We start from the raw sequence: 72,089 nt of genomic DNA, 5'->3' as shown, positions 1-72,089 counted from the left end.
TTGCACGCACCCGCCAACTGAAAGATCACGAGAGTGAGCGATGATGTTGGGACACTCGGCCAACGTCATCGTGCACTATTTCACTCCCGTTCGGGTTGGGTGCGTGGGTTGAGAAATTCTGCCCAAGGATTCTGTTATCTCATAATGCATTAGCGTGCAAAGTACGGCAAGCTCAACAAGACATCCAAAAAACATTCAATGCATAACATATTCCTCCTCCCTTATTGAAAGTGTCAGTTTAACAAAACATTTTCTGAACTAGGGAAAGAGGGTAGACTGCCTCTATTTCTGCTGACCCCATCTCAAGTCTCTGACTTTATAAATTCAGATGCCCAGGAGGTCTTCTGTCCCAGTGTGGGTTACGGTGGACTTTCGGGGCTTTTACAGGGTAATGTTTATCGGAGACTGATGGCAATTTAGGACTTGTAGCGGAATTTGGAGTTGTGTCTAATGCAGGTGAAGGTGAGACAACTTCAACTTCAGTGGAGCTAGGCTGAGGAAGTGAGACTGGAGTTGACATTCCTTGACTTGGAGATGGCTCTTCCACAACAGGTGTATCTTTAGATGGCACTTGACTTGGCAACAGTTGGTCAACATTGTCTCGGCCAAGTAAGATCATTTGCAGTTTGGAGTGTATTCAAAACAGGTCCTGTCTGAGCAACCACAGTGGCAGGAATCCATTTAGCTCCAGGAGCATAATTATGAGCTAGTACTTCTTGTCCAGAACAGAAAATTCTTTGCTTTGATCTTTGTGCTCTTCTCTCCACTTCGTCGTGCTGTTGATCTTGTAGAACTTGTCGTGTTTTTGTTGGTTTCAGCAGATCATGCTTTAGTCATAGCATGTGGTGTGCTTCAGTATGTCAGCAGAAATGTGTCCAGGTGCTTTTGAATGGAGGAATGTCTTCATGCTGAACTTAAAGCGTGTTTCAAGATTTGAACAAATTTCTTGTTAATCCATTGGTGGATGGGTGGCATGGTGCTGAGGTGATGTGATGAATTCCATTACTTCTCCAAAAATTCTCAAACTCCTGCATGACAAACTGAGGTCCATTGTCGGTCACAAGTTGTTCTGGTAACCCGTAATGACTGAACATTTCTCTTAGCCTTTGAGTTGTACACTCAGCAGTAGTAGAAGACATCACTGAGCCTTCTGGCCATTTGGAATGAGCATCCACAATCACCATGAACATTGTTCCTTCAAATGGACCAGCGAAATCGATGTGGATGCACTGCCAAGGGTTTTCCAGCCAATCCCGTGGATGGAGGGGTGTCAACTGAAGCATGTTTCTCACACTCTGGTATGAAGAACAAGGACTTGCTGTAGCTTCAATGTCTTGCTCCAGGCCAGACCACCAAAAGTGGCCTTCTTGCAGTCTCTTTCATGTGAACTATTCCACAGTATCCAGAATGCAGTTAATCCAGCACTGGTTTCCTCAAAGTTGGTGAAATAATAACTCACATGCCCCAAAGCAAACATCCTAAAGTGACTAATAACTCCATCCTCCTGGAAGTGCAGGAATGAAGCTCAGGTGAGACTTGGAAGTTCTTGGAAGAGTTGCCAGGCATCACAAAGTCCATGACTTTGGAAGTTGTTGGGTCCACTCGAGTGGACTTCTTGATTTGGACTGAAGTGACAGGTGTGTTCTCCACATTTGCAAAGTAGAAAATGTCTTTCTGAGTAGTGTCCACATGGCTGACTGGCAGCGTCAACCTTGAAAGAATATCCGCATTGCCATACAAAGTAGATTTTCGATATTTGTTGTCACATGTGTGAACATTCAAAATCAATGCCCAATGCTGCATTCTGCTTGCAGCTAAAGAAGGGGTGCCTTTGTGTGAACTGAATATTGAGGTGAGTGGTCGTTGATCAGTCAGCAGCGTGAATTTACATCCAAACAGGTAATGGTGAAATTTCTGCATTCTGAAAATGATTCCAGTGCTTTGCGTTCGATTTGAGCGTGTTGGCTCTTTTCATTGCTTAAGCCTGTGAAGTGAATGGCATGGGCCTCTCAACACCTGAAGGCATTATCTGTGAAACAATGGCCCCAACTCCATAAGGTGATGCATCAAATGCAAGTTGTAGAGGTAAGGAGGGGTCAAAGTGGGCCAGTACCTCGGAACCTGTCAATGCTGCTTTATCCTTCTTGAACACAGCGTCACAGGCTTCTGTCCATTTCCAGGTTTTGTTCTGACACAGAAGCCCATGCAGGGGTTTCAGAAGGGTTGCCAGCTGTGGAATAAATCTCCCGTAATAATTCCGCAGCCCGAAGAATGAGCGAAGCTGGCTGATATTATGAAGAGCTGGAACATCCACAATAGCCCCGACCTTGGAGGGTGATTTCTGAAGCCCAGCAGCATCAATGATGTGCCCCAAATATTCCACAGAGGGCTGAAAAAACTCACATTTGCCTTTGCGAACTCATTGGCCATATTCCTCTAGTCTTTGTAGGGTGGCATCCAAATTCTTGAGATGATCAGTCCTGCCCGGTACAAAGAGGTTGCCAAGGTAGCACTGAACTCCAGACAAGCCACTCAGGATCTGATCCACGGCCCTCTTAAACAAGGCTGGAGTTGATGTTATTCCAAAAGGCAAATGGCAATACCTGTACAGTACCTTGTGTGTTGCAATGGTGAGATATCCTTGTGACTTCTCATCAACATTCATTTGTAAGTAGGCCTGGAATAGATCTAGTTTGCTGAACTTCGGTCCACCAGCCAGGCCAGCAAAAAGGTCCTCAATATGGGGAAGTGGATATTGTTCAGCACACAGCACAGGGTTAAAAATAACCCTGAAATCTCCACAGATGCGTGTGGAGCAATCCTTCTTGAGCACTGGAATGATAGGTGTTGCCCATTCATTACGGGAGACAGCTACCAAGACTCCTATCTTGACCAGACTCTCCAGGTCAGCTTCGACTTTTGGTCATATGGCATAAGGCCCGGTTCTGGCCTTCAGAAATTTTGGTTGAGAGTCGGCTTTGATATTCAATTATATGGTGATTCCCTTCATGCTTCCCAAATCTCCTTTGAAAACAACAGCATGTTTTTTTATAACAGCTGTTAGACCCAGTGTCTTCTTTTGCAATGTTGTGCACTTCTGCCCAGTTTAACTGGATCTTCTGAAGCCTTAACCATCCAACTAAAGGTGGGTAGTTGCCTTTCACAGCAAACAGTGGTAGCTTAGCAGTCTGTTAGTTCTATTTAGTTTCACTTTAACTTCCGTTCTACCCATCATAGGTACAGATTCCCCTCTATATGTTTTCAGAATGATTTTTGCAGGTGGCAAGGGAAGATGTTTAAACTTCTCCTTATACACAGCATCTGGGACCAGAGAAACTGCTCCCGCTGTATCCAGCTCCATATGTATTGGTTGGTCCTCCAGCAGCGGGGTTACCCAGTAACCCTGTGAACCATCTGCCACTGGCAAGATGTGGAGCAGCCCTTCTTCTTCAGACTCGGTGTCACTCTGGTCCTCCCGTTCCTGCTGTATGACACGCAGATTTTTCTTCTTGTTACGCCAGATGGCTGATTCCTTTTTCCCTGGTTTGACTTTCTGATTCACTGTTACTTTTTTGTTTTTACAGGCACGCTCAATGTATCCTTTCTTGCCATACTCATAGCATTCAAGGTCTCTGCACCAACACACAGGTGACCAGGCTTTCCATAACGGTAACACTCTTGGCTGCTTGCTATCTTGTGTGCACACTCAGCTGTCATGCTATGTACGCGAGTTGATGCACTCAGCTGCTGTGCTTTTTTTTGCAGCTCTATGGAGACTGCATTCTCTATGGCCTTCTGCAAAGTGAGGTTAGCCTCTGTCAGGAGGCGTTTCTGGATTGCTTCAGTACGAAGGCCACAGACCAACATGTCACAGAGGGTATTGTTCACTACATCCTTGAATTCACAATGTTCAATGAGCTTTTTAAGTACTGCAACATACTGCCCAATTGTTTCCCCCTCTTAGTTTCTTCTGTGAAACCTAAATCTTTCTGCTATGACAAGCAGCTTAAGGGAAAAATGCATCTCCAGGATTTTTACAATGTCATCATAGGATTTTGTGCCAGGTTTGTCAGGCTGCACCCAGCTTCTTAATAAGCCAAAGGTTTTAGTTCCTATCATACTTAAGAAAGCGGCCACATTTCTATCATTTTCAATTCCATTTGCAAGGATAAAAGCATTCAGTGTAGGAGCCCCACTGTTCCACAGTCTCATCCAAACGCCCCATAGGTCCAGAAAGTGTAGTCATTTTCCACTTTTTTACTTTCTCTTCTTCATCAGTTACTTTGTATTTGCTGTCATCTCTTTTTTTGCAGTTGCCACTTTAAATGCTGTTACCGCTTTAAGACAGTAATGGTTTTTTTTTAAACTCAGGCTGTCAGCAGCTACCGATTATGTCTCTGTGGTTTTTCCCATGTTTTTTGGGTTTTTGGTGAGCTCTGCAGCGATCGTGGACCTTCTCTTTCTGTAAATTTTTAAACTTTCAAAAGCTGCAACACATTCTCTCTCTGCCTTCTTGTTGAACCCTGCATGTTCTGTACATTTGCAACGTTAGAGGCTGTCTGCAGCTGGCGGTCCTGTTGCTGTATTTTTCCCATGCTTTCTCGGGATTCCCGTGATTGTGGTTCCCTTTTTTTTGCAACATGGCTGCATCGATTTTTTTCTGTGAGCTTTTTTTTTCTAAACTCCTTTCCTGTTCAGAAAAGCACAGCAGCAATTTCTTCCCTTTCTGTCTTTTTATCTTTGCCTTGCAGATCCCATTTGTCTGAACTTCGGGAGCACGGGGGGAAAGTAGGCATGCTTTTCTTTTAGTAATTTCCTTACTACTTTCCTTTTACTAGTTGTTTCACTTTTCATGTGGCCTTACCGCAAATGTCTGTCGTCCTCGTCGCCAGTTTGTTATGTTCTAATATTGGTCTGGCCGAGAGCTTTTTAAAGACTAATCAACACCCACAGAGGTGTGGAGGTGTTTGAACATTACAGCTCTCATTTATTCTACTGTAGTAACAGAACTAACAAACAACATGGATTCTGCGATCCCATAATGCACTGGCTTGTAAATACAGCAAGCTAAACAAGACATTCAATACATAACAAAACCTTTCCTGGCTCACTCAGTTGACTGTCGGATAGCTGCTCTAGGTGATTGTTTTCGTCACCACCAATTTTCAAAAATGTCTTTCACTGCCTGGCAAAGACAGGCAGAGAATGGATGAGTGAAATAAAGAGGAACGCGGAAGAGCACACGACTTCAGTGAGATGGACCTGCAAACCGTCTTCAATGAGATTTAGAAAAGGAAAGAGAAAATACTGGGTCTACAAGGTGTATGCCATTTGTGCTCACGGGGCGTCGAGCTAGCCATGAGTGGAAGCAGGAAGGGCATGATCAGCAAATAGGATGCAGCAGGTCCCAGTGCAACAATGGGGTACCACAGGAGTTGGCAGGAAACATGGAAGGAGTCAGATGGTTGGTCCAGAAAAAGAGTAGCAGCTACAGGTAATGTTGCTTACCTATAAGGACAAGGTAAGTGATCAACACAGTAGCAAGTGAGACAAACTTCTCAAACCTACTCCAGTGCCACATCTAGAAGCCAGAGCCTGCAACTTCATTGGCCAGGATTTTGCCCTCGTCGGGCGGGTTTGGCGGGGGTGAGCGGGAGCTATTGGGAAGCTGACTACCGCCCGCAATCGGGCCACAACTGCGATTTCACGCTGGCGGGCTAATTAAGGCCCACCCAGCATGAAACACGTGCTGCAATGCGCAGCACTGCCTATGTGGGGGGTGGAGGAGGGCAAGCGGGGGACTTTGCGCATGCGTGCGGGTGCAGGCAGGAAAAGATGAAGATTTATGAAAATAAAAAAACAAATAGTTTTTAACTGTTAAAAACATGTCCCCTCATGAGACTCTGTCACATGAGCAGGGACATGTTATTAATGAAGAGAAAATTTTTTTATCTTATTTTTAATTGCCGTTGGAAACCTCATCCTACCCATGGATGAGGCTTCCAAAAAAATGCAAAGGCCACTTGGCGTTTTTGCCTGCGCACCAACTGTAAGGTTGGACGGGGAATGAGAAATTACATTTAATTGGTGCCTCAATGGCCTCAATAGGCCTGTTAATTTTCGGCGGGCGCACTGCCAACTTCTGCGCACACCCACTGACCGAAATATCGTGTGAGTACACAATGATGTCGGGACGCTCGCCTGAGGTCATCGCATGTCATTTTATGCTTATTCAGGTTGGGCACACACCCGCCCAATGAGCACAAAATTCTGGCCATTGTTACAAATCATGGTTACATGTAAGATTTCTATTTTAATTATTTCCATCTGCAGTTAAATGTTGATATAAATGCGTGACCAAAAATTGTGACAACTGGAAGTTGTACAGGAAGTATATACTTGTACAATTTTTATAATAATGGTTAAGATTTAATGTGGGCGACGGGTTCTCGCCCACCAGTTGAAAAACCAGTGGGAGCCTCATGTCACTTTTTTCCGAAAAGCTTAATACTATTTAATTCCAATCAAGCACTTGCCTTCGCAGCTCTGGCCCTCCCATCCAACTAAGCTTCTGGTGAGATGGAATTTCCACCCTTAAGGGCAGCCAGGAATTCAGAGGCTGGCAGCTATGCAGTAGCAGCAGCGCCATAGGAAGTGGTGGCCACTGTTGGTACTACACTGGGGTCTGGAGAAAGGATTAGCGATGGTTCCTAGATACAGGTGATTGTGGGTGGGATGGGTGTAGGGGGTGGTGGTGTGTGTCAGCTTCACCTCTGACTTCTGAGTGGTTCGAATCGCTCCCACTCCCTGGGTTGTAGACCTTGGACTTATTTGGGAGTTGTGACAAAGTGCAGCAGACAACTGGTTTTGGTGCAAGAAAAAAAACCTGAGTTTATTGAAGTCACAAATGAACTTATAACATTAGGATTACACTGAGATTATACAGATTTACAAAGTACACTTAGTTAAGAATGGGGAACACACGGCATAACGAGGGAAAATCACGCTACTAATCCCATTACCCTTGTCCCACCCCCAAAACCTAAATAAATTAAGCTAGGAGAGGTCAGGATCATGCTCACCAACGAGGGTTCCTTGACAGTTCGAAATCCAACCAGGTAAGCCGGTTGCAGTTTTTGGGGTTCGCTCTTTGTGTCCTCTGGGGCCTGCCGTCCCCACGTGGTCCTGGTCTGTGGAATCTGCGAAGGTACTTCAGTTGGGTGGAGGGCGCGGTTGTGGGTGGTCGATCTTCGTGGAGGGCTGTGGTTGCAGCCTTGTTGTATTCGGTTGAGCCTGCCACCCCGTGCCTCTCGCCGTGATGTTGCCTGCGGGCCTGCAAACCTCCAGATCCCCTCCCTGCTTGGCTCAGCTCCCTGCTTAAGCTCAGCTTCAACCACTCCTAACTGCTCACTGCCCTGCATCAGCTTTCAAAACTGCTCACCCTTCTGTGTCTCCTGCCCAAAACCGCTCACTTCAGATCTCCTGGCCCTGTAATACTGTTTTTTTCAAATTTCTTATCTCAATCCAAATCAAGGTTAGTTCTTTGTTTGATTTTGGTGGGCTTCCCCAGGTGATTGTTGTCCCATTGTTTTTAATGTTTGTCATTGTCTTCCTGCCCCCATAACTAGTCTTGAACTGAAAGCCATTGTATGTGTGGAGTATTGATGGATTCGCATAATTGCATTGATTGTGGTCTTCCTGCCTTAGTAGTTAGTAGCGATTATTTGATGCAAGATTTTGATGGGCTTTAGTTTCGTGTTGATTGTTTTAAAGGAAAGAATGCATATTCTGTCTCCTCTCATTGTCTGGTTTCAGGTAAAAGTCCAAAAGTCATATCCTTGTTGATGATATGAAAAATGTGGGAATTTTGAGAACCCTTCAGCGGGGTCAAAAGGAGGAGTTTGCTGGCAAGCAGGGGGAGGGAAATGTTGAAAGCAAGGGCAGAGAGGTGACTTTCTGAATGGACCCTCTTTTTGATGTCGGGTCCCTCAATCGGGCGTATTCAGTGGCCTCCAGGTGGGAAGGGCATCTGCAGGATCTCCATGCTGCAGTCTTCCGCCCTACCACATGTACCCCCAGCCCCCGCCTCTGAACTCACTGGATAGGGGTGGTTCATTAAATTCCATCCAATGTTTAGATGACTTATTTGTTATCTGCTGGACTGTTAGCTCAATGCCTGCTGGACTGTTTTGTTATAGTATAATCTTCATTAACCTATAGGTTACTGAGAACATACTAAAAGGATATCACAGTTAGATCAAAGAGAAATGTTGGATGTACATATTACAGAACTGCCAACTATAACTCTTTTCTTTAGATTTTGATATGAGCCATATGTTGAAAATGAGTTCCTGTGTTCTTATACTCATTTAATTCCTGAAAAAGACTGTTTGCTGTGAAATAAGACTGCTATTTCCTTTAGCAAGGCCCAAGTTTTCAGAGAATCCTATCTATCTATCAAGTTAATCAGTTTAATCCTTAATGAGCTGACTCCAGATCATTGTATTTGAACTGATTCAAGGTCTTGTTTATACTGCAGCTTCTGTAAATAATCGTATCTGCGAGTAACCAGTTTGATCATTTAATCTTATTAAAAAATATCTGACTTGGCTGATATCATTAACCTCCCAAAAAGGTATGAGCTCTTGGGAATTTCAATTTGGGATCACTTTACATCAGAGCCATGCTTTCACAAATTACTTAGTAGATGTACCATTTTAGCTGATAGGGAGTGAGATCTTGGCAATTAAAGTCAACCTTTGCATTGAGCTGGAGAAGAAAGAACCAGGATTAAGCACAAGTCATAATAAGTTGACAACAAACAATCTGGAGCTGAAATAACCACTCAACAATAAGCTGTCCAAAGGGCCCATGATCAGACAATTCTTCTAATTCTGATAGCCTCTCGTAGCTAGGAGGACACTTGCCACGGAGATATTCAGACACTGATTCCACAGGGGCATGACTGAAACCCGAAAAAGAGCTGGAAATGGCTAGCAGCAAAGGGGAAAAAGGATGGGTTCACAAGAAACAGGAAAAGAAGGACATGGAACATGTGCACTACTGAGGAGTATAATTGGAAGCTGCAGACAGCACAAGTATAAAGAAAAGCAGTACAAACGTAAGAAAGCTTTATTTAAGCGGGAGAGCAGAGCAGAAAAGGAGCAGCAACAATAGTACGTTATCCATGATAACAGAGCAATGCGCTGACACAAGTTTGGCCCGGCTAAGTGAGGGTATGGGATCTCTAGCCTGTAGTCTGGCACTCGATAGAATTATTGGCTGCGAAATTGGAGAGAGCCAAAAAATTGGGAGCAGGAATCATGATTGGAGATTTACCCACACTCATTCTTTCCAGTGCAGGCAGCATGCAAACGTTATGCTGCCTGCAAATTTAAATAATTAAAGTGTGAAGCCAGCACTAAGAGTGCAATTAATTGGTTGCAAGCCTGTGCAGGGGGCTGCAAAATCGTGAGAGGCTAGTGCGAGTTCAAGTTAGTCTGCGCTAATTAAAACCAACCTGTGACTCTTAAAGGTGAGGTACAGCTGGAACAAGTGCAGGAAGTCATTCTGTAGCTAGTTCTGGCCTGGGAAAGACAGAAGAATAGCATAACATGGCTGAGAGCAGGCACTATAATTTTCTGACGCAGCACTAAAGGCCTTGATGCAGAAGGTAAAGAAGAGGAAAGATCCAAAGGGCAGGAGGCCCTCCAGGCAAACTTTGTGATAGCAGTGAGACTAGCTGTAAGAGTCAATGCCAAGAGTTTAACCTGAGAACCTGAGTGTAGTGCCGCAAAAAGTTCAATGACCAAACATGAGAGGTCAAGGTCAGTGAATGTATCTTCAGTGTAATATCCCAGCAACTACACTACCTTAGCCTCAAACAATGCTCAATATACCACAACCCCATTGCTCACCTTGTTACGAAAGTATAATCATTTTTGTAATATTATTGTGATTTATTGTAAAAGTAGGTTAATAATAGGGTTTGGATAGTTTCTGTGTGTGTGTGTGTGTGTGTCTGTGTGTGTGCGTGTGTCTGTGTGTGTGCGTGTGTGTCTGTGTGTGTGCGTGTGTATGTGAGTGTGTGTGTGTGTCTGTGTGTGTGCGTGTGTTTCTGTGTGTGTGTGTGTCTGTGTGTGTGCGTGTGTATGTGTGTGTATGTGTGATTTAATTGAATTGGAGACAGCTGGCCTGGAGGTTTGAAAATATCAATACAAATTAGGTAGAGAGGGGCTTGAAATGCTAAATATGTAAACACGGCTAAAGTCTTAGAATGTAAGGTGTGAGGAGAATTTGCATTTTTAGATAAATCGGGGCAGTTTGAATTTCAAAGAGATAGTACAATGTTTACACCTAGCCAGAAGCTAGATTAAGCAATGTGTTTATTTTTCCCAAAGGTTGCTGACAATATTAGCACCATGAAAAATTTTATATTATGGGAAAGTACATTTTCAAAGACAAATGTGACAATGGACTTTACAGATTTAAAAGAGGGAAAGTGTATATAAGAGAGAATGAAAGGCTGTGTTGAGAGAGGCCCTGTGACATCTAGCAGAAGCTTGTGAAACAGCCTCTGAAGCACCTCCAGCCATGTCTGTATAAGTCTACTGCATTCAGTCCTTAAAGGTGATAACTGTGCTGGCCTGACTTTCTAACTTTAAAGTCTATTTTTGGACTGTTGCCTTATAAGGGGGTATATTTGGGAGTCAGGTTAAGTAGGATTTTTATTATTTAGTATTAAGTCACTGGAATCTTATGTACGTGTTTGACATCTTTTCCCTTGTTAATAAATATCTTAATTTAGTTTTTTTAAAAATCTCTAAAGGCCTTGGTGCACTTGTTACTCCTGAATTCAATGCACGCATCTCAAAATAATTACAAATTGCAAAACTGTTGCGATGGCGGGATCAAGTTTCCCTTGTGGATTTGATTGCCTGGCACACATCATCTGCCATGTCATAACAACCTACCAACAATTTCTATCAACCAATTCTGATGGTCAATGTCTCAGCTTATATTGCAGCATAAGAGACCGCCCAACATCGGACTGAAATCATACAAGGTCACTTTGCTGCTATGGGAACTAAAACAGCTCTCATGCAATCTAAACTTGCTGCCATGCACTGCTGCAATATAGCTGTGGATACAAGTGTGAGGAGGAGCATGCAGACTCTCACAGCAGTCTAGCAATCTGTCCTTCAACAGATTATGATGATTGTTGAGGTGCCATGCCCCCTCCCCCCTCCATACCACCCCCACCCCCACTCCCCCTCTGCCCCACCCCAGTGGCAGTGGCTCCATGGAGCATGAACCAACTGCTCTCTCTCAGCATTCCACCTTCCACTATTGCTACTCTGCCTCTGCCATTGCTGTTGCCTGTCAGCTGGTCAGCCAACCCAGGCTCAAGTTGTCCATGCCGTAATGGTGCAGTCCAAATCCTTATTTTCTAATGCCACAACTGTTTGAGGTTGTCCTGAAAAGCCTTTTGCATTCTTCCACACTGAAAGTCAGCAGCCTCCCCCCAGCTGTGCTGCAGCCACTGGGATAGCACTGGGTAGGAGCACCAGAAAAGACAAAGTCATGTAGCATGCACAAGGGTCATTAGTTGACATTTGCATAGAACATTGGATGGTTTGATTTATAAGTTTGGTTTGAAGTATTTATTTTGTGATTTTTATTCTAGTATTTTGACCAAGAAGGTGCTCTGATGGCCAGTGACAGATGGAAAGCAAGTTGTGGGTCTGTTGGTGAGTGAAGAATTGGGGTTGCATTTACATGAATTGCATTTCAAGGATTCAATCAGGGTCCCCCTTGTCCTCACTTATCACCCCACCAGCCTCCGCATTCAAAGGATCATCCTCCGCCATTTCTGCCAACTCCAGCATGATGCCACCACCAAACATATCTTCCCTTCACCCCCCCTGGCGGCATACCGTAGGGATCGTTCCTTCTGGGACACCCTGGTCCACTCCTCCATCACCCCCTACTCCTCAACCCCCACCTATGGCACCTCCCCATGCCCACGCAGAATATGCAACACCTGCCCCTTCACTTCCTCTCTCCTCACCGTCCAACAGCCCAAACACTCCTTTCAAGTGAAGCAGCATTTCACTTGCATTTCACCTAGCTTAGTCTACTGCATTCGTTGCTCCCAATGCGGTCTCCTCTACATTGGAGAGACCAAACGCAAACTGGGTGACCACTTTGCAGAACACCTGCGGTCTGTCCACAAGAAAGACCCAAACCTCCCTGTCGCTTGCCATTTTAACACTCCACCCTGCTCTCTTGCCCACATGTCTGTCCTTGGCTTGCTGCATTGTTCCAGTGAAGCCCAACGCAAACTGGAGGAACAGCACCTTATCTTCCGACTAGGCACTTTACAGCCTTCCGGGCTGAATATTGAATTCAACAACTTTAGATCTTAAACTCCCTCCCCCATCCCCACCCCCTTCCCGTTTCTTCCCCCTCCCTTTTGCTTTTTCCAATAATTTATATAGAATTTTCTTTTCCCACCTATTTCCATTATTTTTAAATCTATAACTGTAATACCCTGTCAGTCTTTCCACCCCACCCTCACTAGAACTGTACCTTGAGTGTCCTGCCATCCATTCTTAATTAGCACATTTTCTTAGATAATATCACCACCTTTAACACCACTTTCTTCCTTTTGTCTGTGACATCTTTTGATTATCTGCTCCTATCACTGCTTGCTTGTCCCTACAACCATCCCCTCCCCAACAACTTCTCTCCCCCCACCCGCCCAACCTTAAACCAGCTTATATTTCACCCCTCTCCAAACTTCACTCAGTTCTGCTGAAGGGTCATGTGGACTCGAAACGTCAACTCTTTTCTTCTCCGCCGATGCTGCCAGACCTGCTGAGTTTTTCCAGGTAATTCTGTTTTTGTTTTGGATTTCCAGCATCCACAGTAGTTTTTTGTTTTTAACGCTGTGTTTAATTGACTGCCGCTCCTCTTCAAGAAATGCCTACCTTGAAGAAGTATTGCTCTGCTCTCCGACAGGATTTCCGCCTGTCTCTTCTGCCTTGTTCACCTTCATTGCTTTCCATTTCTCTCCTGCTGTTTGACAAGGTGTTTACTAAAACCCGCTTTCACAGCCATATTTCCTTTCTCAGTGACTGTCTCCGTCTCCGACTCACCCCACATGGATTTCAACTGAAATTCCATCCCTCTTGTTTTGAACCCACCCAGGATTACAGGTATCTCCAGGACAAAAAATGTTTCTCGGACTGCTGTTCCCGTCGCATTCTGAAATCCACACTCAGTGCCATGTGCCACCATATGAACACTCTCGACCTCTCCCTCCAGCAGCACCGCCGCACCCTTTTTCAAAGCTGCGCGTGCCCCCAGTTTCATTTTATTCTTCGTCTCATCCGACGCCTCAACAAGAAACTTTTTCTCTTTCTCTCAAGTGCTAAGGACTGCAAGCTCCAACAACCCATCGACACCAACACCCATCTGGGACCCTCCACCCCTGCTTGTCCCTCCGTCCCCACCCCATCTTCCAATCCCAGCCCCAGCCGCGTATTCACTATACCCCCTGACCTTCCCCTCTCCGATGCTGAACGTTCAGTGCTCAGCAAAGGACTTAGTTTCATACCCTTACGCCCTCATCTCAATGAATTTCGGGCTCGGCACGATGCTGAACTCTTCTTCCGCTGTCTTCGTCTCCGTGCTCACTTCTTTGGGCAGGAGTCCTCTCCCCATTCAACGGATCCTTTTACCCACCTCCAGTATTCTCCCTCCACCTGGACCCCTCCCTCTGGATTCTTACCTTCTCTTGATCTTTTCATTGAGAACTGTTGGCGTGACATTAGTCGTCTCAATTTCTCTGCTCCTCTCACCCATTCTAATCTGTCTCTCTATGAACTTACTGCACTCCGTTCTCTCAGGTCCAACCCCATTATTGTCATCAAACCCGCTGACAAGGGTGGTACTGTTGTTGTCTGGCGCATTGACCTCTACCTCGCGGAGGCTGAGCGTCAACTCGCAGACACTTCCTCCTACCTCTCCGTGGACCATGACCCCACCACTGAACATCAAGCCATTGTTTCCAGGACTGTCACTGACCTCATCTCCTCTGGAGATCTTCCTCCCACAGCTTCCAACCTGATAGTCGCCCAACATCAGACGTCCCGATTCTACCTCCTACCCAAAATCCACAAACAGAACTGTCCCGGCAGACCGATCGTGTCAGCCTGTTCCTGTCCCACGGAACTCATTTCTCATTATCTTGACTCCCTTCTCTCTCCCCTTGTCCTGTCCGTTCCCACCTACATCCGTGATTCCTCTGACACCTTACGTCACATCAACAATTTCCAGTTCCCTGGCCCCAACCGCTTCCTCTTCACCATGGACATCCAATCCCTCTACGCCTCCATCCCCCACCAGGATGGTCCGAGGGGCCTTAGCTTCTTCCTTGAACAGAGGCCCGAACAATCCCCATCCACCACTATTCTCCTCCGTCTGGCTGAACTTGTTCTCACACTGAACAATTTCTCCTTTAACTCCTCTCACTTCCTCCAAATAAAAGGTGTGGCTATGGGTACCCACATGGGCCTCAGCTATGCCTGTCTCTTTATGGGGTATGTGGAACATTCCTTGTTCCAGTCCTACTCCGGCTCCCTCCCACATCTCTTTCTCCGGTACATCGATGATTACTTCGGTGCGGCTTCATGCTCTCGTCGGGACCTGGAAAAATTTATTAATTTTGCTTCCAATCTCCACCCCTCCATCATTTTCACATGGTCCATCTCTGACACTTCCCTTCCCTTCCTTGACCTTTCTGTCTCAATTTCTGATGATAGACTGTCCACCAATATCCATTACAAGCCTACCGACTCCCACAGCTACCTCGACTACAGCTCCTCACACCACGCTTCCTGTAAGGACTCCATCCCATTCTCTCAGTTCCTTCGCCTCCGTCGCATCTGTTCTGATGATGCTACCTTCAAAAACAGTTCCTCTGACATGTCCTCCTTCTTCCTTAACTGAGGTTTTCCACCCACGGTCGTTGACAGGGCCCTCAACCGTGTCCGGCCCATCTCCCGTACATCCGCCCTCACGCCTTCTCCTCCCTTCCAGAAACATGATACGGTCCCCCTTGTCCTCACTTATCACCCCACCAGCCTCCGCATTCAAAGGATCATCCTCCGCCATTTCCTCCAACTCCAGCATGATACCACCACCAAAGACCTCTTTCCTTCTCCCCCCCTGGCGGCATTCTTTGGGATCATTCCCTCCGGGACACCCTGGTCCACTCCTCCATCACCCCCTACTCCTCAACACCCACCTATGGCACCTCCCCATGCCCACGCAGAAGATGCAACACCTGCCCCTTCACTTCCTCACTCCTCACTGTCCAAGGGCCCAAACACTTCTTTCAAGTGAAGCAGCATTTCACTTGCATTTCCCCTAACTTAGTCTACTGCATTCGTTGCTCCCAATGCGGTCTCCTCTACATTGGAGTGACAAAACGCAAACTGGGCGACCGCTTTGCAGAACACCTGCGGTCTGTCCGCAAGAAAGACCCAAACCTCCCTGTCGCTTGCCATTTTAACACTGCACCCTGCTCTCTTGCCCACATGTCTGTCCTTGGCTTGCTGCATTGTTCCAGTGAAGCCCAACGCAAACTGGAGGAACAGCACCTTATCTTCCGACTAGGCACTTTACAGCCTTCCAGGCTGAATAATGAATTCAACAACTTTAGATCTTAAATTCCATCCTCCATCTCCACCCCCTTCCCGTTTCTTCCCCCTCCCTTTTGTTTTTTCCAATAATTTATATAGATTTTTCTTTTACTACCTATTTCCATTATTTTTAAATCTATAACTGTAAGACCCTGTCAGTCTTTCCACCCCACCCCCACTAGAGCTGTACCTTGAGTGTCCTGCCATCCATTCTTAATTAGCACATTTTCTTAGATAATATCACCACCTTTAACACCACTTTCTTCCTTTTGTCTGTGACATCTTTTGATTATCTGCTCCTATCACTGCTTGCTTGTCCCTACAACCACCACCCCTCACAACTTCTCTCCCCACACCCCCCCCACCCCCTCGCCATCTTAAACCAGCTTATATTTCACCCCTCTCCTAACTTCACTCAGTTCTGCTGAAGGATCATGAGGACTCGAAACGTCAACTCTTTTCTTCTCCGCCGATGCTGCCAGACCTGCTGAGTTTTTCCAGGTAATTCTGTTTTTGTTTTCAATCACAGATAGCCTGGCCAGAAAGGAGCTGTGTTAGTCATCTCCTTCATTCTACCTCCTCCTCCTTTCCTCCTCTTCATGTTCCTCCTGCTCGCTCCCCCAGCTGCTCACCTTACATCTGGTGGTAAGGACTGTGTCCTCATGATGGCAATATTTTTCAGGCCATCACAAGTTTGACACATGCTGTGCAGGGCACTGCAATGCTCCTCCAAATAGCAGTTCTGGCATTGTTTTAGCATCCTAAATGTCTACCCCAACATATCTTGTGTAGCTGCATAACTTTTATTATGTGCCTAATGTCTATATGTGTATGGGTTATGTACCAGAACCATGAATCCTGAAGTCAAAGGATAACTTCTCACTCAGGAGCCACCTTTTGATTTATGGTGGCAGCTGAAAAGCAGACGGCACAGTGCATTGCCACAGAATGAAGGCACCATGACTGCTGCCAGGATACTGAGCTTTGATCTGCACAATCTGCTGTGATCACCTCCCTCCTCAAAAAAAATCCACCCTTGACCCCACTGTCCTTGCAAACTATTGCCCCATACGTCATGAAGAGATTAATGTCTATATTATTATTGGAAATTATTTTTTAAAATAGAGTTTAGTGGTGTCTGCCTATGTGCATGTATGTGTATGTGTCTTAATTGGATTAAAGCCAGCTAGTCTGGGTGCTTTGATGTATAGAAAGAAGTAAGTTTGAAATGGTAATTAGAAACATACGTGACAATCGGGTGCATTTGCATTTGTTGAATAAAGCATTGAAGAGTGGGAGTAAGATCTTGCATCGGGCTGGGAGACGCCAAGCAATGTGTTTATATTACGAATAAATTAGTGGGCTGAAAATGTTATTGTTAGAAGATGAGACATTAAAAGCCTAGGATACAATGGCAAATTTACATTCAAAGGAAAAGCTAGGTATAAACAGAAAGGAGTTTGTGTGTGTAAGGCAGAGGCATTTAAGATGAAACCAGCCTGTACGCCCACAGCTGTGTCTGCAAGGAACCTCATTTTGAATTTGGAAGGTCAAATATGCTTTGCCTGGGATCTTTTAAAATCTATGAATTTTAACGTTGCCTTTACGGGGCGGGGGGGGGGGGGGGGTGGGTGTGTAACTGAGAGCCAGATTAATTAGGGTATTTTTGTAGTTATTATAGTAGTAATTTTGTAGACATATGTATGTGCTTACAATTTTTCTTGTGTTAATAAATGTTTAATTTAGTTTTATAAAAAATCTGTTGAGTCTCGGTGGTCTTATTATTCCTGAATTCAGAGCTGCATCTCAAGCGTACCAATTGAAAATGTAGGTTATGATAGTTGTTCAAGTTTCTGTCTGGGATTTAAACAATTCAGCCCTTACCATTGGCTGTGTCATAATACATATCCAACCTCCCTTTCCTCTCCAAAATCTTTGGAAGTGTTGTCATTCCCTGCCCCACCCCCTCCCACCCCTCCAAATTTGGTCCCATCTTTCCTGGAACTCCATGTTTGAATCCATCCAATCAGGGATCTGCCTAAATGGCTCTTACCAAAGCCATAATGACATTCTATGTGACTGTGACAAAGGCAGTCTTTCCCTTCTCATCCTTCTCAACCTGTCTGCAGCCTTTAATATGGTTGACCACATTCTTCCTCCAACACCTATCCACTGTCATCCAGCTGGATGAGAACCCTGTTCCCACGTGGTTCCATTCTTATCTCTCTAATCACAACCAGAGAATCACTTGCAAGATTTTCTTTTCCTATTCCTGCATCATTAACTCTGATGTCCCCCAAGGATCAACCTTTGGACCCTTCCTATTTCTTATCTACACGCTGCCTCTTGGAAATATCATCAAAAGAGATAGCATCAGTTTTCATGTGCACACTGATGACATCCAACTCTACCTCACCACCACCTCTCTTCACTCCTCCACTGTTGCTAAATTATCAGACTGCTTATCCAGCGTCCGGCATGCAGTCCTCCAATTAAATATTGAGAAGACTGAAACCATTGTTTTTGGTCCCTACTCCAAACGTCATTCCCTAACTACTGATCCATCGCTCTCCCGGCAACAGTCTGAGATTAAGCCAACATGTTCGTAACCTTGGCATACAATTGATCTTGAGATGAGCTACTGACATGCCCGCTCTAAGACCACCTTTTCCATCTCTGTAACATCGCTCAACTTCACCCCTGTCTCAGCTAATCTGCTGCTGAAACCTTCATCTATGCCAATTTGTTACCTCTAGACTCAATTATTCCAACAAGACTGAAGAAGAAACAGCATCACTCACTCTCACCCTCAGTGCCTCCAGCAGTCACTGCATTAATTTTAGAGGGTAGTATAGAAAAAGTACCTTCTTTACGCACAAATGTACTGGTCTGGATGGGCTGATATTGTTCCAGAGCTGAGGATTGAAATGGAGTGAAGTTGAAGCACTGTAGTGAGAAGGAATGGGGCAATTGTAATTGAGTTTTAGGGTATTGTGAGAAAGCTCAGGAGGCTAAAGTGTCCATTGACAACATTTAGGAACTATTACGGTTAAAAGCGTTTCAGTAACTGAAGAATCTAGGAAGTTACCAAGACAATCTCTATTGTTAAATTATAGTGAGTAAGGGTAGCGTTTTATTGTGTGGTTACTTAATACAATGAGAGGCTTTAAAGATATTGGGGGCAATTTTGACTTTGTGCAATAGAGTAAGTGTGTGGTATTGGCTCAGTCATCCCCCATTAAACTTCTGTCACGATTTTCATTTCCATTAAAGACAGAGAGCAAAAATCAGGAGAAGTGCTTAACAGGTGGTAAAATGATATTCTGCATATTACACCTCCACTCAAATTCAAAATTACTCCCTTTGAGACTTCAGAGAGGTTACAGAACTAAACCAGCTCTAGCTCCAGCGCTGGTTTAATTTGCATGGTAGAATTTAACCAGGTTATGCTTTTCCACTGTTGCCATGTTTATTCGAGTAATAGAGAAAGGCTTAAATTTTTGAGCTATGGATCATCAGTGAGCATCCTTATCCACTGCCAAATCTATATCAGAAAATTGAGATCCACATACCTATGAGTTTTCGAATATACTGTGGTAGCAGATTAATGACACATAAACAGGTAACTAACCCCATAATGTCTCCTCAGGGTAGTAAAAAGTATGATAGATTCTACAATAATTTCCCACTTGTTTGAATCTAATAATTTTCAAACAGATTTCAAGGAACTTACATGAAATATTAAGCTTATTTGCTAAGCAGATCTACAAAAAGGATCATAAAATTGTCCATCCTGATTTTAGAAAAACATCTTTCATGTTCAAGCTGTAGTTTTATGTCTAATGTTGAAAGCCAGGATTTTAAGATCCTCTACCGGCAGGTTTTTAGGCTGGGGGAGGGGCAGGGTAGGCCGAGTGTGAAATTGAAAGGATGGGATCCCCTCCAGTTCCTGCCCGCCCCGAGCACGCAGCAATTTTACCCAGGGGTGGGCAAGGCCTCAGATAGGAAGCCCGACTTTGCCCAAGTTGAGGCTCTTAAGTGGCCAATTATTGGCTACTTAAGGGCCGTTTCCTGCCCAGCCTCAATTTTTAGGCTGGTGGGTGGATTGAATTTGCATGGGGGGAAGCCCGAATATCACCAGATCTAGATCTTAGGCCGGAAGGTTGGAAGTGTGCCTCCATCTGATACCCCTCTCTGAAATCGGACTTAAGGTCCAATGGCCTCTGGACATCCCTCCCACCTCCGGCCTCTCCCCTGAGATCTTGATCATCTCCTCCCACCCAGGCCTTCCCAACCCTTCCCGTCCTGGGACCCCTTGAAGTTACCTTGGCCTTCGGTGTCTGGACTTAGCCTCAGGCGTCCTCAGGTACTTCCTCTTCAGTCCGCTGCAGCTCTTGTTGCTGTAGGGACTAGAGAGCTGCCGGCCACTCTAAGGCGGAGCTTCCTCTAAGTGAGGGGCGGAAGTCCTGCCTGCACGCACCTAACGCTCATTCAAATGCGAAATGGCTGTGGGGCACTCGGAGTTGGCGGGACTGTGTTCCCCGCCGACTCTTCAGATGGTGGGAAGGGAGACCCCCACCACCTAAAAAATTCAGGCCATAGAAAACCCAATGGACCCCCTCTGACCTCTACACCCAAATTACAAATATATACTTCTGGAATGAAAAGTTTCTTTTGTGGGGTGCGCAATTTAATAACGTACCCTCATAAACTGAAAGGTAAATTTCCAAGATCTTGAACAATTAGCTTGCTTCAGATACTTTTTAATTCAGTTCACATCCTGAACAAGGGGGTCGATTTTGACATTGTCGAGGGGGTGGGCAGTTCGAAATGAACAGGCTACTTTCCACCATTTCCAGCTTTAACTGGCAGGGTTCTTCAGATCCTGCTAAAGAAGGCAGGGGTTGATGAAATTATGGAAATTAGGGTCCAATTATGACAGTTGGACCCCCATTGCATTTTAAGTTGAGCCTGAGAAAGAAAGCATCCAACAGGAAAATCCCAGCTTTCCCTGCCCCAGACTCTTCCCTCCTACAAGACCCTCTTACAAAGTCCTCCCCATCAGCTATCTAATGGGTGACCAAAGGCTGCCTGATATGCCCCTGCTGGCAGCTGCTCTGTGTCCTCCTACTGCCCAGGAAATATGGGGAGTGGACTGGCTGATTATGGGGCCTAGAAATTAAAACCCGCTGAGCCTGAAACCTATGTCAGCTGTGTTTCATATTCATGCTGCTACCAATGTTCCTCCACTTGCCTAAACCAGCTTAGGGTTAAAGTCAACCTTAAAGATTCTGAAAGAAAACTCCTCTCAAGTTGATGCAAAAAGTTGTGCTTGTTTTTCCCATTCAACACTTTTCAATCAATATTCATGTGCCTGAAACACTAACATTACCTTTCACTAATTAGTGCATACTCCATGGTTAAAAGTCCCAATACTCTGACAAATAAGACTTACATCATTGAGATCTAGTGCTGTCAACACTTTTAAGTGTCCCAAGTGATATTGAGATGAATTAAGATATTTTATATCCTAACTGCAATGTTTGACAATCATTCACAGATGTCCCAATATAAAAGCAGTCAGCTGTTGAAACAGTTTTCTAGCAGACATGTTAACAAATGATTTCTGAACTCTTGTATGTGTGTTTAAGTCACTAAAACACCAGTGTTGAGCATAGAGAGCTCATCCTGAAAAACATAGGCCCCGATGTTAACTGGGTGAGTTTTGTGAGCAGCAGGGAGGAGCTATGCAGTTTTAAGTATTTCTTTTTCCCAGCTTGATTGATATGCTTGGCTCCCTATTAGATGGAGCATGCGCCAGAAAAGGCTGCAGCCCTGGAACAGGTAGGGAGCTGGCTTAGTGGTAGCATGGTCGGAATAGGGAAGTGTTGGTGGAAGGGGTAGATGTTGATTCCTGGTGTGAGGAAGGAGTTGGTTGCTGATCCCGAGGATGGGCTGATGTCTGATTGCAGTGTCGGGAGGAAGGAGACGGGTGGTTACCAACCCCAGGGGATGTGGGGAGGGGCAGTAGGATACAGCCATCATAGAGTAGGGTTGTAATCACGAGGTCGGACTGATGATGGCCAGGTAAACAGGTAAGGTTGGTGGGCTGCAAGGAAGCACCTCTGCTCTTCCTGGCCCACAAACAGTGCTGGGAAGGCATTTTCCTTTCTTATGCATTAGTCCTTGCCCCCTTTTAGCCTGGAAGATAGATTAACTCTGAGGCATGCATTATGATATTTAATTGATGAACCTGTCTCCTGGGAGCCCAGTGGCCAGACCCCTTTAAAACCAAACATGGGCAGGCTGGGACTATGTTTGAGATTTTTACATTTTCTCATCTCATCCTACTCAAAACCCACACATTTTGGGGGGATAAAAGTCCCCTCATTATTTGCTTTCAGAACAGTTGTAGCTGTAATGTGGGAATAGGCATCAGTGCTCAGCAATAAATCTCAATCTACACATTTTAACATTCTGCAGTACTTTTACCTAAGGAAGGGGATAACTGTTTGCAATTGTTTAATACAAATTGGCTCATAAATATTCATTGAAGTAAATAGGGTTTCTGGTGGCCTTTGGTTTGGACATAACACAGTTTGAATCTACCAATATCAAACAGCTACTATTGAACCTAACTCTCAGGGTCAGAGAAATCCAAAGTTACAGCAGCAGCAGTTCAATCACATTCTTCAAATTCGAGGGACTTGGATACAATTATGATGAAAACATCTTGAATCCTGCCAAAGATGAATCATTTCTGCTACATTCATTTATAACTTTCAATAGGGTAAATTTGACTTTAAAACTGGTTTCAGCAAGTTTCTTATTGGATGGTCGAATGGTCAGTAAAGGAAACTGAACCACTCAGGGTGGAAGATTAATTTCTTTGCACAACATAAAGATGGGGGCCTAGTGATAAGTTGGTCTTGGAATGAAGCCAGGTTTTTGATCTGTAAATTCTTCAGCCTCAAGTGATTGTATGCATGGGGTGCTCCACTGTCTCTTTGAAATTGATTGATTGATGCTTTATAAGCAGAGGGTTTTGAACTGGATAAATGTTGTAGATTTATCTCAGGTTGTTTCTGCAGTTAAGCTCCATGAAGTTGATCTCAGAATTGGATTGCGTTAGGAAACCTGCTTTATTCACACGTTTTGCAGATGATTGGACTGTAAGAAATACATTCCAAAGATCACATTGTAATCCTTTGTAGGCTGATACTAACCTTATTGCTTTCTAAGTATTTCTGGGTGCGAAATTCAATTGCTTAGTGCGCAGGCCTCCAATGTAGAAGAATGGAAGCACCACTTGGCTTCTTCCCGTACAGGTTGTGTGACAGGAGGGGAGCACACAGGTACATCCCTTGCATCTGCCCAAAGAGTTTGAAAGGGTGAGATCATCAATGGGCTGATGCAACACATGAATACTAAAACTGAACAACAAATATGCAAGGAATACCTTCCTTATTCACCCTGAAACAGCAAGTGTTATGAAACATGATGGACCCTGTTCTGGGGCTAAATCAAGGGTCATGCAAGAACATGCAGCTGTGGTGTTTTTGACTTGCTTGTTCGCAGGCAAAGTTGCTTGAAACAGCATGGTGAGTTACTGGAGAGTTCGAAGTTTTCTGTGGATCACAGAAAGAATGAGGAAATTCCATAGCCCTGCCTAAGCATGGGGAGAGCAGTTGCAGTGCCCTTTGCTCTGCAGCATTAGCAGGATAAGCAGAGGCAGAAAGGGGAACCCCTGCGAGAAGGGAGGAGAAGAGCTGTCTTAAGAAAACCCTGCACCTACAGAATCTTCCAGGAGCGCCATACCTACCTCGGTATGAACCAGGAGCAGTACCTCAGGAGGCTTCACTTCACTAAGGAGGTAGTGGCAATGTTATGTCTGCTCCTTCATCAACAATAGGAGTCTCAAACCAGGGTGAGGACAGCCCTCCCAGTGGCCGTGAAGATCACTGTTGCCCTTTCCTTCGTTGCAGCCGGATCCTTTCAGGCAGCAACTGGCGACATTAGTAGAGTACCGCAATTTTCCGTCTGTAGAAGTATCCGAGAGGTAATGGAGGTGATCTACAGGAAGAGAGGGCATTTCACCCTCTTCTCCCTGAGGAGGGAACAGCAAGATGAAAGAGCACATGGATTCATCAGTATAGCAGGCACCTGCCATTGACTACATACATGTGGCTCTGTGGGCCCGCCATTTCACCAGAGAGTGATACCACAAATGCCAGGGCTACCACCCAGTCAATTTGTAGTTGCTGTGTGAGCACACCTAAAATTTTACCTCAGTGAATTCCTACTGTCCTGGGAGCACCCACAATACTTTTATCATTCGACCGTCTGGATTACTCACTGTCTTCAGTGGGTCTCCAAGACAGACAACAGAATAGCTGCTTGGAGACAAGGTTACAAGCCCTCCATACATGGCTCCAACCCCATCTGCCATTTGTTGTGGTATGAAGACATGTACCATAAAGGGGGCATATTTTGATCTACAGTCATTCATTACTACCTCGACAGGATATGATGTATTAGTCCCAGGTCTTGTAGGCAGTCTGTAAGCAGCAGTGGATTTTTTTTATTCATTCGTGGGATGTGGGGTATCACTGGCTAGGCCAGCATTTATTGCCCATCCCTAATTGCCCTTGAGATGAGGTCAGACATGTGCCTCACAGTCTCCCAGTGAATATTTTCTATATGTAATCTTATCTTCAAATAAAGAACATTATCATTTTACCAATCCATGTGTATGATTGGTATGTTTACATCCAAGAAGAAGAAGAATGTAACACCATTTTCCACCAGTCAAAGGGCTTTCAATGAGAGCCATGGGTCCACATGTGAAGCAAGCCATTGGTCTGCTGATGTCACTACCTAGATTGTTTGGGAGGAATCTCTGGAGTACACACCTGAGAGGGTGTCCATGTTTGTGACAGTATGCTGTGTTCTTAACAATCTTGTAAAACTGAGGGCCCGGCTGCAATCTCCTGGTATCTGGGGGCCACCTCAGGGTATGAGGAAACAGGGAGCCCTCTTGCCCCAGCTGCAACTGGACAGAGTGAGATGGACTGCATTGTGAGGCTTTGCTTCAGTTGAAATGAATGTGCCCATCCCCAACATGGACCCACCATCCCCCAAAAGTGCATCCATATCAGACTCTCCATCACAAAGTCCTCTTGGCCAACATCATTCAAAAAGGCCTTCAGCAAATACCTTCACTCAACAACTTTATCCAACAATGCATCAGCAATACAAAAAGCCTGATCCAATCAAAAGCTGATCTTATATATCTGCTTAGTGCCTGTCTAGTGAGTGCTTTGACTGAACTAGTGTTCCTATGCAGTACTACCGCTGTAGCTGCAGAGTGGCTGGTGGAAGACTGTTGATTTGCAGTGGTGGAGATTGCACATGGCCTTGCAGGACATGGGTCTGGGCCTTGAGGATCCTGCTTTCGACTGCACCATCTTGGCATGGGTGACAGCAGACTGGCCAACTGGCTTTGGAGACAACAGCAAGTGCACTGATGGGGTGGCAGCAATGAAGACATGAATGTTGCTGTCCTGAGAGAGGGCAGCATTTTCTTGTTCCATGATGCCACTTCCACGAGGCAGCATTACAGCAATTCTTGTAATTGTTAAGGACAAATTGTTGCTGGATTGTTGCTTGGCCCATCAGGCATCTGTAACCACAATAGCAGCAGTCTGAACTTGCATAGCTCTAGCCAGGGATCTCATGATCTCTGTCTGAGCTTCCACTGCAGCACTGAGACACTGGGAAGCCTCTGCCAGTGCTGCAGTGGAAGCTGTGACAGTGGCCGGCAGATGCTCCATCATGGGCTCATTTGGCAGTGCTGTCATGGAGGTGCCCATCACTACTACAGTAGAAAGCGTGGGCTCCAAATGATGCCCTGGGTCATGGTGGAGCCTGACCAATCCATGCTTCTAGGCAGAGACGGCAGGCTTTCTGGCAGACCTGCCAATGCACCAAGCATCATGATGTGTATTATCATCAGTGTTTTCCTGTAGTCCACCCCAACAAGGTCTTCATCTGAGACCCATACAGCACAACTGGTATGCAACCTCACCCTAATGGAGCTCACTCTTGCAGATCTCAATTACACCAAACTCTAAATTAGACTCAAGCGTTTGCGGTGTTCCAATATCTGAACTGGTGTCTGCAAGCATTAGGTCTAGTGATAGTATTTCTTCTTCAAAGCTATCTTCCTCCTCTTATCCTTACATTTGCTTCTGCAGTGGATGACCAGGTGGCTGTTTTTGACAATCTGAAAGCACAAATGCGTAAGGCCAGGGAAGGGTTTAGGGAGGAAATCAGGAGGACCATGGTCAATCCCTCTGCAGTTCCTACTTCATGCCAGCTTTCAGATTGTGGATGAAGAGTTACTGGAGAAAATGCATAAGGAAGCAGTTTACCATCATCAGGGTGGCCTCTACTGTTGCTGCTGGCTCCAGAGCATTGCTGGCCATGATCCAAAGGAGCATTGTCTCCCGGACTGCTGGGGGGATGGATTTTACCTCTTCCTCCTTCAGTCGTCTGGCTTTCCCTGCTACAATAGCGAGAGCAGAATGTCAGTGATTGTATGACAGTGTGCTTGGGTGATAGCTGGATACCTGGAGGTATGTGGAGGCAGTGAGAGATGTGTGCATGACTGCCATGCTTTGAAGATGTGTGTCGGTGAGGTGTCATATCAGGATGTTAGGGGTGGACCCTGAGTCTCAGGCTGTGCTGCTGGGTGAATGATGGGGGTCTGATGCAATAAACAGTATGAGAGGTGGGTGCTGTGATGGGTGTGAGATGTGATGTGTGGATGCACTCATTCACCTACCAACTAACAAATACTATCCCCTTTGATTTATTGTGATTCAGTTGGCAGAATTCCATCTAAGTTGTGGCTATTTAGCATGGAAAATTCTGGTGAACATCATATACCTGTCCTGAATATAGAATCTGAAACTGACCCAAACCTATTGCACTCTCCTGCAACTGGTACAACTTTCACTTCATCAACTGGCTCCCAGACATTCAATCCACATGTTCGATCTGGTGCTGAATCTTGGAACCCAAACTCCAGCCAGGCATGCCTCTCCACTTGCTTATTTACATTTCTTGATGCCAGCATGAGTGCCACTATGCTATACAGTGCCACTTACCTTGTGGAGGGCAGGATGTCTTGGACCCATTTGCGGCATTGGACCCAGTTTCACTTGTGAACCCCATGGCTGCTAATCTCCGATGCAATCTCCATCCAGGACACTTTGGTCAGGCAGCAGCACAGGGAAACAGGGCATCCCACCAATCCCGGATCGCCTGAAGGATAACCTGCAGGGAGGCACCTTTAAACTGTGGGGTCACTCATTCTCTGTGCTGAGAAATTACTCATAATAGGAGGTGGGTGCAGCAGCAGTTGCATATTTCTGGGGTTGGGAGAGGGGTGCCAGGGTAGGGTGGAGACGGGTTAGGTCAGCATGTGATTGCAGCAGCAGTTGTAGTTTTCCAGGGAGGGTCAGATCAGCAGTTTGCAGCAGCATTTGTACATTTAAGATAGCCACTCACATAGACAGACTGATGCTGCTGGATTGCAGGAAGTGTATGCCTAGCCGGCTGTTTTTTAAATATGTCACCCAGATCTCTGACCCCGTGAGGTAACAGTGAGGTCATCGACCTCCTGCCCACACCTGCCGCATAATTGGTTGGGCCTCGCGGCTCTGAATATCTAATTGGCTAGCTGCCGTGTGATTGCACACAGCCAAATGTCCCACCTCCAAGCAGAAGTCTCACGCACTTCCAGCCCCATTATCAGGATACTCGGCACAAATACACAATTCTGTCTTATATGTGGAATACATGAGTACTTGCTAAATGGAGTTAAAGTACACAAAAGCTTTAACCTGATTGAATGGTGTTTGAGGGGTGAACAGTCTGTTCCTGTTCCTGTGTTCCTACATGAGCCCCAAAATGCTTCTGCAGGTCATACCTCAATGTATAATGGGTACTTCAGAACCAAAATCTAGCAGGCAGACCAAGACATTTATCTACCTAACCTACTTTGATATCAAAATAAATTTCTTTGAAGAAGATATCAAAGTTAACAAAGCCCTCAAAATTCAGACATTTTGAGGAGCAAAATGTTGTGGCTCTGGTGTAATCTGTATTTTGGGGTGTAACTCAGATATGCCAGAGTTGAACACTGCCTATGTTACATGCTAAATTCCAGTAAATGTTTGTAGAGGGACAGATTACCTGCATTCCTTGTCAAACAAGGTAGTGCTCGAGTCCACAGGTTTTAAGCATCCACAAACATTGGCCTGAATCTTGCATTCCGAGGTCGGGCGCACAGCCTACCTGAACGCATGTAAAATTGCGCGAAAAGACATCGAATATGCATCCCAACGTCATCGCCCACACGTGCAATATTGAGGTTGGCAGGAGCACGTAGGAAGCGGAGCAGCGCCCACCGACAATTAAAGGGCCAATTAAGGTCATTAAAAAGCCTATTGACTGCAATTCTACGTTGCCCATGCGATTTTTAGCTCATCGCTCAGGCAAAACAGGTGGGCACATTCACATTTTTATCATTTCCTCATCCACGAGCGGGATTAAAGGCCTCGGGGTCAGCAGCACTTTCTCTGTCATTGCCAGTCCTTTGCTGTGTGAATAGAGTTGTCCCAGAGTTTCTTGGCATCTCGTTTGATTGTCAAGCCTGCAGTTCAGCATCTCAGGTCCTCATCTTCCCTGGAAGGTTCCTTTGAGTATTGCAGCATAGAGCTCCTTCACTTTCAAGGCACTGTTCCTCTGCATCCCACCTAATGGGGATAGTGTATTCCTCTGGTGGAACCTCCCCTGAAGAGGAAGAGAGGGGCAGGAGGGAGAGGAGGCCAGGTAGGCCTGGGCAGCATTCCAGGGACAGACCTTTAAGAGGAGGGGCACGGGCTCAGTTGTTGCAGGGCCAGCAGGGAGGCCAAGGTGGGAGGAAATGCTGAAGACGCTGCTACCCAGCATCTAGAGTGTTCAGGCAGCGCTCCAACTGCCTCCAGGTGTCCGAAGTCCAGTGCCGCAGGAGGATCCACCCTTCCAGGGGCACAGTGACAGCAATATGTCACATGATAGGTCCAGGAATCACCTCCAACTGCGTGGGCGAATACTCATGCTGGTGGTTTTGAAGGTCACAGTGGCCCTCAACTTTGATGCCTTCAGTTCTTTTCAGGGCTCGTTGGGGGGGAATCTGTGCAGTGTTTCTCAATCAGATGCACACATTGTGTCAAGCTCGTGACTGATGCTATCTTTTGACACGTTCGCACTTTCATCCATTTACAGACAGATGAGGCGAGGCAGGTGGAGGGAGCACAAGGCTTCGCTGCAATGGCTGGGTTCCCCTGTATCCAGGGTGTAACAGATTACACTCACGTGGCCATCAAGGCACCAGCAAGTGAACCTGGAGCTTTTGTCAACCGAAAGGAGTTCCACTCAATGAATGTTCAGATCGTCTGTGACCATAGGGCACAGATTCTCTGAGTTTGCGCCCGTTACCCTGGGAGCTCACAGGAACCTTACATCTTGTGGTACTCACATGTACCAAGGCTGCTTGTGGCTCCTGCATGAGTGGATGGATGGCTTCTGGGTAACAAGGGCTGTCCCTTGAAGAGGTGGCTGATGACCCCACTCGGACACCCAAGCACTGAAGTTGAGGAGAGACACAACAGGAGTCATACCTCCACAAGGATGGCGGTGGAGAGGACCATCGAGCTGCTGAAGATGCACTTCAGAAGCCTGGAGCGGTCAAAGGGAGCATTGCAGTATCCTTCAGAGTGTGTCTCCCTCATAGTCGTCGCATGCAGCTCTTGCACAACCTGGATCTGAAAAGGAGGGACCCACTGGAGGCTGAGGAAAGCGAGGCAGCTCCACTGGCCATGGAGGATGACTCAAATGATGGGTCGGAGGAAGAGCCTGGGGAGGCGCAGGGTGAGGACCTCAAGGCAGAGGACAGGAACCCGCATGAGGCAGGGACACCAGGGATGCTTTGATCTGCTGGGCATCCACGGCATCGATGCCTTGTCAAGCCAATCACACTGTCTCCTTTGCTAACAGTCAATAAATGAGAACTCAACCCAGACAAAGACAAACAAAGTGTCCATCCCTAACACAAGAGTCAAAATAATTAATGCAAAAAATGTCACCTCTGACACACCCCTGCTGTGCTCAAGGTGCCTTCAACTTATGTCTGCGGGTGCTGCATCCTGGTGCCCTCCCCATCGCTGACAGTGGCGTTGGAGGCAGCCAGCTCTGCTGTCCTGGTGGCCCTAATAACCTTGGCGGTCGTTCTCTGGCAGCCGGAGTCTAAGCAGGCTCCACCTGGGAGAGTGCGTCCAGCCCCACAGCTGGGCACTCCTCTGTCATCACGGCATCATCAGATGCAGCGGCCACTGGCAGAGGGGTGGAGTAGCTGGTGTCCTCATCCAGAGCACCCTGAGAGATGGCCATAGAGAAGACAGGCAGCTCGCCTGCCAGCGTGAGGTGCGTTTGTACCTCCCAGTTCACCATTGATAGATGGGCACCTAGCAGGGAGACTAGGTGCCTCATCCATCTCTCAGACTATCAGTGTCCTCCTGAGGTCACTGCCTGTGTGAGGGATGCAGGTCTGAGTGCAACCCCAGAAACCCCTGAGCCTGCTCCTGAAGCTGCCTCTCCATGAGAGTTGCCACTCTCTCAAGGGACCTGAAGGTCCTTTCCTGGTTCCCACCGCCTCTCCCCACACCCAGGCATTAGGTGGGTTATGTCCCTGTGGCACATCTTACCCTGCAACGCACTGAGGCCAGTCATGCTGACATCCCAGCCTTGGCAGGAAAGGCTTCAGTGCCAGTTGGCATACACACTCTTAGGCCCCTGAACATTCCGAGCAACTGGCACCCGACTAAAGTTCTCCACACAGGTCCATGCCATTTCTGCATTTACCCTTGCTGACCACAGCAGATCGTTGAACATTTTGCAGCACTGAAGCCATGTGCAGCGCACTGTGTTGTGCCCACTGACCTGGGCAGCGACCTCTGTCCAGGCCTTCTTGGTCAGGTGGGGCAGCCTTCTGTTGCCATCGCTGGGCTTTGGGATATGCCGCCTGGCACTGATCTCCTTGGCCAGCACTCCCAGGCACTCATCTCAGAAATGGGAGACAGAGTGCCCACCCGACTTGCCCTTCCACCTTCCATGACCACCAGTTGCTGAGGCTATGATTGCACATCAGGACATTTGTTGGATAACTTCCAAACAGCTCCCTCAGCCACCCCCACAACTCCCGGCAGCCTTCAGCGAGCTGCCTCTTTCGTTTTTTGAACACCCCGCTGGGTCCCCATTGGACTCGATGCATTCCCACCCCCGTGCACGGAAATCACATCCTGCAGTCGCGTTTCACGCTGGGTGGGCCTTAATTTTCCACCCAGTGAAAGATTGCATTCACAACGCGAACACGGCCAGGAGCGGGTTTTACCCCCGCTTCCAGCTGCGCTGACTTTGGGCACACCCTGAGGTAGAATTCAGTCAACTTTGACTGAAACATTCTCAATTGTGCTGCTTATGAAAGGATTATGTACCCTCTCTTTTCACCGTTTCAGTCAGGAAAATGTGTTACCAAGACATTTTAATCATTGAATTCCCATTGATTCACCGTGGTCATTCTTCAATATGTTCTTTATAATCTAGCCACAATAAGAGCAGGATGAAGAGGAAATGAAAGAGACTTTCAAGATAAGGCATTAGGAGAGAAGATTAACCAGGGGGCACCTTTTAACAGGGCCTACAGACCACACTACTCCTTTAATGCTCAGAAGAGGTCTGCTTGAAGGGGCAAGGACATATGAAAAGAATCAATTCAAAGTGACCTCAAAACATCTTCTCAATCACAAAACCAAACAAAGAACAGACCTACCTCATAACAATGGACTTCATATCAAAGTGTTTTTAATGTGCGTATATACATTTACAACAGGTGCTTCATTTTAACACTGTACCTACCTCTGATAGCTCACATAGCTTATCTTTGTATGTGGAATTTCATAGTACCTACAGCACAGAAACAAGCTATTGGATCCATCTAGTCAATGCTGGTATTTATACTCCCTTGAAACAACCTTCCACTCTAATTACCTCTTCCCATCCTACCCCATATCTCTCTATTCCATTCACCTCATGTACGCATCAAGCATTTCCTTAATCATCTCAATGCCGTCTATTTAACTGTTCCATATGGTGAGTTCCACATTTTTATTACAGCTTGAATGAAAGAAATCCTCCTAAATTCTTATTTGATCAGCAATTGTTTATTTTATATGTATCTCTCCTTGACAACATTCACCAACAAACATACTTTCTGTAGCAGTAATATTGTAGCAACAAAAGCAACAGAAGTTTAACCAATCCAACACTTTTCTTTCTTAGATGCATGAAACATGATCACCAAATAACTAAATGTTTCTTCATATTGTAATCACTGTCTCAGCAATTCTCTTTGCACAGTCTCAATCTTCACGGAAACTTGAAGCACAAGTTGTGCAATTAACTTTGAAGGTTCCACCCAGTGAACAAATCTATGCCATCATTTCTGGGGTGAGGTCCTGTTAAACACTTATTTAATTCTCCAGACTAGCTTTCATTCTTATCTATACTTGCCAAGAGAAACATCACTTTTCCTGTAGATAGTTAATTATCTGTTTAAAGAAGGCTTCCATTACACACCCTAATTACAGTTAAGTAGAATTGTGTGGCCTTCTCTTGATCTGTGGACATGCTGACAGAAGTGACTATCATCTTGCTGGGCTACCCAAATAGAAGCAGGAAATGTGATTGGCTCCAGCAATACAGCTGATGTCAGGCTTAAGTAAAACATCCCAAAAAGGATAGCATTCCATGAAGTTCTCAGAAGTCTTAAGTAATTTTCATAAATTCTACCCCAGAAGACAAAACTTTTCAAAATAATAAAATTAGCAAACACTGGAGCAGCAGAGTCCACTTTTCAATAGTATAGGTAAACACAATTAACAATGCATTTCAGCTCAACTTGTTTAAAACATCACAATAAGCATCTTAATGCATCATCCTTTTTTGGAGATGATAGCTTATAAACTGAGTTTGAACTTTTTAATGCTTTTTAAAAATAACTCATCAGTGTTTGCTATAAACCTAATACAGGCAATTATACACAACAGACCAATTAAAATGTTTAGCGACAGATTAAGCAGGAACAGCAATCATTCATTGCTGTAATTATATTTTTAAAGAACTGGGTGGTGTGTGAGAAAACTCTGCTTTCCTTTGTTCTCCGCTGGGACCTGACTTCGCCCAGACAGAAGGAATTAAAATCTTCTCTCTCTAATGATCTTTAATCTTAAATTAAATGAGTTTTGGTAGCCATATTCTCACTCTAAGTACTCAATTTTTCAAAAGTGTGACCAGTATGAAAAAGGGACAAAGTCATGCTTATACAATTGCTCTCTTATTATGAGATTCTCATTCAGCTGCATTCAGGATAACAAATGGGAATTTCTGATTAGCCTTGCTAAACATGACAAAGGAGTGTTTCATACTGTCACTTAGTGGAAAGTAAAAAAAATATTGAATTTTCTAACACTGTAACCTTTCATCTTAACACAAATGCTTCTCTTTCCAATATAAATACTCTATACATATGTTTACACTTATTCTTTTTATATTTAGACTGTTTAATGCATTATGCCACACTAGAAAAAGGCTGTAAGGGAACAAAAGCAGTTCTTTGTGATGTGCAGACACTGTCCAGCAACACAAAATGCCAGAGCTGCAAATCTGTGGGGCCATAATTGACTTACGTATAAACTCACCCTGTGTTGTTATTAATTAGGTTTTGTCACCTAAAGGGGACACCCATTTATGTATCAGCAGCAGAATAAAACCTGGTTTTTATCAAGTCCTTGTGCAACTTTAAGCTTTAGTACTTTTGAATGTACACATGAGAAAAGTAAACTATAAACAGGAAATGAAAGCATAATTCAGTTATAATAACACAAAACAGGGAACATTTCTATGCTTCAATCTAACCATTATTTTTTGTGATACATTGTTCAATCTGTATGTCCAACAACTTATCTTTCCTTCTGCTGTTGCCACTTTCTATCATTTCAGTATCATTGACACAGAATTAGCAACAGCATTAACAATAAAAAAATGATGAATTATGCTGTAATATGCCACCAACAGTTTACTTCTATGTACATTAACGTTAAATTTCCATATGATTCTCCCAAAGCAACTTGGATGGAAATCCTGGAGAAATGTTGGCAATGCATAGCATCACTTTGTCAGCTAAATGAAAAAGCTGGATAATGCAGCAATTCCTAGAACTAGTACTGGTGTCACTCTTTGCTAACAATCTCCGTCTCTATCTCCCAGAATTGCTTGATAACTGATAGTATTCATAGCTCCAATTATGAATTACCTGGGATCAAGTGAACCTTGGATGGTCAAATTTGATATTGTTGTCAAAGCTAAAGTCAAAAGTAACAAGGTGATGGCACTCTGGAAAATGAAGAGCCTTGGGCAATGTTAGTAAATCACACCTGAAAATAGAACAGTTTAAAAAATGCAATTGAAGAAAGCATTTTCATTAAAAAGCACAGCAATATCCCAGCTCACAATGGCTCAAGAAGTAAATTTGAAGGAACATAAAAAGCGAGCAATTTTTAAGGAATTACAAGAAACCAAAAAGTATCCTTGGCATTCCTACTAAACACAATTAAGGTAACTAAAAAAGTATTGGATGAGGTAAAAGAGGCATGGGAGACAAATTGCAGACGGTAGCAAGACATATGTAAAATGTTTTGTAACGATGGAAACAGTAAAATGAAGGTCAAAAAACAGGTGGATTCATTAAAGGAATAAACTGAGTAAAACTAATACAGATGACCAGGATACAGCTGATGTGTTGAATAGGTCCTTCACCATTTTCATGAAAGGGGACGAGTTCTAGTCAGAACAGATGTAACCAAACAAATTGAGTAAGGTGCTCTAATACCTGCATGTTCTTGGAAAATTGTCCTCATTGTCTGAATTGAAAACTGGCATGTCTGCAAAATGCAAACCATGGTGATAAATGGATAAAGCTCTACCTGGGAAAAAGTAACGAGTGACATTTCACAATGGTCTATTCTGAGAAGCCTGTATTTTAAAAGATTTATGAATGATATGAAACAGAGTCAGTAGTGGTAGTAGATGGCAGATGGTTATTAGTATGAATACATGTAGTGTAATGCATACAGAAACAGATGCCAATAAACATGTGTATAATGTGAAAAGGATCTCTGTTGACAGAGACTGTAAAGAAAACAGATTTGGGAATGTTCATTTATCATTCTCTAAAAGCAGCTGGTCATTGTGAGGCAGTTATTGATGAGATATTGCAGGTACTTCTGGAAGGTATTGAACAATATTGATATAGTACAGAGCTAAATTTATTGACATTATACAAATAAATGGTGAGCCCAATTCAACAATATGGCATGTGAGACATGGGCCAGGGTAGGGATGGTGGGGTGTTGAGGAGTGCATTCAGAGCAAAGTGACCAGGATAGTTCCAGGTCATAAAGGGCTAAATTTTGATGAAAGATTCGAAGTAACTTATTGGAGAAAAAGTTGAGCAGAACGTCTTCAAAATAATGTAAGATATACACGAGATGGAAACAAACAGGATATTTTGTTTGGGCAATGAACAGAGGACTACAGGAGATAAGAGGCAAAATACACATGCCGCAAGTAAAATTAAACCTGCAACATTAATTCTGATTGTTCTAGCTCAGCTATTTCATGGACAACCTTGCTGTATAATTATGGGAGCTTCTTCTCTTCTGTTATTAATACCATTTGTCATTAAAATAATTAACCAGTGTGTGTGTCAAGTTTTATATACATTCGTGGGTGTGGGCGTTCCTGGCAAGACCATAATTTATTGCCCATTCCTAATAGCACTTAAGTCGGCAATAGTGAGCCACCTTTTTGAACCCCTGCAGCCCATATGGTGTAAGTAATCCCACAGTGATGTTAGGGAGGGATTTTCAGGATTTTGACCCAGCTGCAATGAAGGGGTAGTGATAAGTCTCCAATTCAGGATGGCATGTGACTTAAAGGGAACTTGCAGGCAGTGGTGTTCCCATGTGCCTTGCTGATCATGTTCTTGTTTAGTTGGTAGAGGTTGCGGATTTGGAAGGTGCGGTTGAAGGAACCTTGACAAGTTGCTGCAGAGCATCTTATAGATGGTACATGCTGTAGTCACAATGTGCCGCTGATAGAAGAGTGAATGTTTGAAGTGGCGGATGGGTTGCTGATCAAGTGGGCTCATTTGTCTCGGATTGTGTTGAGTTTCTTGAATATTGTTGATACAGCGCTTATCCAGGAAAGTGGAAAGTATTCCATCACGTGCCTGCTTGTATATTGTAAATGGAGAAAAAGCTTGGGGGAGTCAGGAAGCGTAATCCTCGCTGCAAAATATCCAGCATTTGATCTGCTCATGTATTTATGTGGCTGGATTATTTTCTGATCAATTGCAACACCCAGGATTTTGATGATGGGGAAATTGGTGATGATAATGCCATCGAACATCAAGGGAAAGTGATTAGACTCTCTGTTGTAAGAAGAATCATTGCCTGGCACAAGCATGGCAGAAATGTTACTTGGCACTTATTAATGATCCATGATATGGAGACTGGAAGATTTGGCACTTTGTTTTCTAGAAGCTAATGGTGGATTGATGGCAACTTTTGGGTTTATTTCCGTGTTTCTTTAATTCATTTATGGGATGTGGGCCTTGCTGGCTAAGCCAGCATTTATTGCCCATCCCTGAGTGCCCCTGTTCAGAGGGCATTTAAGAGTCAGCCACATTGCTGTGGGTCTGGAGTCACATGTAGGCCAGACCAGGTAAGGATGGCAGATTTCCTTCCCTAATGGACATTAGTGAACCAGATGGGTTTTTACAACAATCGGCGATGACTTCATGGTCATCGTTAGGCTTTTTCATTCCAAGTTTTTATTGAATTCAACTTCTACCATCTGCCATAACGGGATTCGAACCCGGCTCCCCAGAGCATTACCCTGGCTCTCTGGATTACTGGCAACTACCTGAAGTTGCTGTAGTGTTTGCGCTTAAATAATTGAGTGTCATTATTGTCTTTCTCTTATTTCCGGATGAAATGTTTGATTTAATGTTCACTTCTCAGAAAATACACATAATATAGATTAAATACTTGACATGTGCATTTCACCTGCTTTGGTTGAGTCTCTTAAATTTATCTTGCACATTTCCAGAACTATCTGGTATAATTTAGGATTTTTAAAATTCATTCACGGGATGTGGGCTTCACTGGCTTAGCCAGCATTTATTACCCATCCCCAGTTGCCCTTGAGAAGGTGGTGGTGAGCTGCCTTCTTGAACCGCTGCAGTCCATGTGGTGTAGGTACACCCACATGTTGTTAGGAAGGGAGTTCCAGGATTTTGACCCAGCGATAGTGAAGGAATGGCGATACATTTCCAAGTCAGGATGGTGTGTGGCTTGGAGGGGAACTTCCAGGTGGTGGGGTTCCCATCTACCTGCTGCCCTTGTCCTTCTGGATGGTAGTAGTTGTGGGTTTGGAAGGTGCTGTTGAAGCAGCCTTGGTGAATTCCTGCAGTGCATCTTGTAAATGTAAATGTACACACTGCTGCTACTGTGCGTCGGTGGTGGAGGCAATGCATGTTTGTGGATGTGGTGTCACCGTGACAAGCTTTTTGAGTGTTATGGGAATTTCACTCATCCAGGCGAGTGGGGAGTATTCTATCACACTCCTGACTTGTGCCTCGTAGATAGTGGACAGGATTTGGGGAGTCAGGAGGTGAGTTACTCATCACATGATTCCTAGCCTCTGACCTGCTCTTGTAGCCACAGTATTTATGTGGCTAGTCCAGTTCAGTTTCTGGTCAATGGTACCCCAAGGTTGTTGATAGTGGGAGATTCTGTGATGGTAATGCTATTGAACATTAAGGGGTGATGGTTGGATTCTCTCTTGTTGGAGATGGTCATTGCCTGACGCTTGTGTGGTGTGAATGTTACTTCCCACTTGTCAGCCCAAGCCTGAATACTGTACAGGTCTAGCTGCATTTGGACATGGATTGCTTCAATATCTGAGGAGTCGCTAATGGTGCTGAACATTGTGTAATCATCAGCGAACATCCCCACTTCTGACCTTATGATGGAAGGAAGGTCATTGATGAAGCAGCTGAAGATGGTTGGGCCAAGGACACTACCCTGAGGAACTCCTGCAGTGATGTCCTGGAGCTGAGATAACTGACCTCCAACAACCACAACCATCTTCCTTTAGGCTAGGTATGACTCCAACCACCGGAGAGCTTTCCTCCTGATTCCTGTTGACTCCAGCTTTGCTAGGGCTCCTTGATGCCACATTCAGTCAAATACCGCTTTGATGTCAAGGGCACTTGATGTCTCTCTCACCTTACCTCTGGAGCTCAGCTCCTTTGTCCATGTTTGAACGAAGGCTGTAATGAGGCCAGGAGCTGGGTGGCCCTGGCAGAACCCAAACTGAGCGTCAGTGAGCAGGTTATTGCTAAGCAAGTGCCACTAGATAGCACTGTTGATGACCCCTTCAATTACTTTACAGATGATCGAGAGTAGACTGATGGGTGGTAATTGGCCTGGTTGGGTTTGTCCTGTTTCTTGTGTACAGGGCATACCTAGGCAATTTTCCACATAGCTGGGTAGGTGCCAGTGTTGTAGCTGTACTGGAACAGCTTGTGCTGCACGTTCTGGAGTACAAGTCTTCAGTACTATTGCTGGAATATTGTCAGGGCCCATAGCTTTTGCAGTATCCAGTGCATTCAGCCATTTCTTGATATCACGTGGAGTGAATCACATTGGCTGAAATCTGGCATCTGTGATGCTGGGGACCTCCAGAGGAAGCCACGATGGATTGTCCACTTGGCACTTCTGGCTGAAGATTGTAACAAATACTGATATGCTGGGCACCTCCATCATTGAGGATGGGGATATTTGTGGAGCCTCCTCCTCCAGTGAGTTGTTTAATTGTCCACCGCCATTCACAACTGGATGTGGCTTAGATCTGATTCGTTGGTTGTGGGATCACTTAATTCTGTCTATCACTTGCTGCTTATGCTGTTTGGCATACAAGTAGTCCTGTGTTATAGCTTCACCAGTTTGACATCTCATTTTAGGTATGCCTAATGCTGCTCCTGGATGGCCTCTTGCACCCTCCATTGAACCAGCGTGGTAATGGTAGAGTGAGGGATATGCCGTGCCATGAGGTTACAGATTGTGGTTGTATGCAATTCTGCTGCTGCTGATGGCCCACAGCGCCTCATGGATGCCCAGTCTTGAGTTGCTAGATCTGTTTGAAATCTATCCCATTTAGCATGGTGGTAGTGCCATACAACATGATGGAAGGAAGGTCATTGATGAAGCATTCAGAGGCAACCACATTGCTGTGGGCTGTGGGTCTGGAGTCACATGTAGACCAGACCAGGTGAGGACAGCAGATTTCCTTCCCTAAAGGGCATTAGTGAACCAGATGGGTTTTTACGACAATTGACACTGGTTTCATGGCCATCATTGGACTTTTAATTCCAGAATTTTATTGAATTCAAATTCCTCCACCTGCCGTGGCAAGATTCAAACCTGATTCCCCAGAGCATTACTCTGGGTCCCTGGATTACTAGTCCAGCGACAATACCACTTTGCCATCGCCTCCCCCTAATGTAATTGAGACACTTCCTTCTTTTTATTAGGAAACAACAAGTTTCTCAAAATCAATAATTTCATTTGTTCCAGAGGTGATAGTTAGATTCTAATTTTGTTGTTTAGACCATGATCTGGGGCAGAATTTTACAGCCGATTTTCCGGTCCCATCAAAGTCAATGGACTTTCAGAAGCTCACCGTATTTTACAGCCCTGTCCCCACCACAACGGGGCCATACAATTCTGCCTGGAAACTAATTTTGCCTTGTTTTAAAAACCTTGATATGACAGTGGCTTATTTTTGTTGTGGTTATTAATAATGCAATGTTGCCTGTAATATAATTGCAAGAAGGTCTGTTTTATATTAGTATAAAAAAATAAATGAGCTACAAAATACAATTTTATATCAGCATACACTGAGCAAAGAATATTAGTTTAGCTTCATGCTCAAATTTTTGCTGTTTTGTTCCATAATTCTATAAAATGGAAAAGATCCAGCCTGGAGGACAGCAAGAAACTATAACCTTGTAATTTCCTCAGAGGAGCCCACCCTGGATATTCTTGTATATAAAAGCATGAAGAGATCAGGGAAAAGGAAGCTCTAAATATCCACAACACCAGCAGTTTCCAGCTTTTAGATATGCTTCTCTTTCTCAGTGAGATTCACAGATTATATGTGCATTTCGTATCTTGTAATGAGAGATCCATCTGAGGGTGTGCCTGGCAACTAACATTATAACATTCCTTCCTTTCTATGTCGTCAGAGGTATAGAAGGTTAACCTGCCCGCAATGTGGCATCTCCCAGCACTATGTGTTCTCGTTTTCTGTAAGTTCTTGCACTGTTACACAAATTCGGAAGGATATCAGTCGTGACGCAAAGAGGTCAGCATAAGTGAATCACAGCGCATGGGTAAGAAACATTTAGTAACAGTGACAGGGGGTGTAGGAGCCTGGTCACTGTGGGCTGTGTGGTTGCCATCAATGATCACACTGCTTTGGGAACTGTACCAGTGGGCTGGATCTTCCCTTAGGAATTGGGAAAAATAGGTCGGGGCACTTTCCGAATCCTGAACACGCCCCTCAGGGAGAAGCAGTCACTCCCTGGAATTTTCATGGGAACATTGTCATGCAGACAGGTTCTCTGTCTAATTAAGGGTGGTGTATGGGTTCTTGAAGCTGGAGGAACAGTCAGAGGACTTTCAGTTTGGCAACACAGCAGGTTGAAATGGACTATAAGCAATAGAGCTTTATAATAGAAGCACAGTCTCTCCAACTTTTTAAAACCTTTAATTAAAAAAGGGATTCAGCAGCCAAGTCACCGCTTGAGGGGTGGGTGGGCTGCTGTGCGGAGAGGGGGAGATTTCTCCACAGGGTGGTCTGTGGCTGTTCTCACATCCAGGGAGCCAAGGGGTCCTCTAGCTCTGCGAGGAGCGCTGGTCCTCAGCCTGCTGCCAAGTGCCTGCCTTCAGGCACTTAAACTGATACAGCCTTCCAGGGGAACTCAGAGTGGGTAAAGTGTTTATATTTACTTGCTTTGCAGCCCCCACCCCCACCCCTAAGTTGCCAAGTACCGCTGCAGCTATCAAGTAAAGATACAATTATCAATTAATGTTGGTTTCAAAGCACTCCAATATCATATATCATGGAGGAAGACAGGCAAAATGAAAAGAAAAACAAGCCAGGGAGATGGGCAGGCACCATCACCAGTGCAGGAAACTGGAGTCCCGGAATCACAGGATTTTTACAGTGCAGAAGGAGGCTTTTCAGTCCATTGTGTCTGCACCAGCTCTTCGAATGTGCAGTTTACTTAGTGTCACTCCCCTCCCTTCTCCCCGTAACTCTGCAAATTCTCCCTTTCCAGACAGAAGTCTAATTCCCTTTTGAATACTTTCATTGAACCTGCCTCCACCACACTCTGAGGCAGTGCATTTCAGGCCTTAACCACTTGCTGTGTGAAAAAGATTTTCGTCATGTCACTTTTGCTTCTTTTGCAAATTACTTTAAACTTGTGCCCTCTCGCTCTCGATCCTTTCATGAGTGAGAACAGTTTCTCCCAAACTACTCTGCCCAGAGTTCTCATGATTTTGAATACCTCTCTCAAATCTCCTCTCAGCCTTCTATTCTCCGAGGAAAACATTCCTAACTTCTCCTTCATAACATGAAGTTCCTTTCCCTGGAACCATTCTCGTGAAATTTTTCTGCACTCTCTCCAATGCCTTCACATCTTTCCCGAAGTGTGGCACCCAGAACTGGATAAAATACTCCAGCTGAGGCCAGACTAGTGACTGATACAAGTCCAACATAACCAACATGCTCTTGTACATTATGCCCCTATTAATAAAGCCTAGGATATTGTTTATGCTTTATTAACTGCTCTTTCAACCTGTCCTGCCATCTTCAATGACTTATGCACATAGACACTCAGGTCATTCTGCTCCTGCACCCTGTTTAGAGTTGTACCCTTTGTTGTAGGGTATTGGATACTGTTTGGTCGGTCTTAATGAAGTCTTCATAGTCTTAGGTAGGTTAATTGTATGTATTTATTAACTACAAGAACTATGTACATCTATCCAGTCAGCTGTGGCTCAGTTCATAGCACCCTCGCCTTTGAATCAGAGGGTTGTGGGTTCATGTCCCACTCCCGGAAACCAAGAACTGTGATTGTACTCGAAAGAGTTGCAATCTGTGACTGTTGATAACTCGAAAGAGTTTCCTTTATCCAGTAAAGAGTTCAAGCTAGGAGTTGTCTCTATGCTTGCTCTGCCTGGCTGGCCTCATCCATGCAGTAGTGAATGAAAGTCACACAGGCTATGTAAAATCACAGATAATTGGTGCCTCAAGGGCCTTAACTGGTCCATTAATTAATGGCGGGTGTGCGTCCATTTTCATCGCGCGCCTGCCTAGCAAAATATTGCAACGGTGCGCGGTGATCGGGACGCACGCCTGACAACATCGTGATTCATTTTAAGTTCCGGCGTGTTGGGCACGCGCCCGCACGCCGAAGGTAAAATTCTGGCCATTGATCTTGCCTGTGGGAGCTTTTTGCTCCACAGCGCTGGCATGGTTGTTCTTCTGGTTGGTTAGGGTATTGCTGCCCTTGGCCTGGAGTTTTCCTATTTCTGTGCTGTTTAACTAACTGGACTATGGGGTTTCCTTTGTACCACGGTTTACTTTCTCCTCTTAAAATGGAACTGTGCTACAATTGGAGTGCAGGCTGCCTGGTAACCTGGATAGCTTTCTCGAGGGTTAGATCTTTTTCGCTTGCAGCATGTGTGAGAGTGCATCGTTGGCTACTGCTACAACTATTCTATCTCTGATAAGTTCAGATTTTAGGTTTCCATATTTGCAGCCTTCAGCCATCCTGTACAGATCATTAATGAATGAGTCGACAGGTTCTCCAGGTTGCTGGACACGCTGATTAAATTTAGCCTCTTCAAAGATTTTGTTACTTCATAGGTTAAAATAAACATTGAATGATTTCAGTACTTCTTCAAATTTAGCAGATGATTTGTTGATTCTTTGTCTGCAATAATGTTGTCCACTATCAGGCCTACCGAGTAAAGCAGTGGGTTAACTTGTTCAGCTTCTGTCTTCTCATCCAGACTTGAGGCAACCATGTATCTAAGGAATCTTTTTCTCCAAAGCCCCCAATTACATGATTGATCTGGGCTTTAAGTAAGCCCAAATTAATCAGGAAGAGAGGGTTTCTGATCTGTGGTTCAAAATTTTGAAAATATAGGTCCAGCTTTAAGAATTTGCTGAAATTCAAGATGGCGCCACCGTTCATTTGAAGACAATGGGTTTACCCGCGCTTCCCAGTTTTGTCCGGCTCCTGGTGCAATGGCGCTCCTTGAAAACATTTTAAACAATGGCTGCTTGTATTGACTAGCTGCAGACTTCCCCATTCCAGCGCTATGCTTTAGGGTCACAAAAGCATCAAATACTGGCCTTTGCGGGTCTTTAAAGCTGATTCTTTGGCCACAATTCTTCCAAATTAATTAATTATTATTATTCTTTCTTTTTAGAGTGAACATGGGCGCTCACTTGTTCAGGTGCCAACTCGAGAATCTGGCTTTTCCGATTGAATTTTTAAACAGCAATTTCAGACCACTGCATTATTTAAAATTTCCCAGGACTTGCTGTATCCTGGAATTTAAAAGTTTTAGCTCACCCCCAATGGCTGACTCCGCACACTCTGGGTAATGAAGCTGGACTTCCACAGTTCCTATGGAATCTAGGATTTTAGTTTCTTGGGACATAGGGACCAGCTCTGGCTGGATGGGTACTATTGCAAAGGGTTTAAGCTAACTTGGCAGGAGTGTGGGAATCAGGAGGAAATATCATAGGGGAATACCAAGGTGAATAGAATACTGGGCAAGATAGATAGAGCTAGGGTAGGGATTATAAGTTATTTGCTGAGGTCAGATAGAGGGAGAAAGTAATAAAGTCTAAATCAGGGTTATTGTGCATGTATGTGAATGCGTGGGGTGTGGCAAATAAGACTGGTGAATCACAGTCAGAGATTGACATATGAAAATATGCTGTTATAGCTATAACAGAGACTTGGTTTAAAGACAGGCAGAACTGGGTGTTAAATATTGCTGAATAGGAAGTGATCAGGAAAGATAGGAAAGGGAGAATAGGGGGAGGGGTGGCGGTATTGATTAATGAGAGCATTGCAGTGCTGGAGAAAGAGGATGTGCCAGAGGGGTCAAGGACAGAATGTATTTGGCCAGAGCTAAGGAACAAAAAAAGGTGCAATTACATTGCTCGGTGTAGTGTATAGGCCACCAACTAGAGGGAAAGCTGTAAAGGAGTAAATTTGCAAGGAAATTATAGTGTTGTGCAAAAATTACAGAGTAATTATAATGGGGGATTTTAGTTATCTGAATACAGACTGGGAGTGATAGTGTAAAGGGGAAGAGAGGGGCAAGAGCTCCTAGGGTGTGTTCAGGAGAATTTTCTACAGCAATATGTTTTCAATGCAATGAGAAAGGAGGCACTGATTCTTGCAAATGAGGTGGGCCAAGTAGATCAAGTGTCTGTAGGACATTGTTTAGGGGACAGTGATCGTTGTATCATAAGGTTAATCATAAAATAGTAATCTCCAGATTACTCCCAGTAAGGATATCATGATTGATTATTTTTCAAACTCCAGTCCACTCCTGCCTCCCCTTGGCTGCAGGTATCTTTGCATGTAGAGCTAACCTCCGTTCAATCATTGAAACAATGACATGCCAATGTTGCTGGTATGATTGGTGATACAATGGGGGGTACGAGCAGTGCATGCTGATTGCTCTGGCATATTTTTTTAATCTTGTTTCCCTTCATCCATGAAATTTGATATTGGAGTGCTTTGAAATCAACATTAATTGATAACTGTATCTTTACATGATAACTGCTAAGTGTGTAAAGCATGTAAATGTAAATGTTTTGCCCCCTTCTGAATTTGCATGCAAGTTTGTATCAGGATAGTTCTTATCTCATGGATAGTTCTCTTTCCCCTTTGAAACTGGTGTTGAACAATTTGCTGTTATTGAGGGTGTGGATTCTGGTAAGATTTGAAACAACAGACCAGTTTTACTCTTTGACCCTCTCTGACCTTTCAAAGAAACCCTTTCAGTTGAATCCTCCAATTATAGTTGCTTTCCAATGAATTAGTGTGTAGTATTTCGCTGTTTAAGATTGGAGTTAAATATAACCCAGCGTTACGATAAAGTAAAAATTATACCAGGTTAACAGGTTCATAAAACCACAACCATTTTTGTTAATGCTGAAAGGTTAAAACTAGTGCTAAAAACATACTATTGAATGCACTTGGATAATCATCCTCTGCTCTGTTTAGCACTCCACTATGCCTCAAGATTGCCTTTTACCCAGTCAAGATGGGTACAGGAAGCAAACAGCATGATTACACAAAAAAATAAAAAGCAGGACCAGGGTTTTACGGCTGGGCTGAGGCGTGTCTGCCCCCGGTGGATGCGGCCAGCCACTTAAGTCTCAATTCAGTTTGGCGGGACCGTAACATCCCGCCGGGCGGGACCGTAATATCCTGGCCCAGGAAATTTGACCAGACTATTAAAATGTTTTTAGAACTAATTTTGACCTCTCACTGAGGCTCAGGCACATTTTCTGCAAGAGAACTCTTCATCAGAAATCTTGCCAGGCCACAAATTAACAGGCAGATAATATGGGTCTGATCTTAACCCTGCAAATGAATGGCTTTTGAGTAGATTAAAATCGGGCCTGGTAGCAGCCCAGAATCAAACGCCTTTTCATAACTTTTGTTCACCCAACCCATACTGGTGAACTCGCCAAAGCAGATGGGAAAACCTATCTCATATGGTGGAATTTGTTTGACCATTGGGACCACTTCACACTTTAACTTCTCTTTCGGCACAGTTGCTATGCATTTCCTGAATTTTCTATTTTCGTGTTTCAGATTTCCAATTTTTCCAAGTTTCCTTTTATATTTGCATTAAATTAAATGTTGAAGAAATTTTATCGTCCTTTGTGAAATCTAAAATTCATATGCACCTCAAAAAAAAATAGAAAAACAGCTTTCATGTCCAACCTTACTGGAAGATTCAGTTTAACATAAAAGTAAAATATTGTGGATATTGGAAATCTAAAATAAAAAAAAAGGAAATACTCAGCAGGCTTGGCAGCATCCGTGGAGAGAGAAATAGAGTTAATGGGCTGAATTTTCCAAGCCATGTGGTGATAGGCTTAGAGGCGGGAGGGCCAGGAAAATAGGATCATCTGCCTGCTCTAAAGGAGGAAGGCAGTTAATTAAAAACAAAAAACTGCGGATGCTGGAAATCCAAAACAAAAACAGAATTACCTGGAAAAACTCAGCAGGTCTGGCAGCATCGGCTTAGAAGAAAAGAGTTGATGTTTCGAGTCCTCATGACCCTTCAACAGAACTGAGTAATATTAGGAGAGGGGTGAAATATAAGCTGGTTTAAGGTGGGGGGGGGGTGGGGGGAGAGAAGTGGGGGGTGGTGGTGTGGTTGTAGGGACAAGCAAGCAGTGATAGGAGCAGATAATCAAAAGATGTCACAGACAAAAGAACAAAGAGGTGTTTAAGGTGGTGATGTTATCTAAACGAATGTCCTAATTAAGAATGGATGGCAGGACACTCAAGGTACAGCTCTAGTGGGGGTGGGGTGGAAAGACTGACAGGGCATAAAAGGTATAGATTTAAAAATAATGGAAATAGGTGGGAAAAGAAAAATCTATATAAATTATTGGAAAAAACAAAAGGAAGGGGGAAGAAACGCCCCATTTCCGTTTCTTCCCCCTTCCTTTTGTTTTTTCCAATAATTTATATAGATTTTTCTTTTCCCATCTATTTCCATTATTTTTAAATCTATATCTTTTATGCCCTGTCAGTCTTTCCACCCCACCCCTACTAGAGCTGTACCTTGAGTGTCCTGCCATCCATTCTTAATTAGCACATTCGTTTAGATAACATCACCACCTTAAACACCTCTTTGTTCTTTTGTCTGTGACATCTTTTGATTATCTGCTCGATCACTGCTTACTTGTCCCTACAACCACACCCCCCCTCCACCACTTTTCTCTCTCCCCCCCACCGCCCCCACCTCCACCAGCCCCCCCCCCCCCACCACCACCATTTTAAACCAGCTTATATTTCACCCCCCCCCCCCCCCACCACCACTTTAAACCAGCTTATATTTCACCCCTCTCCTAATATTACTCAGTTCTGTTGAAGGGTCATGAGGACTCGAAACGTCAACTCTTTTCTTCTCTGCCGATGCTGCCAGACCTGCTGAGTTAATTAAGGTGTTTAAGGCCCTAATTAGGGGTGAGTGTGCACGTTTGCCAGCATTTAGCTACTTGCAATAGAGGGAGTGCAGCGAACGTTCACCAGACTGATTCCTGGGATGGCAGGATTGCCGTATGAGGAGAGATTGGGTCGACTAGGCCTGCATTCACTGGAGTTTACAAGAATGAGAGATGATCTCATTGAAACGTATAAAATCCTGATAGGGATGGACAGACTGGATGCAGGGATGATGTTTCCTATGGCTGGGGGTGTCTAGAACAAAGGGTCACAGTCTCAGGATATGGAGTAGCCCATTTAGGCCTGAAATGAGGAGAAACGTCTTCACTCAGAGGGTGGTGAATCTATGGAATTCTCTACTACAGACGGCTGTGGAGGCCAAGCCACTGAATATATTTAAGAAGGAGATGGATAGATTTCTGGACCCTAAAGGCATCAAAGGCTATGGAGAGAGTTCAGGAGTACAGCATTGAGATAGAGGATCAGCCATGATCATATTGAATGGTGAAGCAGACTCGAAGGGCCGAATGACCTACTCCTGCTCCTATTTTCTATGTTTCTGTGGCAGAGTGGCCTCCTGCCACATGTGGAGTCTGTCAGCTCAATGGACATGGCCTTCCTGCAGCAGGTTTGGGGGAGCTCATCAGAGCTCAAGGCTCCAAACCCCAAAGATGGGGCCACGGGCAGACTTTAGCCTGCATAACTTATATTTTTGATCCATGCCTCTGGGGACTGCTCCTATTTATGTGCCCCTCATGGTCCCCGACCTGCTTCAGTGGTGCCCACCTATCCGGAAGGGGCTGTCAAGGCTCTGGCATTGCTGGCTCTCTGATTGGGGCAGCAGCATCCACAGCCCATCCACTGTCCTTAGTAGGAAGGTGAGTGCAGAGGCAGTATCACACAAGATTATACCACCAATCTCCCGAGTCTGGCAATGCAGGCTTGGGACCCCTATTTGGACTTTACACTGGGGCCCTGAAGCCGATGGGAAAATCCAGCCCAATGTTTCATGAATTTTAATCAGAACATCAATCCAGTAAGTGTTTTGTGCTAGCACATTGCAATGGAACTGACAGTACTTAATTAATTAGACTACTCGTAATTTCAGGATTATTGGCAAACTGTGGAGAGTTGTTCCAGTATATAGAAATTACCATTCAGAGAAACTATTGGACTGTACCAGAGGGCAAGAGAGAATCATCCATTAGCACGTCTGCTGTATGGTTATCTGTAGGCAAGTTTATAATGAATGATTTAATCTGCATATCTATAAATATTCAACTGAATTATATTATGACATTTACACTGGAGTAAGAGGTGTCCGTGAAAGTTCTCATCTATCTTTTGCATTTTAGATCAGTATACCATATTTCTGAAAAGAAAGAAAATAAACCTGTTAGCAGAAGTTTGAAACACTAACGCAATGTTACATTTTTGTATATAAAATGAAATCAGGATGCTTAAGTTCATTCATACATATGAACATAAGTACGACATAGGAGCAGAAGTAGGCCATTGGGCCCCTAAAGCCTGCTCCGCCATTCAATAAGATCATGGCTGATCTGTTTGAGTTTTGAATTCCACATTCCCTTCTGCCCCCGATAACCTTTGATTCTGTGGCCTAGCAAGAATCTATCTGCCTCCGCCTTAAAAATATTCAATGGCCCTGCCTCCGCCGCCTCCTGAGGCAGAGGGCTCTAAAGTCATACAACTCTCTGAGAGAAAATAATTCTCATCTCTGTCCTAAAAGTAAACCCCATTCAGAACACACCTATCTAATTGAACTATCGCCTGCTTGAAAATAGAAAATTAAAATAGTTTACTGTTGCTTGTAGCGTCACCAATTCAGTACATGTCTCTCAGGTTTGTAGCGCTGACATCTAAAATGAGGTAAACGTTGCACATAATGATATTAACATTATCCTATTGATCACGTAAGGAGGAAACTTAGGAATTAATGTGTATACATATTAGGACATATTTCCATGAATTTGTAAGTATCAGAAATGTGGATTTTGATTGTAATGTCTAAACACACAAGCATTGAATGAACATGAAATTATGTAAGGACACATACATTGTTTTAGGATGGAATTGTTCCAGATTTGCACTAAGTGCAGTAGCGGGTAGGAAAATGGAATGTTTAGCCAGCCGCAGTGGTGGCTTTTCACATCGTATCGTCCCAATCCTGCCCCATTAAAAATGCATTCCTGGGAAACACGCCATTTCAATGACATGTGTGCTCTCCTTTGAACTCCACACCATCAACTTACTGCTTCATCATGCCGGGCGCCATATTTAAAGCAGAGCTCTTTGGTGCTTCCAGACAAGGACTGCTGCAAAGAAGACATCGCCCTGAAAGGTAACAAGACTGCAGCCCCCCGGTTTAATGATGTGTCCCTCGAGCGTCTTTTGAACGCATGTGGGGCCTGCAGTGATGCCCTCTACCCCGATTCCGGCTTCAGGAGGGGCAGCAACATCTCCAATCCGGCATGGGAGGCAGGGGCAGTGGTGGTCAGCGCCAACACCCTACAAAAGAGGGCAGCCAGCTAGTGCTGAATAAGGATGAATGATTTCGCCCATTCTGCTAGGTAAGTTGCCCTTCTCATCGCTATCAACTCATACGCTCGTAAACCCATCACAAATCCACAGGGATCTTACTCACTGCCAGTTCAAGGGACTTCAGCGTTCACTCTCTCACACACACCTTCATTGTCCTCATCCCATCCATGGGACCATTCACCACCTACACATGCCAGGCATATTTATTATCTGGCCTGGCAGGCATCCTGCTTACACTCTCTCTATCTCTATTCATGCAGGACAAGCTGAAACATAACAAGGGGGATAGGACACAGACTGGTGGAGGGATGCCTGAAAGGAAGATCCTCAGGGACTTTGAAAACAGAGCCATCCAGCAGGCTAGTGAGGATCTGGACCGTTCCTTTGCTGACGGTGAGGTCGGCGGTGCCATACCAAGTGAGGATCCAGCAATTCAACATCCATCAGACAACCATGTTGTGAGTGATATGCCCTGTTCTGCAGTCACCTGTCATGCATTAATTATTTCTCCTTGCTTTCACAGGCACATCTGGGAAACAGCCAACACAGTCCATGACCCAGGGCCTCCAATGAAGCCCCGAAGAAACACCTGAAGAGGAATCTGAAGGCACCTTCATTGAAGACCCATCACAGCGCTCACCCACACCCTCCACCAGCACAGACACAGACACCTTGGTAGGACCAAGCTTTAGAGTAGCTTCGGGATCACAATCTGGTGAGCACATCGCACTGTCTGACCCACAGTAGGCGCCGGCAGGGACTTCCCAGGTGTCCAGCACTCAGGGGACTGCTGGAGGCCAAAAATCTGCTGAGCCCAAGTCAGGTGACAAGCCTCTGGGCTCGGTCATGTCTCAGTTGCTGGAGCTGCAAAGGCAAGCTCGGGAACATCAGGAAGGGATGTCGACTGCACTCCTCAGATTGCAAGGCACGATGGAGGAGTCTGCCTTCAGGCTAAGGTGATTGCGTCAGCATGCCAATACACTGAGGTCAACTCTGGTATGATGACGGCTGCCGTGGAGACCTTGTTCGAGGATATCAGTCCTGCATTGCTGCGCAGGCTGAACTCCATCGCTGATGCCATATTTGGCCTCCAACAATGTGTATGCGAGCAGGGTGCCAGGCAGCTTCATCTCGTTCTAGCTACCCCTTCCTCTCAAGGAGTCAGCCAGGGGCCCTCGGGCATGCATAGGGAGGTGGATCAGCAGGTGCACACCCCAGGGCCATCCACCCAGATGGCTCCGGGAGTGTCCAGCCCATTTAAATCCCCTGTTCCTGTGACCCCAGCAGCTCCAGCTCCACAGGCCGAAGAGGCTGCCACTGCCACACAGCAGGACCCCGAAAGGAGGCCGGGGCTCACCAAGTCCCTGCCCTCCAGAGGATGCCCGCCAAGGTCATCACAGACAAGGCATGGCACTCAGCAGTCTGCCTCCGCCTTCCCTGTGGATGTCCAGGGAGCACCAAGATGTAGCGGCAGGGTTAGGAGGTTAAGAAGATGTAGTTGTACAGCCTGGGCACAGGTGTTAATCACTTTTGTAAATGAATCCCAAAAATGTCTCCTTGTCGATGGCTCCTTGTTATGATGAGCAGTGTTCGTGTCCCTCAGATGTGAAACCTTGGTTCTTGCTCAAGATAAAGGCAGGTGTTTCAGTCCAGGACCTCTTCCCTGTGTTTTGTGCAGCCTTCAGACCAAAGTGATGGTCTGGCCTCACACTCACTGGCCACATTACTGATGCCTGCACCTCGATGGTGCTTGGCATTGCTGCCAGAATGTAGTGGGCAGACATCACAGATTTCCATCATTCTCTCAGCAGCTTTAAGGTGGGGCTGGCCCCCATCTCTTCAGCATCTGTGACCAGTGATGCTGTGCTCCTGAAGGGCTCAGGTGCTGAAGGCTGACAAAGGATCAGGTGCATTTAAAGTTTCATGGCTGCATCTCCATGATATAACCCTGATCACAGAGCGAAAGTGAGCTTCCCTCGGCCAGACAGGAGTCAGACATTCTCAGAGGCTATGTGATGGTCTATGAAGTGTCCTCACTACATGTCATCATCATCCACCTGGAATCGAATGACTATTAGGGCCACCGCTGCATCTCCATGACAGGAGCATTATCACAGAGGGTATGTGCGTTGCCATCAGCCAGGCTGGAGTCAAACGTTCATAGATGCAATGTGAGGATCTGTGGTATCTCCTCATTATATGTCATCATCATTCTCCACAAATCTAGCAGCTATGAGGGCCTCTCGAGTGTGTCTGTCTTGTCTGGCCAGTGCGATGCCTTATTGCCGTCATCTCCACCTTCGAAGACCTCCTCACTCTCATCACCATCGATGCCCTCCTTGTCGGAGGAGACCTTCAGCTCCTGCATCTTCTCCTCAGCCAGCTCCTCTCCCTATTGCAGCACCAGGTTGTAAAGGGCAGAGCAGGAAACACCAATGCGTGACACCCTCCACCCGACCGGTCCAGGCACTGGAATCTCATTTTCAGCATCCTGATGGTTTGCTCCACCATGTTGCGAGTTGCTGCATGAGCCTCATTATACTGTCGCTCTGCTGCAGTCTGAGGCCGCTGCACGGCAGCCCTTGTCCCCGAGAAGCCATCCCTGCAGCTTCTGTGGACCCTGGAAGACTCCAGGGATCTGTGACCGACTGAGAATGTAGAAGCTGTGCACACTCCTAGGAAGCTGTGCGCACACCTGCAGGATGCGTTTGTGGTGGTCACACACCAGCTGCACTTTCAGCAAACGGATTCTCTTGCGGTTGACATATTGGACCACTTGTTGCGATAGAGATCTGAGTGCCACGTGAGTGCAATCCATGGCACCCTGCACCTGTGGGAAACCTAAGATCTGGGCAAATCCAATTGCTCTTGCATCCTGGCTCTCTTGGTCCTGGGCAAAATGCACAAAGTTGTGTGCCCTCGCGGAGATGGCAGCTGTGACCTCATGGATGCATTTGTGGGTGGAGGCTTGTGATATCCAACAGAGGTCACCAGTGGAGCCCTGAAAGGAGCCACTTGTAGAAAAATTGAGCGCCGCAATCACTTTCATGGCCGTTGGCAGTGGATGCCCTCCATGCCCCCGTGGCGCCAAATCCTGCAGTAGCTGGCAGATGTGCCCAACCAGTTCCCTAGACATGCGCAGTCTTCAGTGACACTGCTGCTTGGTCATCTGCAGGAATGAAAGACGGCGTCTACAGACCCTGCGCCTCTTCAGCGGCATGTGCGGGAGCCCCAGCTGCCCCTTCTTCCTAAGGGTGCTGCTCCTCCCTCTACCCAGTCAGGCGCTTTCATTGCTCTCTTCCTTTCCATCTCTGTTCTCTGTACATCACGAGACATTCAGCTAGGTCCATGCTCCTGATGTACTCCTCCTGCAGGATGAAAGACAGGGAAACATGGTTTAGCTTAGGCTTTTTAAGAGCTTTTTTTGGTTAAGTCTGAAGGTCCCTTAACTCATTCCTGACAGTGCTGGCCACCACTTAGATGGCCAGAGATTAGTGCGCTGCATGGCTGCCCGAAACCCCACCTACCTCTGCTCCAATACACCTGACCGATTGGCAACAGCTTCCCCCATTGGACTGCATGCTGTGCTCTCAGCTCAGGCACAGACATTCTCCTAACCCACACTGCAAGGCTGCACTGTTAGCTTGAACCGTGAGGGAGACTGGTCCAAACTGGGATGATGACATTGCAAGGGACTGTGAGCGCCTCCACTAGTGACTGCTCCGTGGCCAGTTTTAGCAAGGAGATTGTACAACATGTGCAGTCCAACCTGTTCTGCAGTCCAGTAAAACACTCATTAGTTTGCAGTCTGTGCCCAAAGGGTGAAAAATTCAGGAGCATTTGGTGGCAAACATAGAAACATAGAAACTAGGAGCAGGAGTGGGCCATTCGGCCTTTTGAGCCTGCTCCACCATTCATTATGATCATGGCTGATCCTCTAGCTCAATGTCATATTCCTGCTTTCTCTCCATACCCCTTAATGCCCCTAATATCCAAAAAATTATCAACTTCTTTCTTGAATATACTCAGCAACCCAGCCTCCACAGCCTTCCGTGGTAGAGAATTCCATAGGTTGACCACCCTCTGAGTGAAAAAATTTTTCCTCATCTCAGTCCTCAATAGCCTGCCCATATCCTGAGACTGTGGCCCCTGGTTCTAGACTCCCCAACCAGGGGAAACATCCTCCCTGCATCTAGTCTGTCTAGCCCTGTTAGAATTTTATACGTTTCAATCAGATCCCCTCTCATTCTTCTAAGCTCTAGTGAATACAGGCCCAGTCGCACCAATCACTCCTCAAACGACAGTCCTACCATCCCCAGTATCAGCCTAGTGAACCTTCGCTGCACTCCCTCTACGGCAAGTATATCCTTTCTTAGGTAGGGAGACCAAAACTGCACATAATACTCCAGGTATGGTCTCGCCAAAGCCTTGTATAACCACAGTAAGACATCCCTACTTCTGAACTCAAATGTTGCAATGAAGGCCAACATATCATTTGCCTTTCTCATTGCTTGCTGCACCTGCCTGTTTACTTTAATTGACTAGTGTGCAAGGACACCCAGATCCCTTTGTACATCCACATTTCCCAATATCTCACCATTTAAATAATACTCTTGCCTTTCTGTTTTTCATACTGAAGCGTATAACTTCACATTTATCCACGTTATGCTGCATCTGCCATATGTTTGCCCACACACACAACTTGCCTAAATCGCCCTGAAGCCTCCTTGCATCCTCCTCACAACTCACAATTTCATGCCTCTGTGTTGCTTGAGTGGGCAGGTAAGCTAGAGGCCTGACTCCAAGTATATCAATGTGGCTGTGCCTGAACTGTCTCAGCTACGGAAGAATGGTTACATTATACAAGGTTTCTGTAATGCGTGGCTGCTTCCCTCCCCCCCCATCCTGCATTGCAGCCCTTGCTCACTCCTCCAAGTCGCCTCAAACACAGGTGGCCCCTTGCCCCACCCACCCTGCTGCCCCACCAAATCACAGTATCTTTATAGTTCAGAAAGAGGCCTTTCGGCCCATCCAGTCTGAACTAGCTCTCTGAAAGAGCATTCCACCTAGTTCCGCTCCCCTGCCTTATCCCCGTAACCTTGCACATTCTCTCTTTTCAGGTAGCAATCCAATTCCCTTTGAATACCTCGATCAAACCTGCCTCCACCACCCTTTCAGGAAGTTTGTTCCAGACTCGAACCACCCTCTGGGTGAAAAAGATTTTCCAAACATCACATTTACTCCTTTTGCCAATTATTTTGAATATGTGCCCTCTAGTTCTTAATGTTCTCTTGAGTGGGAACAGTTTCTCGTTATTAACCCTGTCCATTCCCCTCAGGATCTTGAATACCTCTATCAAGTCTCCTCTCAGCCTTCTTTTCTCCAAGGAAAAGAGCCTGAACCTCTCCAATCTATCCTCATAGCTACAGTTCTTCATCCCGGGAATCATTCCTATGAATCTCCTCTGCACTCTCTCCAATGCCTTCACGTCCTTCCTCATGTTTAGTGCCCAGAACTGGATGCAGTACTCCAGATGAGGCCCAACTAATGTCTTATACAAGTTCAACATAACTTTCTTACTCTTGTACTCAATGCCCCTATTAATAAGCCTAAGATACTATATGCTTTATTAACTGCTCTCTCACTTGTCTGTCTAATCCACCAACATGTCTATGCCCTTTTGAAGTTCAAGACTATCCCCATCACAGCTGACAATCTTTGTATCATCTGCAAATTTTCAAATCATGCCCTGCGCATCACAGTCTAGGTCATTAACATACATCAAGAAGAGCAAGGGCTCCAACACTGACCCCTGGGGAACTCCACTACAAACCTTCCTCCAATCTGTAAAACCATTTATCACTACTCTCTGCTTCCTGTCACTCAGCCAATTTCTTAACCAAGTGCCTACTTTCCTTTTTATTCCATGACCTCACAACTCTGTTGTGTGGCACTGTATCAAATGCCTTTTGAAAATCCATATCCACCACATCAATAGTGTTGTCCTTATCAACCTTCTCTGTTACCTCCTCAAAAAGCTCCAGCAAGTTAGCTAAACATGATTTTCCCTTGATGAATCCAAGCTGGCTTTCCTTAATTATCCTGCACTTGTCTAAGTGATTATTGAGTTTATCCCATATTATAATTTACAGAAATTTCCCTACCACTGAGGTCAAACTGACTGGTTTGTAGTTGCCACCTTTATCCTTGCATCCCTTTTTGAACAAAGGTGCAGCCTTTGCAGTTCTCCAGTCCTCTGCTATGTCCCCGTGTTGAAGGAAGACTAGAAGATTAACGTTAGTGCCTCTGCAGTTTGCGCTCTCAATTCCCTCAGTACCCTTGGATGCATCTCATCTGGCCCTGGTGCGTTATCTATTTTAAGTAAAGATAGCCTCTCCAACACTTCCTTCCTCTCAATTGTAAGTTCTCCTAGTGTACCAGTTACCTCTTCTTTCACCTCGGCCTGCGTAGCATCCTCTTCCTTTGTAAAGCCTCTTCAACTGCAGGGTGGCCCTTGCCCCCCAAGTCGCCTCAACTGCCGGGTGGCCCTTGCCCCCCAAGTCGCCTCAACTGCAGGGCGGCCCTTGCCCCCCAAGTTGCCTCAACTGCAGGGCGGCCCTTGCCCCCCAAGTCGCCTCAACTGAGGGCGGCCCTTGCCCCCCAAGTCGCCTCAACTGCAGGGCGGCCCTTGCCCCCCAAGTTACTTCAACCGCAGGGCAGCCCTTGCCTCCCCCAGTTGCCTCTCCTGCAGGGCAGCCCTTTCCTCCCTCAATTGCCTCACCTGCAGTGCAGCCCTTGTTCCCCACAAGTCTCCTTAGCCGCAGGGCAGCCTTCCCCCAGCACCACATGGTCAGCTAGCCGGGAAAAAGAGACTTGCCTGTGTCCTCACCTGAATGCACGGCGCCTAAACCTTGAAGTCCAATAGGCAACCCTCGTGAGCGCTGCACAATGGTACTGTGCACTCACCTCCAAGTTCTCCTCGAAGTGCAGCCCGCCAAGTGCACGCCTTATATATACTGTTGTGAATCAAGCAGGGGAGGGATGATTCCGGTGAGCTGGGATTATAATGAAATGCAGATGTATCATAATGAGGCTCCCGATGTCAGACAGTGGGAAACGTGGCCCACCATTGACAGGCAGAATAGACAATTACAAACTGGTTTCACAACATCGTGAAACTGATTTTAGCCTTCTCGCCATGTTGTCCGCTCATGCCACTGAGCACGCCCGACACCAGTGGGCACGGAAAATTCTGCCCTTAGACTTTTTACGGGAGTATTTTTTGAGAAAGTTTTCTTTCCTGTATAATTTTATCAACTTTGTTGCTCCATCTGGCCTGATATCTCAGCAACAAGGAGGGCAAGTGCAGAGCCGGTATCAAAGCCGCTGCCAGTTCTCCTTGGCGTTGACTGCTTGGAAGAACCAAGGACCATCCAGGTACAATGTTCCTCTCTAATGTTTCACTCCTTCTGAGAAGATATGCCTTTCCCTCTCCTCAGCACCTTCCCATTTACAGGTATACATTTCGCATTGTTAAATGCTGAGAGCAGTGTTTAAATCTATATCCATTATTACACTGTGGAAGCACTATTCAGTGTTTGATTAAGACATCTTTAATTTCTTGTCCATGAGCCTTTTTCATGCAGAATTTTGCTGGGCCCATCGTGGTGGGCTTGGAGGCAGGATATTCCAGGAAAATTGGGAAGATCCATTTTGGGATGGCTTCCTGATGTATTCCTGCTACAGGGATCTTTCCTGGGGAGGGTTGAGAGCAAGATTGAATGCCCAATTCACAGAGGCCAATTAAGATGTTTAAGACCCTAATTAGGGACGAGCATGCTAGCTTTTTGCCTCTGATGGAGTGATCCCATACCCAGTGTGGAGACTGCCAGCTCAATGCAGCAGGTTGGTGGGGCGATTGGAGCTGGACTCTCCATGTCCCAAAGAGGGCTCCACCCAGTAGGAAGGGCTGTACCTGCTTCCTGATGATTCACCTGGAGAAGTTTCAAGTCTGCTCTGAGGGGTGGAACGGCTTCACCCCTCATAATTTTGATTTTAAATGCATGCCTTTGCTTTGTTGAGCCGCCCTCGCAATCCCTGACCTGCCTCAGCAATGCCCACCTCTCCCTATGGGACTGCCAAGGCTTTAGAACTGCCAGGAAACTGGTTGGACTTACAGCATCAGGAGCCTGCCTGCATGACCAGGGTGGAGCCCTGGAAGCCAGAAAGACTGCTGAGCCAGTCTTGTTACTGGCAAGTGCAGGTTCTGCACCTCCATTTCGTTCCCAACGACAATCCTGAAGCCCACAGTTTCAGACTTGGGCCATCTGGGTGAAATAAATCTCGATTTGAGTTGAAAGATCGCATTGATTTCATGAAAATATGGGGCAGATTTTGTGCCTTTCCTTCCCAAGACATATTTAAGTTGTCCAGCTAGCATAGGGCCTGTTTTAGGTTAACTTTGCACAAATCAGTTATACTGCAGTAAAAATCCGCCTTTTGGACGAGGGCCGGAATTTTCCGGCCCCGTTGGCGTAGGGTGTCATGGCGGGCTGTGGAGGGAGGAGGGACACAATATGGCGAGAAGGCCAAAATTTAGTTTCCCGCCGGCATGAAAGCACAGCTAGATCATCCGGTGGTGGTGGTACGCCAATCCCACTGGAGGCCACCGTGGACCTGCTTTGCATCGTAAAGCCTGACAGGAATCATCCCTCTGCGCCAGATTTACTGTTACGCCGGTGAGAAAACCAGTCAGCCCAGAACACGTCTGGCCAAGTGTGACGTGAGGAAGTCAGGACTTACCATTAGGGCCTTGGTTACCCTCGCGGACATCTGAGGAGCAGAAGATGTTGGAGCCCTACAGCTACCGGACCCTGGGAGAACGCGCACATTGGGTGTATTCTCACGGACATGGCTCCGCTGCGAAGCAGCTCACAGAAGGTGGGAGGTATCCATTGATGTCTCAGGTCTGTTTCGGAACTTCACAGCCTTGACCATGGGCTGGTATGGATGATTGGTGAAGGGGTTGGTGGGGAGAGGAAGGCCCAGCTGTGAGTGGGAGAGGAAAGTGTACGTTTGACTGGGAGAGGAAGGTGTACCTGTGAGGGTGAGGTTGGGAGGGGTGGGACGAAGGTGTCAGGAGGCGATGAGGTTGGGGGGGAGGAGGGCGTACAGGGGAGAATGAAGCAAGTGGGGAGGTAGGTGTAAGGAGTGAGGGAGCTGTAAGGGAAGGATTTCAGAGGGGGGAAGGAGTTTGTGGGGAGGAAGGACTTCAGAGGCCATCTGTCGCCTGGAGCAGTCCTCATCTGAAGACATGAAGTAGGCATGCGCTCGGGTGCACTTTAAATATGGTTCCTGGGGCAAGGAAGTGCTGAGGTTGTGGCGTGGCGGGAAATCCGAGCCCGCCCGCCAGCATTCCGGCGTGTTCCCTGTGAATGCCCAATTAATGAGGCGGGATGTGCCGGAAATGGGACAATATGGCGTGAAAAGCTGCCATTGCGGCCAACGTGTGAAACATCCATTTTCCCGCCCGCTATGCAGTTTGTGCAAATCTGGGATGATTCTGTCCTAGCTTTCTGTAGAGAAGTGCTGATTTACACAAATTGCATTTGTTTAAGGATTAAAATTCTCTTTTCTTTTGTTAAATTCTTTTTGAACTGTGACCTTATCATGAATGTTTTAGAATAGTGCAATGAACACTCCTGGTCGGTTTCTGTACATACGTGACTGGTTAGGGGAGGGGCAATTTTAACTCCCAAAATGGGTGAATTTGGGTTAGGTGTGTAGAATTGTGAAAAATCAGAAACTTGATTCCAACCCACCCACTGGTTTTAATGGAGGCGGGACCAGGGGTTGATCATTTGAATGCTATGGTGACGCTATGTGCTGAGAATTAACCACCATTTTAAATTTAACCCTGGCTGGTCAGGTTTCTCTGGCACCGGGGAAGCTGTTGGTTAAAAGGAGGTGGAGACTACTGGATCCTGGAGGCAAGAGCCTTTCCAATTATCTGTTAGATCCAATTTATCTGCTTCACCCGCCTCCCAATCCCACCTCACAACCCTCCTCACCACCCCACCTGAGGCCCTTCCAATCTACCCCTACTCTTGTGCTCTGCATGCTCAGGCCCCTCCCATCTCCCTCCCAAACACTTCCAAACTCCATGTTGACTCTCCTGATCTCCAACGCTTAAACCCTTCCAATCTCCCCCCACCAACTCTTCCGTTTTCATCCCGTTTTAAACCCTTCCAATCCCACCCCTGAGGCTCTCAATCTCACTGCTTCCCACAACCCCCCACCTCTCTCAGCCATGAGGTCTCCAACCTTACTAACCATTCCAATCTCCCCTCAGCCCATCCCTGTTCTCCCTTTCCTGGCTGCAGCCTGGTGCCGAACGTCTACCTGCCTACAAGCCAGTCACTCTCTCAAACAGGATGCAGCCAGGAATAAGAGATAAAATATGTTAATCAGGTCCTGTCATTAAGTTTGGCAGGACCTGAAGGAAAGCTTTTTTTCAGGGTTTCCCAACCTCCAAACAGCCTTGTATCCCCATCCACCCCTTACCACCCTGCACCTGCTAACCCCACCACACTCCCCGCAAACACCCAGCTCCTTCCCAGCCTCTAAGCTAACATCAGGGCCATGGTTTCTACTGGGAGTGGCTATTTTCCAACTCCTTCAGCTTTTTCTGATGGCCTACAAGAATCTATCGTTTTTTAAAAATAATAATAATTTAAAATAATAACAGCCCGCTGAAAGTGGTTATCAAATTCTGCTACTTCAGGTCAACAGTGACAGACAATCTGACTCTTGATGTAGAACTTGATAAATGGTTAGTGAAAGCAGCTACCACTTTTGGCTAACTCATGAAATGCGCTTGGAATAACATCAAGATGACCCTTAGGACCAAGGTGATAATTTATGTAGTATAAGGGTCTGGCACATACAGGGTTAATATAAGAGTGACTATAGTACTGCCCACACAGTGATGTAAGAGAACACGTGACCTGTACCAAGGGGTCACTGTGGTATTGGGACAGAGCTGTGTGCAAACCTAAGCATGGAGACAGCTCCTATCTTGCACCCTTTACTGTATATTTGTAAAAAGTTCTAGTAGTTAATAAAGACTTACAGTTAACCTATTTCTGATGACAAAGACTTCATTTAAACCTCCCGAGAATGTAACCAACATCCCACAACAGTTTATAAGGCCTGTGATCCCAGAACCTTGCTGTATGGCTGTGAAACGTGGACAACTCGCAGCAATCAAGAAAAGAAGCTCAACAATTTCCATCTTTATTGTCTGGTGGCGCATTAGGGGTATATCCTGGCAGGACAAAATGCAGCAGTCCTTGCAAAGGCAGAGCTCCCAAAGATGTTGACACTCATCAAACAGAAGCCACATCATTGGTTCAGCGATGTCTGCAGGATGGAAGATGGTCACAGACCCAAGGACTTTTTTACTGGTGAGGTAGTCAGAGCCAGCTGACCAGTAGGATGCCCAAAGCTCTGTTTCAAGGATGCTTGCAATTGTGATATGAAGGCCCTAAACATCAATTATCATATCTGAGAGTCACCAGATGATGACAGAGCAAAATTGCGACACCTTGTGTGGGCTAACACGCACCACCACGATGGCTAGTAGCTACAGCGGCTTGGCAACAGACACCAAGGCCGAAAACAACACCAATGACACTTGGTAATTTCATGTGTGGCACTTGTGGCAGAACCTCAAGAATAGGCCTCTTCGGCCATCATCAAAGGTGTGCCATATGAAGATGCCACATCTGAAACGGATTTGTTTGCTGTGTGCCCACCAACTTTTGTAGATGGATGAATGCCAGATAGAATAACAAGAATCTATCAATCTATAACTTCTTTCTTCGGGGGCTGGATTGCAGCTTATCAGTATCAGAAGGTGGGCTGAAGGAAACTTAAAAAAAGAGATAAATTATTAGAGTTTTACAGCACAGAAGAAAGGAATTCAACCCATTGAGCCTGTGCTGGCATTGTAAACGAGCTGTCCATCCTTCTCTCTCTATACAGCTCTTTCCTGGTACCCTTCATTTATTAAATTTACAAATATTTACCCACTTCCCATTTAATAGCTATTATGAATTCTACTTTCATCACTGATTCTGGTTAAAAATTGAAAATTTTCCTAACCTTTCCCTTTGGTCTTTTGATGATGATCATAAATGTATGACCTTTAGTTTAGGGGTGGCACTCTGTGGGGCACAGGGTGCCTGGTCAGAAAGGGCCCCCCTCCCGGGCTCACAGGGTAGGATAAGAGCAGGTGTGGAATGAAGTCCTTTAATGGCCCTTAATTGGCTACAAAAAGGCCTCAGTTGGCCTCTGCAGGATGGCTGTCCTCGACCTTCCCCATCCTTGACTTAATCAGGTTGGGAGGGGAGAGGGGGGAGAGTGGGGAGAGAGGGGGAGTCAGGAGGGAAATGGACTCTCTATCCCTTGCCTTCAAACCCAATTATACGCCCCAAACCCACCTCACTTCCCAGCTGCTTCTGTTGGAGTGGAGTGGGGTGGTGGGGGAGGGGGGGGGGGGGTGGGGGAGGGGGGGGGGCGGGGGTGGGGGTGGGGGGGCGGGAGGGGGGGGATGGTTGTGGAGGGTGGGGGGTGGGGCGGGGGGAGGGTGGGGGGGGTGGGGGGGGGGTGCGGGGTGGGGTGGGGTGATGGTGTGACGAGTGGCAAAGGAATTAAATTCTGCCCAAAGTGCCAGGTTCATGGCCTTTCATAGGAACCGGAGAAAGTTAGAGATGTAGAGTCATACGGACTCGAAACGTTAACTGTGTTCCTCTCCGCAGATGCTGTCAGACCTGCTGAGTTTTTCCAGGTATTTTTATTTTTGTTTTTGTTTTGGATTTCCAGCATCTGCAGTTTTTTTTGCTTTTATCTTAAAGTTAGAGGTGTAATAGACTTTAAGCAAGTGAAAGGAGGGTTGGAGTGTGGATGGGAAAAAGAACCAAAAGGAAGCTCTGTGATATTGTGGAAGACAGGAAAGATTAAGTGGCAAACACTGTGTCTCCTGCCACCTCACTGGAACAGCAAGTCAGTGCCACTGATGGCATCGTTGTGTTCCTGCTGTTGTTGCAACCCCCTTTGTCACCCCTGCCCCCGCACGTCTCTTGCTGCTTTGCTTGCCACCCCCTCACTGCCCCATTCACTGCTTCGCTTGTTGACTCCTCACTGCCCTGCTGGCCTGGCAACCCCCCCGCTCCCACTTATCTCCACCCTCACCATCCTCTTGGTGACCCACTTGCACCCCCTTGCTGACCTGCTCACCTGCCGTCCCCATGCTGTCCTACTTGCCTGCTGCCCCCTCACTGCCCCACTCACCACCTCCCCGCTGCCCTGCTCATTTGCCCCCCCACTCCGCCACTTGCCACCCCCTTGCTGCCCCCTCACTGCCCCACTCACCACCCCCTCGCTGCCCTGCTCACACCCCTTGCTGTCCTGCTTGCCTGCCGTCCTGCTCACCACCCCCATGCTGCTTGCTTGTTGCTTCGCTTTGCTGCCTTGCCTCGCTGTCCCACCTGCCACTTTGCTTAGGGGGTGAGGTATTGGTGGTGCAAAGTTTGAGAGGGATGCAGCGAGAGGGTCGACAAAGAGAGGTGAGAGGGACAGCAAGTGAGATGCTGAGTGAGCCGGAAAGCAGGGTGGTGAATGAGGTGGCAAGGGGTGCTGAATAGGGAAGTGATTGGCAGGCATCTAAAAGAGTGTTGTTTGCTGTAAGCAGCTATCTGTGGCTTCGCTGGCAGTGATGTCACAGGCACTGCGACTGCATGAGCGCACCCCCTGCAGTTGCTGTGGCAACAAGTGCAGCCAATGACAAAATATTTGATGATGGAGGGCCAAATGGTTGGAAATGGGACCAAGAAGGGTGGAAAAAATGCATTTAGAGGAGGTGTGAATGGAATAATGATGAACAGCTGCTGTACAAAGACAAAAAGAGAAAACAAGACTAAGACCAAAATCTGCAAAAAGAAAGGAAACCAAATGGGGGCAGAGGTCACAGTCTGAAGTTGTTGAACTCAGTGTTGAATCCGGAAGGCTGTTAAGTACCAAATTGAAAGATGAGACACTATTCCTTGAGCTTGCATTGTGCTTCATTGGAACATTGCAAAAGCGAGCATGTAATCCAGGCTGACATTTCAGTGCAGTACTGCATTATTGAAGGTGCCAACTTTCAAATGAAATGTTAAACTGAGGTCCTATCTGCCTGTTCATGACAAAATGCCCCATTACATTTTTCAAAGGAGAAGAGAGAAATATCTTGGCCAACATCAATGTCTCCACCGCCATGATTAAGAATAAATTGTCTAGTCATTTTCTCATTGTGATTGTGCAGAACTTGGCTGCCGTATAGGCCTAAAAACAACTGTGTCTAAGGGCTGCATTTTTCAGCGGAGGCTGAAGTCCTGCCACCGAAACTGAAAGCGGAAACCAACCCCAGAAGGGTAGGCAGCAGGACACTGGAGCAGCATTTTTCCAGACTCCCCCCACCCATCTGCTGGCACAGTCAAAGGTTGCCACTGCCAGCAGCTGCCACTGCTGAGGTTGCAGCTTAGAGATAAGGGCATGTCAATATTGAGGTTCCCTCAAGACTGGTGAGTGTGTTTGGGGAACCCGGAGCCAATCAGGCAAGCCCTGATGATTGGGGGTGGTCAGGGCTGTGATGCACCCAGTGGCGAGGTAGGCGTGGATGGCCATTGTCACTGGTTGGCCCCTTGGTGGACCATGGAGATCCCATAAGGAAGGCCTCCCAAGTATCCATTGGAAGGTCACCAGGGTTTACCAAGCAGTGATTGGCCCTCCTAATGCTGGAAAAATGCTCTTTCGGGAGGGAAGAGGCCCTTAAGTGGTCGCTTAAGTGGCTCAATGTGCTGCTGCTGGCTGCTGCTAGTATGACAGTGAGAAGAAGTTGAGCATTCCTTGTCATATCACCAGCCATCCCAGCAATGAGCTGCAAAAATTCAGTCATATATTTCAACAGTAATTCATTGCCTAAAGCACTTTGGAATGTGTTGAGAATGTAAAAGGTTTGAACTAAATGCAAGTTGTTTCCTGCTTAATGATATGTCACGCAAATTTTTACTTACGTTCTTGTAATTATTTGAAGGAAAAATTGTATCCCTATTTTCGTGTTGGCACTCTGTTCCTTTTGCTAGCTCTGCTGGGAACTGACTGGAAGTTGGATGCGTTACTATTGAATCTAAGGCCTCATTATTTTCCATCTGCCAGATTCTAGCCCACTCAAACCTGTCTATATTCCTTTGCAGTCTCTTTGTGTCCTCCACACAGCTCGTTTTCCAAACTAGCTTTGTATCATCAGCAACTTACTATATTCCATCCTTTCCTCTAAGTCACTGATATTTATTGTAAATAATTGAGGCCCAAATACCGACCCTTGCACTCATTACAATCTGACAATCTGAAACTAGATCCTACTCTCTGATGTCTTCAAATATATAATGGGGGAGTGGGAGCCTTGGCCTTGGCTCAGGGTTTGCACTAAATGTTGCCTGTTCTTTTATTTTCTAATCTTGCTTACTCCCTCAGATTACACTGAAATTACACTGAAGCATAATTCCATGCCAAGCATTCTGCTGAAAGCTGCATCTAAAGAATTCTCATCAAGACACCATTGTAATATGAAAGCAAAATACTGCTGAAATCAAAACAAAAAATTTTTGGAAATACTCAACAGGTCAAGCAGCAACGGTGTAGAAAGAAACAGGGTTAATGTTTCTGGTCCTTGACCTTTCATCAGAATTGGAAACAAAGGGAATAAAGCGATATGGCATAGTGCGGAAAAACATAGCTGAGGTGAAAAATCGGCGATGGTCCTTTTGAATGGTGAAGCAAGCTCAAAGGGTCCAACGGCCTCCTTTTTTATTTTTCATTCATGGAATATGGGCATCGCTGGCTAGGCCAGCATTTATTGCCTAATTTCCCTTGAGAAGGTGATGGTCAGACATCTTCTTGAATTGTTGCAGACCATGTGGTTAGGAACACCTACAGTGCTGTTAGGAAGGGAGTTCCAGGATTTTGACCCAGCGACAGTGAAGGGACAGCGATATAGTTCCAAATCAGGATGGTGTGTGGTTTGGGGCACAACTTACAGGCGATGGTGTTCCCATGCACCTGATGCCCTTGTCCTTCCAGGTGGTGGAGTCTGCTGTCGAAGGACCCTTGGTGAGTTACTGCTGTGCATCTTGTAGATGGTACATACTGTTGCCGCTGTGGATCAGTGGTGGAGGGAGTGAACGTTTAAGGTGGTGGACGGGGTGCCAGTCAAAAAGGCTGTTTTGTCCTGTATGATAGCGGACCTCTTGAGTGCTGTTGGAGCTGCACTCATCCAGGCAAGTGGAGAGTATTCCATGACACTCCTGACTTGTGCCTTGTAGATGGTAGCTTTGGGGAGACAGGAGGTGAGTTACTTGCTGCAGAATTCCTAGCCTCTGACCTGCTTTTGTAGCCACAGTATTTATATGGCTGGTCCAGTTCAGTTTCTGGTCAATGGCAACCCCCAGGATGTTGATAGTGGGAGATTCAGTGATGGTAATGTAATTGATTGTCAAGGGGAGATAGTTGGGCTTTCATTTGTTGTAGATATTCATTGCCTGGCACTTGTGTTGCACAAATCTTATTTGCCACTTATCAGCCCAACCCTGAATGTTATCCAGGTCTTGCTACATATCGCACAGACTCCTTCAGTATCTCAGGAGGAAAGATCACTGATGAAGCAGCTGAAGATGGTTGGGCCGAGGGCACAATCCTGAGGAACTTATGCAGGGATATCCTGCGGTTAAGATGATTAACCTCCAACAACCATAACCATCTGCCTTTGTGTTAGGTGATACTCCAACCAGTGGAGTATTACTCTAATTTTGCTAGGGCTCCTTGATGCCACAGTTGGTCAAATGCTGCCTTGATGTCAAGGGCAGTCATTCCCACCTCACCCCTTGAATTCAGCTCTTTTGTCCATGTTGAACTAAGACTATAATGAGGTCAGGAGCTGAGTGACCCCGGCGGAACCCAAACTAAGTCTCAGTGAGCAGGTTATTGCTGAGAAAGTGCAGCTTGAAAGCACTGTGGATGACAGCTTCCATCACTTTGCTGATGATTGCAAGTAGACTGATGGGGCGGTAATTAGTTGGGTTGGATTTGTCCTGCTTTTTGTGGATAGGACATACCTGGGCTATTCTCCACAATGCTGGGTGGATGCCAGTGTTGTATCTGTACGGGACCAGTTTGGTTAGGGGTGTGGCAAGTTCTGAAGTACAAGTCTTCAGTACTATTGTCGGATTGTTGTCAAGACCCATAGCCTTTGCAGTATACAGTGCCTTCAGCTGTTTATTGATATCACGTGGAGTGAATCGAATTGGCTGAAGACTGGCATCTGCGATGCTGGGGACCTCAGGAAGGGGCTGAGATGGATCGTCCACTTGGTACTTCTGGCTGAAGATGGTCGCAAATGCCTCAACCTTGTCCCCTGCTCCTACATCTTGTAAGGTATCAGCATTTCAGGGCATGCATTGTTCTTCATTTTAAGCTTATATAGCAGCAGCCCCAGTCCATCCGCCCTGGCAGAACCGTGCACTGGTTGATGTGCAATAAATGACAGTACAGCAGTAGCTGATGGTGTAAGGAAGAGCTGGGAACTGTTTGGAAGGCCAGTTTATATCCATCACATCATGGATTTCCACCTCAGTGGAGCTACTTTTAAAACAATGATTTTGGAACATCAAAAGTTGTTGAAATTGGTAAAGACTATTCTAAGCAGTCTTCAACAGATGAAAAGTCCACTATAGTATATTTGTTGCATCAAAGCATGAGTTTGAAATACCATGGTCCAGCACAAAGTTAGTGGTTACTGCAGAGACATTGCCAGTGGAATTGTTTCCTACCCAGACCCATCAGAAGCTCTAAGATCAGCTGCAACATCCTCATGAATGCTGAGCTGCTGGCAGGAAAGCTTGGCTTCAAAAGTGTAGCATCCTCCCTCCTTTTTGAATATAAGAACATAAGAAATAGGAGCAGGAGCAGATCATATGTCTCCTCAAGTCTGTTCCACTATTCAATATGAATATGGCTGACCTTCTGCCTCAACTCCATTTTCTCATCCCCTTGATTCCCTGAGAGACCAAAAATCTGCCTATCTCAGCCTTAAATGTGTTCAACAATGGACATCCACAACCCTCTGGGGTAGAGGATTCTAAAGACTCACAACCCTTTGAGTGAAGAAATTTCTTCTCATCTCAATCCTAAATGACTGGTCCCTTATGCTGAGTATGTGCCTGTGTTTTAGATTCCCCAGACAGGAAAAACAAATTTTCAGTGTCTACCCTGTGTTACAGACAGGGAAGAGAGGCAAATCCGAATTTCTTTATTTTTTTCTTGCTGTCTGTCTGTAAGCAAAGGTATTTTAATTTTTGAAATATGCTGTGGCATGTTTCCTCAAACCCTGTCTGTGACACCAATTTTAAAGTGACTCTCAGCAAACTCTCTTTAGGTTTAAATCAGTAGTATAATTCATTCATACATTCAAACCAGGGGGATGGGTGCAACTTCATACATGCACACAAGCACACAGTAAGAAGATAGGAAAAAAGAGTTTTTACAACTGTGAATAACATAAAAGGAAAAGAATCCACAGATATGGATGTCAGATCACATCATTGCCAGAGTCAAGAGTCAGAGTCCAGTGAGTGTTCCTTCATGGAGGAGTTACAGTTCAGGTGGGTTCAGCCAGCCGATGCAGGAGTTGCTGAATTCCTTTAAAGTTGATTGTGACATAATGAGATGAGGTTGGTATACAGAAACTTAGTCTGTTCAGTGGGTGATGGCAGGAATCTTCCAGAGAAACAGATATCAAGGAGGTTTAGATTTGATGCAGGCTGTTGGTCAGCCTGCAGTCCTGCTGTGGTGTTTGCAGGCTGGAGGTTAAACAGCAGACTGAGTTGCAAGTCTAGAAATGTAATATTAAAATTTTCCAAAGGCCAGGAGCTTAGGTCATGAGATGTTGCCCATAAATGAGTCAGTTGCAGGTTAACAAGCATTTTCTACAGGAGATAGATGGTAGCTATTAGTGCGTCTACAGTTATAATGTGTTTTGATGGCTCTCTCTTTGTTATAGGACCAGGCTGGGGAGACAGGCGACTTTTGGCCCCTGGTTTCAATGGTTGTAATGTGTCCTCACAATGAGAGGTGTAAGATTCCATAAATACGAGGGTTGAGCTTTTGTTCTGTAACTGCTGTTAGAAATTTCCAGAAACTGTAGCCAACTTGTGAATCATGTGACCTGTAGCCATTATCTTTTGGTTCGGCAAAGTCCACTTTTTAAATAAGCAAAAAAGTGAGGTTTGATTTAAATGGTTTATGATCTCTTTCATGTCTGAGGACTTGACACCTGTCAAGCCCCTTCAGAGCTTTGAATGAGATCACTGCTCATTCTTCTAAACCCCAGAGAGTCTAGGCCCAATTTACGGAGTCTTTCTTCATAGGACAACCCTCTAATTGCATAACTCAAATCTAGTGAACTTCCACTGTACCTCTTCCGATGCAATATTCTTCCTTAGATATGGAGACCAAAACTGCACACAATACTCCAGGTGTGGTCTTACCAAAACCCTATACAATTGTAGCAAGACTTGTTTATTTTTGTGCCCCAATCCCCTTGCATTAAAAGCCAACATATCATTTGATTTCCTCATGGTTGCTGTACCTAGTGCTAACTTTCTGTATTCCCTGTACAAGTACACCCAAGACCCTCTGAGCTTCAATATTTGCAAGTTTCACACCTTTTAAAAAATATTCTGCTTTTCTATTCTTGCTACCAAGGTGAATTGCCTCGCACTTCCCCACACTGTACTCCATCTTGTTGCCCACTCACTTAACCTGTTCATATCTCTTTGCAGCCTTTTTGTGTCCTTCTTGCAACTGACATTCCCACCTAGCTTCCTTTCATCTTAGATACATTAGTCTATGACTCTTCATCTAATTAATTAATATAGAATGTACATAGCTGAGTCTCCAGTACTGATCCCTGTGGATCTCCACTAATTGTCACAGCCTGCCAACTTGAAAATGCTGTTTATCCCTCCTCTTTGCTTCCTGTCCATTAGCCAATCCTCTATTATGTTAATACATTACCCCCAACTTCATGGGCCCTTATCTTGTGTATTAATCTTTTGTGTGGCACCTTATTGATTACCTTTTGGAAATCCAAGTATACTACATCTACTGGTTCCCCTTTATCTATCCCATAGTTACTTCCTCACAAGCCCTAATAAATTTGTCAAGCACAATTTCCTATTTATAAAACAATATTGAATTTTTTTGATCATGGTATGATTTTCTAAATGCATTTTTACAACTTCCTTAATGATAGATTCGAGCATTTTCCTGACAGCTGATGTCAGGCTAACTGGCCTGTAAGTTGTTGTTTTCTCTCTGCCTCCTTTCTTGAATAGCAGTGCAATATTTGGTAGCTTCCTAAATGGTGGGACCTAGGGAATTTTGGAAAATCATAACCTGTAACTGATCTTCACATTAAGGTAGCAATTGACTGAGCCTTTGGAAAGGTTTGGGGACCTAATGGAAAAATACTGCTAGCCAGACTTTAAAAATATCATTGTTGTCAACAGATCAGAAATCATGCAAATCATTGGAAATCTTGAGACAGTGCTTAATAGTAGGAGTTTTGTGTGGAATGAGCACAGTTGATGATGTTGTATTACTGCATATTTGAATGCACCTACTGTTCCCTTCCAATGAGTTGATACGTGCTATAAAGCAAGCAGGACCAGACAAGCTCCTCAGCTGCAAAGGTGGTGGTGCCTGTATCTGGGACACTTTGGTACCCCTGCTCACAAGGCTGAACTTTCTCACAGAATACAACAGCTAACCATCTTGCAAGTCTGAAACAGTGTGTTAAAAATGCAGTGGATTGGTCCGTACAACATATAATTCACCAAAAGGAAACACAGGGTTGGTTAATACTGGTAATATAAAAAGATCACATTTAGGGGAATTAAACTTGATTTCACCAAAGTTGTCCTGTTCTTGTGCTGGTGTTGGATAATAACTGTAAGCTTTATTTCATGAAGTGAGCATAAATCTGAGAGTCTTTACTAAAGCTGTTAAAGTGTAATTCCTGGATACACTATATGGCCGCAGGCACCTGAGCTAATTGAAGGCTTCTAAATTGTAACTATTGTCAGGTGTTGGTAGGCAAATTAATTTCAAAATGTGCATCTTGTATTTTGCAGGGGGAATATGCTAAAAAAAATCAATGCAACGTCTGTAGGGAGCACTTAATAATTACTTTCTTTGATTTCGCTGTCATTAAATTTAGAGCAGTTACTGGTCCTCTAATTGTTTTCCCATTTCTAAATTAATCGATATTGTAAGTCAGCAATTGACACTGTTAAGGAACCAAAGACCTGTGAATGGTTATAAGCATTAAATGGCTATCAAAAAATCAATTCCATGTAATTGGAAACATTCCAGCTAACATGTCAAAAAGCCATTTATTTTGCAATAGATAAATAGAGCAGCAAAGCTCAGTACAAAGGCACTGAGATTTAAGGGAAAGTGTTCTTGGAACGTTAAATCATGCTACTGCCAGGTTACCAGTACATTGTAGTTCAGTCTAAGTTGCAGCAGCAACCAAAGCATCATTAGCCTGAAATTTGTGTTCAGTGGTGAAGCAAGGGCACCTGCTGTTGACCTCAAAGAAAGCTGCCCTCTAAAATCCAGCAATCCCTGCGATGGGAATGTCCCCTTTCCTGATGTGATTTTAAATCTGGCACCAAGTCAATGGGATATTTAGCATGCAGCAGCAGTGACGTCAGCAAGCATTAAATTAAAGTATTCACACTGCAAGCTGGAAGCTGAAAGCACTTAAAATCCCTCACTTTTAATTTAAATTTTCAGATGGCAAACTAAATGCATGGCTGTGTTAAAAACAACGCTAAAATAAAGATAAATAGACTTTTCTTTTAAATATGTGGGATTTTTTATCATTGTGGAGAATTTGACATTTCACAAATATAAAATTAACTTTTCAGGGCCAGTGATGTTGTTGAGCAGTAATTATGAAGTTAATATGCCAAATAAAATTCAGTTACATCCCATTCAACAAGGTGTAACTTTTTTCAAGGTTTTTATTTCGAGACTAGCAGTGTAGAAATGGAAGTTCTCACCAATTT

This window comes from Cetorhinus maximus, chromosome 11, assembly GCF_964194155.1.
Source record: "Cetorhinus maximus chromosome 11, sCetMax3.hap1.1, whole genome shotgun sequence".
Lineage (NCBI taxonomy): Eukaryota > Metazoa > Chordata > Chondrichthyes > Lamniformes > Cetorhinidae > Cetorhinus > Cetorhinus maximus.
Note: the sequence above shows the minus strand (reverse complement) of the source record.